Below are 72,089 nucleotides of genomic sequence, written 5' to 3'. Positions count from 1 at the left end.
AATAGAGCACCGATCAGTCATCGGGTGCATGGTCATCGGGGTTTCGTGTTACACGCAGTTAAACTGGGACTGAGATTCCCAGCGAGAGCGTTACGCATGGACCTCGCATGATCATACCTGAGAAAGAAAAGCTCCTCGTCGGTATAGTCGTGCACGAGAGTGGCCTGAGGGAGTCAGTAAACCGGTCAGTGATTGGTTACTCTCTCAACCCATTATGTGCATGGCATCGTGAAGGGGAAATCGTGTATCCAGAGAGCAATGCTTGGTGAGTGTGCCTAGTCCAACCACACCTGGTGTTCTCCTGGGAATGTGCGATTTCACCCAGATGGAAGAAACGCGCTAAGTTACTCCGCAAGGGAATAACATAGGCACACAAAGAGATGCGCTAGAGCCCTTCAGGTGGTGGCACGTGAACGGTTAGATGCGAGTTGCATGCCTCCACGTGTCACTGTCTGAGAGGGGCGCGACCCAGATAAAGGTGCACTCCGTGTCGTGAAAGGTACAGACAAAAAACCTAGACACCCACGACCCTGACTGTGGTACGTTTTCGTACAAAAGCATAACAGAATTCTGACACGCGCAGAGAACAGCGTAGCAGAATTCTGTTAGGCACAGACACAGAAGGGGATAAAAAGAGAATCAGAGAGAAACACACGGGGACGGTTTTTACACATTATTTTCTAGTGATTCTGTGATCTAACCTGCGCGTCGGAGTGCAAACGGCCGCTAGAGGCGCCGTCTGTGTATTTTGCAGGTTGCATTCGAAGTTTCCAGCGAAGGTCCTAAGAGCACTCTTGCAGATAACACAGTTGCCAGAGGCGGGTCAAGCAAGCGACAAGGCAATTCCTCCACGCTCGAGTTGTCGCAGGATCATTTGGCGCCCACCGTGGGGCTCGATATAAAACATCAGTCCCACCACACAAGTTTTTCAGTTCCAGTTGCAGTTCCCAACCATAGTTTGTGTTGGTGGTGCTTCGAGTGTTTTCTGTTCGACTGCTCGCTATCGCAGTCGACTCCTGGAGTTTTCACCGTTTGTTTGGAGTTCTTTGAGCTGCTGAGTTTCCTGAGGAAGGATGAGGACAACGCGCTCCAGTTCAGTTGCGCCATCAACCGACGAAGATGCTGTGTCCATGACGCAAGTGATGGACATGATGAGGACGCTGCAGGAGAACGTGGTTGCATCGCGTTCTGAGCAGGAAAGGATGCAAGAGGCGCTGGTGGCCTCGCAAGCAAGGAACGAAGAGCTCAACAGGATCAACAAAGAGTTGCGCAAAGCCCTTCAGAAGCGGGAGGAGCGTGCGGCAGGGGACAGATCTGCACCCCCATCCCCACCACGCAGCTTTCCTATGCCATTTTCCCAAGAGATCATGGACTCGGTAGTCCCGGCTAACACTGTGGCAGTGAAAGCGTCTTTCACTGGGGTGGAGGACCCTGAAGCCCATCTCACGGTGTTTCATACTCAGATGATGCTCTCAGGGGGCTCAAACGCGGTGTACTGTAAGGTGTTCATGAGCACTTTGGGCGGAACGGCGTTGGACTAGTTCGTCAGTATACCAACTGGCCACATTACCACGTTCCAACAGTTTTCCAAGATGTTTGTCGAGCAGTACATAGTGAACAAGGCGCCACCTTTGGTGTCTTACGACTTGTTTGATATAAGGCAGTACCAAGGGGAGTCCTTGAAGGATTTCCTGAACAGATTCAGAGCTCGGATAGTCCGTTTGCCAGGAAAGGACGAAGAGATGTTCGTGCACGCCTTCAAAAAGGGCGTGTTGCCTGGGCCTTTTAGTGAGTCGCTCATCAGGAGCCACCCCGCCACGTTCGCCGAAATCCGGCGACGTGCTGTGGCTCACATCGCCGCCGAGAGCGAGGTCACCGAGAAGAGAGGAAATGTGGCCCCAGCTAAACCGCGCACCCAAGCAAGGGTACAGCCTCAGAGGGTAATGGAGGCGGCGGCGGGAAAGAGGGATCAAAGGACGCGTCATCCTTACGACCCTAAGAAAAATAAGAGCAAAGGACCAGGGCGCCCCAGGGAGAGTAATCGCCCCCCGAGGTATGAGTTTGTGATGGGTTTGGCTGATTTGATCGCCATCCCAAACATAGCTGCCAGGCTCAAAGTGCCTGAGAAAACGGCGGAGAAGATTTTGGGGCCAAAACCAGACGCATGGTGTGAGTTCCACAAGAGTTTTGGCCACTCTATCAATTCGTGTTTGGCTCTGGGGCACCAGCTCGCCGAGCTGGTCAAATGTGGTTTCCTGAAGGATTACTTGCTGGAGAAGCAAGCGGACCAAGCATCAGGGTCTCAACCGGCGAGCAGCAGAGGGCAACAGCACGAGGTGCCTATTCACGGCGAGATCCACACCATAGCTGGCGGATTCTCCGGCGGGGGGTGCACAGCGTCGCAACGAAAGTGGTACACGAGGTCGATAATGTCAGTGGAAGTCTTTGAGGATCACTCGCCCGACGTGGACATCACGTTCACCAAGGGGGACCGCAGGGACGTGGTGCCTCACGACAACGACCCTATTGTGATCTCGCTTGTCACGGCGGGAAGGACCGTCCACCGGGTGCTGGTCGACCAAGGAAGCTCAGCAGATGTGATGTTTTAGCCAACCTTTGAGAAGTTGCAACTGTCCCCTGATCAGCTAAGACCATATGGAGGCTGCTTGTACGGTTTTGCCGGCGATCAGGTGGAGGTGAGGGGGTATATCGAGCTGAGGACGACCTTCACTGACGGCTTGGCCTCACGAACGGAGAAGGTCAGGTACCTTGTTGTAAACGCCCCGTCAGCATACAACATACTGCTGGGGAGGCCAACGCTCAACAGAACAGGAGCTGTGCCTTCGACAAGGCACATGAAGGTCAAGCTACCGTCTATGGAGGGTATGATCATCATTATTTGCTCCGACCAGAAGGAGGCGAAAAAGTGTTACGAAAACAGCCTCAAGAACAAGAGGTCTGTGTGCCACGTAACCACAATGCCTCCCCCTGGCGTGGAGCCGGAGCGCGAACCTCGGCGAGCTTCGGATGCGGCGTTAGAGATGGTCGCCGAGGGCGATGTGGCGATAGAGGCGAGGTCGAAGAGAAACTGCTTGGAGGCCGCCAGAGAAACCAGTATCGCGAGGGCGCTGATCGCCAGCGAGAGGAAACCTCAGCCAGTGGAGGAATGGCTCAAGAAGGAGATCAGCGGGAAGGTGTTTAAGTTGGGAAGAACCCTCGATAGCAAGACGCAAGACCAGATCGCCGAGGTAATAAGTAGACACTTGGATGCGTTTGCGTGGGCTGCTTCAGATATGCCGGGGATCGACCCCGATTTCTTGTGCCATCGTTTGGCAATGGACCCCCAAGTCAGGCCCATCCGCCAAAGAAGAAGAAAATTCAATGAGGAGAAGAGACAGGCGATCAAAGAAGAGACGCGGAAACTACTTGCAGCGGGCCACATCAGGGAAATCCAATATCCAGAATGGCTCGCTAACGTTGTCCTGGTCAAGAAGAGCAGCGGAAAATGGCGGATGTGCGTTGACTTTACAGACTTGAACAAGGCCTGCCCGAAGGACTCTTACCCTTTGCCAAGCATTGACGCCCTAGTAGACAGTGCATCAGGGTGCAAGCTGCTAAGTTTTCTGGATGCCTTCTCGGGGTACAACCAAATCCAAATGCACCCCATGGACGAAGAGAAGACCGCCTTCATGACGGAAAGGTCATGTTATTGCTACAAGGTAATGCCCTTCGGGTTGAAGAATGCAGGGGCCACATACCAAAGGCTGATGGACAAGGTGCTCGTGCCCATGCTCGGAAGGAATGTACAGGCATACGTCGACGACATGGTCGTGACGTCCCTGGAGAAAGACGAGCACGTCACAGACTTGGAAGAGTTGTTCATCACAATAGCCAGGTACAAGCTCAAACTGAATCCTGAAAAGTGTGTTTTTGGTGTAGAAGCAGGGAAATTTCTGGGGTTTCTTCTGTCAGAGAGGGGAATTGAGGCTAACCCCGAGAAGTGCGCCGCCATTTTGGCAATGAGGAGCCCCGCCAATGTGAAGGAGGTGCAGCAACTCACGGGGCGGATGGCCGCCCTGTCTCGATTCGTATCGGCAAGCGGAGAGAAGGGCCACCCATACTTCCAATGTTTGAAGAGGAACAACAGATTTGTTTGGACAAAGGAGTGTGAGGAGGCCTTCGTAAAGCTCAAGGAATATTTGGCGAGCCCTCCAGTTCTATGCAAGCCCCAAGGCATAACACCCCTCAGGCTGTACTTTGCCATAACCGAAAGGGCGATCAGCGCAGTGCTAGTGCAAGATCAGGACCAGACCCAAAGGCCTATATATTTCGTTAGCAAGGTGCTGCAAGGCCCGGAGGTAAGGTACCAGGCCCTAGAAAAGGCAGCATTGGCGGTTGTATTCTCGGCGAGGAGATTGCGCCATTACTTCTAGAGCTTCACGGTACTGGTGATGACTGATCTACCAATCCAGAAGGTTTTGAAGAAGCCCGATGTGGCTGGAAGGATGGTGAAGTGGGCGGTCGAGCTTTCAGAGTTCGACATCAAGTATGAACCCCGGGGATCGATCAAAGGGCAAGTCTTCGCCGATTTCGTGGTCGAGTTGTCCTCTGAGGTGGCACAGAACGCCGAGGGTGACTTTCGCTGGGTACTCTCTGTTGATGGGTCGTCCAAGCAGTTGGGTAGCGGGGCTGGGGTCATTTTGGAAGGGCCCAACGGAGTGTTGATAGAGCAGTCATTGAGGTTCTCTTTCAAAGCAAGCAACAACCAAGCAGAGTATGAGGCTTTGATCGCTGGAATCCTGTTGGCTAAGGAAATGGGGGCGAGAGTGCTGATGGCCAAGAGCGACTCACTGTTGGTCACAGGACAAGTAACTGGCGAGTTCCAAGCCAAGGACCCGCAAATGGCAGCCTACTTGGAGTACGTGCAAGAGCTAAGAAGATCTTTCGCTTCATTTGAAGTGGTGCACGTGCCAAGAGAACAGAATGCCCGAGCTGACTTGCTAGCCAAGCTCGCCAGTTCGGGCAAGGGGGGCATGCAGAGGACTGTCATTCAAGAAACTTTGAAAGCGCCTCGAGCATTCGTGGCAGACCACCAAGTTCTCCACGTTTGTAGATCAATGGGAAGACCGGCGAGAAGTCATAGATCCCTAACGCAGGAAACTCTGAGGGCGCCGAGGGTCAGAGCGCGCCCAGCGGAAGGGGCAAGATCGATGCAGGTTTGCGCTATCCACGAGCCAGACACGTGGATAACGCCTTACCAACGTTATTTAGCGGATGGTGTACTTCCAGTTGACTCAACTGAGGCCAGAAAAATAAAGAAGAGCTCAAGCAAGTTTACCCTTATTGACGGCGAGCTGTACAGGTTTGGATTCACACACCGTCTTCTTGTATGTATACATGGAGAGAAGTGCACGAGGATTATGGCTGAGCTCCATGAGGGAATTTGCGGGAGCCACATTGGAGGTCGATCGCTGGCGACAAGGACTATCCTTGCAGGCTATTACTGGCCCACGATGAGAGAAGATTGCAAGAGATACGCCCAGCGTTGCAAGTAATGCCAGCAGCACGCCGATTGGCACAAGGCACCCCCAGAAGAGCTGAAGTCGATTTACAACCCCTGGCCGTTTCATACTTGGGGAATTGACATTCTGGGACCCTTCCCATTGGCGATCAGGCAGATGAAGTACTTGGTAGTGGCGATTGAATACTTCACCAAGTGGATCGAAGCGGAGCCAGTGGCCCAGATCACCGCACACAAGATCGAGAGCTTTGTATGGAAGAACATAGTGTGCCGGTTTGGTGTGCCTAAACGCCTGGTGTCAGACAATGGGACTCAGTTTGCAAGTCACCTCTTGAAAAAGCTGTGCGAAGAGGTGGGGATACAACAGGTGTTTGCATCCGTCGAGCACCCACAGACGAATGGCCAAGTGGAGTCTGCCAATCGGGTGTTGTTGAGAGGTTTAAAGAGAAGATTAGAGAAAGCTAAGGGATCACGGGCTGAAGAGGTACCCCGCATAGTTTGGGCATACCATACCACTGAGCAGTCAGGAACCCACGAGACCCCCTTTAGTTTGGTTTATGGATGTGATGCGATGATTCCAGTCGAAATCCAGGAAAGCTCGCCGAGATTCCATAACTTTGTGGCGGAAGACTCGAACGAAGAAAGAAGAATGAATCTGGATTTGCTGGATGAGGTCAGGGAGGAGGCGAGAGTGAAGGTCGAAGCAGTAAAGAGAAGAGTTGAGCGAAGGTACAACTCTAAGGTAATGTCAAGGCAGTTTAGAAGTGGCGATCTGGTGATGAGGAAGGCCCATCAGTATGAGATGCAGAACAAGTTATCGCCTAAGTGGACGGGACCGTTCAGAATAACCGAGGTGCTCGGGAATGGCACCTACCGCTTGGAGACGTTAGAAGGAGGGGTGATTCCTCGCACTTGGAACGCCACACATCTCAAGTTGTATTACAGTTAAAGCTTTGTAAGTAAAGACGAATATGAAAAGATTTGAATAGTTTTTGTTAAAACAATTTCAAAGGGGCACTCTTTTTTCCCTAAGGAGGGTTTTTAATGAGGCCACCCAATAAAGAAGAGTTTTTCAAAGTTTAAAGCTTCTAAGTTTGCATGCCACCCAATTCCAAGCTTTGAGAGTTTTAGAAAAAAGGCCTTATTACTCGTATGTGATCTAGGGCAACAGTAAAGTCATATTGCATGCTTCAATGAGTAAAAGTTTTAAAGTCCCCATCGTTTTTCGGCGATCGGTGGCAATAGTTAAAGTTTTAAAGTCCCCATCATTTTTCGGCGATCGGTGGCAATAGTAAAAGTTTTAAAAACCCTGTTGTTTTACAGCGATCGGTGGCAGTAGTTAAAAGTTTTAGAGACCTCATCGTCTTTTGGGGATCGGAGGTACCAGTAGTGCAAAAAGCCCTCAGCGCTCTCGTGCATTTTGAGGCAAGAGAAGAAGTCCTCCTCGCCCTTGAGCGAGTGCAGGCGAGAAAGAGAAGAAGTCCTCCTCGCCCTTGAGCGAGTGCAAGCGAGAAAGAGAAGAAGTCCTCCTCGCCTTTGAGCGAGTGAAGGCAATATTAAAAGTCCTCAGTGCATCCAGGGGGAGGAGATGTACACCCCGGGCAAGTTGAGGCACCAGAGAAAGTCCTTCTCACCTCCGAGTGAGTTCAGGCAAGATGAAACTGAAAAGTCAGGGATGTTCGTGACCTTAAACGGCGGGAAGGGAAGGTCGATGGAAAACGCCTTTTCCCCCTTTAAGAGAAACATCAATATTGACCCAGTAAGGCCAGATAAAGCTTCCACGCTTGCGGGCGGTGTGAAGATAGATAAAATCCTTCTCATCTTGAACGAGTTCAGGTACGGCGTGAAGGGTGGAAGAAGATAAAGGATAACTGAGGTAGGTTCGAAGAGAACACCTCACTATCCAGATCATTGTTCTGAAACACAGGGAGGTAGAGAAGGATCCGAAAGGCGCCTCTACCCCAGATGAGGGAACAATGATCAAGTTATGCAAAGAAGAGAGATAACATCGCCAGAACCCTATGGCATGAAGGTTGAGACAGTGAAGGGGTTGTGCGGCGAGTGCCAGATCAGAAGAGTTCCGGGCGATGACAGAAGTAGGGGGCACTTCACTTGGCGGATCAGTTTGCCAAGTTTGTTATAAGGTTAACAATTTGCTCAAGTTAAAAGCGGTACGTGGAGGGTTAAGTTCAAGTATTGCTGAGTTCACGCAGTTGAGCAAGTTTCGCCAATTATGTTAGTTAAACCAGTTGATTGCGCAACAGATAAGTTAGAAGATTATATATATATATATATATATATATATATGTATGTATGTATATATATGTATGTATATATGCATATATGTGCACATGAGCATCGAACAATTCGAACAAAATGAAAAACATTACAGACCAAGGTAAAGCATAAGAGTTTTCAAGGAGATAAGTCGATCGGGGGCACGATTTTGCCGTCCACCACCTCGTTGTACACCGAGAACTCAGAAAGATCGAGGTCAGGATATTTGCAAGCAAACTGCTCCAGAGCAACGCGCAAAGCCACGTAAGCCGCCGGATTTTAAACCTCTTTAGTCTCCTCGCCGAACAAGTCGCAGCTCGAGACTAAGGGGCTTGTGTACCGACCAGGTCATCAGGCGTGATGACTTGTCTTGCACGTGCTCGAGTGGGGCGTGCTCAATGGAACGCGTAGGCTAGAAAAGATGAATGGCTCGGAAGTGGGCATAGTCGCCGATCGGTGGATTGGCGTTCTCCGATCTCTAGTGTGCGTAACCGGCGGTCGCCAGAGTTGCGTCGCAGTCGCCGTATGAGAATGCTAGGAGATCGGGTGGTTTACACACCGCCACAAGAGCACGTCGCCGGGTCTCCCAGCGAACTTAGTTAAGGTTGTCGAAGGCTCAGAAGGGTAATTCCAAGCGTGTAAGTTCAGTAAGACGATGGTGGCACCAGCTTGGGGCATGAAAGTCGAGTGGGTTGGGGGAAACACCTTGCACATCAGCGACAAGATTCCCAAAGTGGACATTCGTTGGTGGCAAGATTTCCCCAGCTAGAACCTGCATGGCGTAGCAGTAAGGAGGGTGCCATTCGCGACAAGCGATATCAAAGAAATGATGCACCTTGTTGCATCCGATACTCGCCAAGTCGGGTGGTGTTTCACAGCGCATTACGTGCTGGGTTGCCCCTTCAGTTGAGGACTTAGCTGTGCGGCTGGTTACTACACAAAGAATAACGTTTAAGTTGCCCCAATCTAGATGATGACATGTGTAGGGTTGGATATCACCAGTTACTCCAACCTAGATGATGCCCCGTGTAGGGTTGGATGTCACCAGTTACTCCAACCTAGATGATGACACGTGTAGGGTTGGGAGCGATGGAGAAATGACGCTCAAGCTGCCTTAGCTCAGATGACGACACGTGTAGGGCTGGGCGCTACCTGCTATCCCAGCCCAGATGGCGACACGTGCAGGGCTGGATGCGAGCCACGCGTCCAATAGCATAACGGCCTGGAGAGAGAAGAAACCTAGCTATAAAGGTAACCTTAACAGAATCTGCAGAGGTACGTCTTTCATTACGGCTGATACTGCTAGGGTTGTGTGCCTACAGTACGGTCCTACAGAGCATATTCTCTCTTAGTTTTTGGGTGTTCTTGTCACTGACTTGAGCGTCGGAGCGCCACCGGCCGCAGAGGCGCCACTGTGTGTTTTTCAGGTTCTCATAGAGGCTATCTGTGGAGTGGACTTGGAAAGCACGTGGTGTCAAGCTGGTGAGGAAGATCATGACGAGGCAACGCTCTTGCGCTAAGTCAACCGGCAGGATCATCTGGCGCCCACCGTGGGGCCGTATAAAAGGTGATTCCCAACCATAGTTTGTGTTTGTGGTGCTTTGAGTGTTTTCTGTTCGACTGCTTGCTATCGCAGTCGACTCCTGGAGTTTTCACTGTTTGTTTGGAGTCCTTTGAGCTGCTGAGTTTGCTGAGGAAGGATGAGGACAACACGCTCCAGTTCAGTTGCGCCATCAACAGACGAAGATGCTGTGTCCATGACGCAAGTGATGGACATGATGAGGACGGTGTAGGAGAACGTGGCTGCATCGCGTTCTGAGCAGGAAAGGATGCACGAGGCGCTGGTGGCCTCACAAGCAAGGAACGAAGAGCTCAACAGGATCAACGAAGAGCTGCGCAAAGCCCTTCAGGAGCGGGAGGAGCGTGCGGCAGGGGACAGATCTGCACCCCCATCCCCACCACGCAGCTTTCCTATGCCATTTTCCCAAGAGATCATGAACTCGGTGGTCCCGGCTAACACTGTGGCAGTGAAAGCGTCTTTCACTGGGGTGGAGGACCCTGAAGCCCATCTCACGGCGTTTCATACTCAGATGATGCTCTAAGGGGGCTCAGACGCGGTGTATTGTAAGGTGTTCATGAGCACTTTGAGCGGAACGGCGTTGGACTGGTTCGTCAGTATACCCACTGGCCACATTACCATGTTCCAACAGTTTTCCAAGATGTTTGTTGAGCAGTACATAGTGAACAAGGCGCCACCTTTGGTAATTGATCTTATTTTGATAATTAGGAAGCCTTACACACACCACAATTAGGAAAAATTGTTTAGAAGACTCTTTGAGGGAAATTGGTTAAGACTATCTAAGATAAGCTTTGGCTAAGGAAAGATTTGGTACTTAAGCGGTCCTAGTGACTCACCTCTCTTTTCTGGGAGTGAACTTGGAGAAATCTTGACTTATTGATTTTCTTTGAAACATTCCCTAAAAAAAATAATAATTCAAAGCCTATTTGTGAAAATCTTTGTCACTAAATTTTTTGAATCAAACTCTTTGTGAAAACCTTTTTCTTTTAATTCAAAAATGAGTGATAATCATCATTCATCTAGTATCCAAGGTAGCAATAAGGAATCCGAGGAGACTTATGGGTGGAAAGCAAAATTTACGTTTTTTAAAGAAAATTTAGAAAATCAAATAGAGAAGACAGATAGAAAATTTGATGATTTTAGAAATGAAGTTAAAAGATATATGAAGGCCCTGTTGACCCAAATGGTTCTCAACCAAAAGAAGGGCAAGGGGAAGGAAGAAGAAGAACCTAGGCATAGAAGAAATGTTGACTTTGATGAGCACTCTGAGAGGTAGTTTTTGTATCAGCTCCACAGACTTCAACAAAGTTATAGACTTGTAGAAGAATATAGATAGAAAATGGAGTTACTTATGTTGAGGGAGGGAATAAAGGAAGAGCCAAGGAAAACCATTGACATATTCCATAGTGGTCTAAACCTAGAAATATGGGACAAGGTTAAATTTTTACCTTTTGATGATTTGAATGATTTGATTCATTTCTCTGTTAGGATAGAACAACAACTCAAGATAAGGTATGCTTTTAAGGAAGATTATCCTAACACATTCTATTCCAGGAGAGAGTTTAAGAGAGAGGGTTACCCCTCCAAATCTAGGTATGAAAGGTCGCGAGTGGAATTTAGAGAAAGAAAAATAAAAAAGGAAAAAATAGAAAAGTCTTTGTCTGGAGCTGAACCAGATATTGATAACATTTTACCTTTTATAAACAAACCTTGTGAGGAAGTTCTTAAAGAAATATTTATGTTTGGAGTTGAACAAGATATAAATTTAAATTGTTCCTCCACAGAAAAGAAAAATGAAGGTTTGATTGAAAAAGAAGAAGAAGAAGAGGAAACCAAAAAGGAAGAAGAGTCTCTTACGACACCCCCTGCAAACATAGCCAAGAAATAATTCTTAAAGGGGATTTCAATACTTTGAACTCTTCTTTTCAATTATATAATGCTAATTCTTCTTCACAAAAATCTCAAAAACAACACTTTATGATGTTGTTGCCTAGTTTAGGCAAAGACCAACATAAAGTGATTTTTTTTTAAAAAGGATCGTATTTTTCAAACTTTTATAAAAATAAAGGGCCATATCTTTTTGTTATGTTTTCTTTTTCTTTAATTTTATTTTAAAGAAACTTGTTTCATGTTTGCTTGATGTTTATTGTAGATGGATATTTGACCTTGTAGGAAAGTAACAAATAAACAGAGGTTCTTGTCATTGAACATCATTCAGGATCTGAGGATAGATCCTTCTCAAGAGGGAGGGATTGATGAAAATCCATCCAGCCTCAAAATATTGGAAGCAAAAAAAAAAATCTCATAAGACTCTCATCTTAGGGAGAATTAATTATTGTCTGCTCTTCCATTTTTTCTCTAGTTTTATAAGCATTGTATAAAGTAGTATAGACTTTATTATGGGCTTGTATTTAGACCATTTCCTTGGGCTATGTTTTGAGCCAATTTTCATGGACCATGTAGTGGGCCAATTTGATTAGGGTGTAAAATGAAAAAGAAAGAGTCCAACTAGAGTTATAATTGGGTCTCCTTGGACCCAATGCAACTCTAGATTATCTAGGGTGCACAAATAAATTATTAGAGTGTAAATAGAAAGCATGGAGTGGCAAGGAAGGCATGAAGGTCCACATGTTATCTCCTTAATGGAGAGGATTCCCACCAAGTACTCGTAACCTGGATTCCTCTCTTTCTATATCCAGGTTGCAGACGATGATCATGCAGTGCACAAATAAGTGTAAGGGAAGTTTCCAAACTTAATCCTTTCGCTTTACATGTGCTTAAATGTTTATCATATCTTTTCTAAACTCATTTTGATTAAGACAAATCATATAATTTATTATTTCATCAAAACTCAATGCTTTAATTGAGATTCACAATGTTTTTACATAAACACCAATGAATATAACATATCAATAAATTGTGCATATTGAAAACATTCTCTGAAACACAAGGAGCATAACTGATATACCTTAAATGTGTAATGAAAGATATTTTGTACAAGCACAATTGTACTTAAATTGATATTCAAATCTGTTTGGAAAGGATATTTAAAAATAGAGCACATACGTTTCTTATTCATTTAAAGGTTTTTTGAAAACATATTTTGTGGAAAATATTCAAGAGAAATTAAACTGTGACAAATTTACTCTAAAATTGAATATAATGATATTGTTTGGATTAATATATGAGAATGGAATGTATTGATAACTCTACGATTTTAAGAGATTTTTCCAGTGATATGTTTGCTCTAACATATTGAAATTATTAATATCACTAGCAATCACAGAGGTTTCTAAATGTGATTTTAGGAACAATCAAGACGCAGAAGAGAACATGCACAAGTACTCGTATTGGGCCTTTGACAAGGACCATGGCTAGAAGAATGAAAGAAGAAGGAGCTCAGAAGACCCTATTTTTATGGAGAATTAATTTATTTACTATTCTTCCAATTTCTCTAGTCTTGTAAAAATTGTATAAAATAGTATAGGATTGATTTGGGCTTGTATTTAGGTCATGTATTGGGCCTAGTAGAATAAGATGTAAATAGGATATGAGAGTCTAGCTAGGGTTACATTTGTGCCTTTTGAGCCCAAAACAACCCTAGGCCATCTAGGGTTGAAACCACACATGGAATGTGACATGGAGGGCATGTAGGATGTGTGAAACAAGATGGAATACAAGTAGACAAGGTGTGAATGTGAGCATCTCCACATGGCACCACCTCATTTGACAACATCTTCATCCAATGCAAAACGACCACTTCTCAAGCTAGGAGTGGAGAGGATTTGCTCCAATCATAGAGAGCCATTTGTCATGCTATGAGTGGAGGAATAATTCCAAACATTGGACACCAATTAGGTTATAAATAGAGGTGCTAATCACCATGTAATTCAACTTAGAATTGATTATGATGCTGCCAAATTTTCAGCTCAAACTTGTCTTTTAAGCTCTCTCTTTGTTAGCACTAGAAAGATGACTAGTTTAGAATTACTTTTAGAAGTTGATCTCACCTCTTCTAAAACTTCTACTTCCAAATTAAAAATTGACCTTCTCCAATTTAGAATTTCAGCCATGGCTACTACAAGCTTCTTCAATCATTTTGCATAATTCAAGGAAAATCACAAAGAAGCATAGAGATTCAACCAAGGATTGAATCATTTGGAATCTAGAGCCTTAGGTTCACGGTCAAGATAAGTTCATCCTTTGTTCTTCTATTTTATTTTGCTTTTTCGTGTTGTATTCATACTGTTTTGAATATCTTGATACTGTTTTGAATATCTTGAATCATTTTTTAATATGTTTCCACCGTTTGTTTGATGTTTTGTGTTGATTAATCGGTTCAAAATGCTAGTTCTTCCTTCAACAGTTATTCCTTTTGTGCTTTTACATTTCTTGAGTTTTTCTTTGAAATTTTATTCAATACATTTGCTATTTTACTGTTTTAATTTTAGTTTAAAATCCATTCCTTGTTGTCTTAGTCATGTTAATTTCATATATGTTATAAACTTCAAGTAGTATTATTGTTCATTTTAGTTTCTTGTTTTTTATTGTCAAGTGTTTGATATATTTGCGCCTTGAGTGCTTTTCCTTTTCTAATTTTGAGTCTCATATCTTTTTATTCCTTCATTTGTTATTCCTTCATTAGAGTTAAGTTTCTATGATGTCTTTGAGTTTTTAAATCATTTCATTAACTTCTTTAGGATTCTTCGAATCTGCACTTGTGTTGTATTGGCTAGAAAATTTTATATCAATTGGAATACTTCGAGTTTTGGCTTGAAAATTTTAATCTCAGTTCATATATTTATGAGGAAGAATGTCCTAAAATTTCGTAAAAGCATTCAGAATAGAAAAAAAGATAAAAATATGGAAAGGACATGAACTTGCATTAAAAAAGCTGAGCGAGTGAAATTTGTGCCTGGCGAGTTGAGTTTTTGTTGGAGTTATATTTTTTTGTAAAAGGAGAATTGACCTGGTTAAATTTTCAAGGTTGAATCACCTCTGGAAAATAATTATAAATTAGCCAAGTACCTATCAAATTTTAATTCTATATTTTTTTTTTAAATCTACTATAGAGCTATTCCTAGGTTTCCAATTTGTGTGTTCACGATTTTTTCAACTTTAATTCTTGTTTTGTGTGTTCAAATTACTCCTTGCATTTGTCAAATTAGTTCCATTTGAGTTTAGCATTTTTAATTGAACCTTTCTTGATTTTTTCTTGTTGGCCTCGTAAGGTGAATTTCGTGGATTTGTGGTTTTGAAGTTGTGAAGTTAATTTATACTTGATGGTTCATTGTTAAGACTTGAAAATAGTGCTTACTTAGAGAAGAAAATAATTGAAGATTAAGAATCAAGACCACACAAAGTGAAGGAGTATCATAATTTTTTTTGTAATAGTGGCATTGTATTACATAACCTTTGTGTTCAAAGTTTAATTCCTTGCTTATTTTTGTTTTGTTTGGGAAAATGCTTTCAAAGCAATCCTACTAAGAACATTGTAATATAAAATTTGTGCATTAGTAAGTGAAAGTGTGTTAAGGGGCTCAAAGTGTCACTTGCACTTTCACACAAGACACGTTTAACTTATATTATTCATATTTAATTGTTTTTCTTTATTTCTTTCTTGTTTAATTTTTTGCTTTCTTTTATTTGTAAGTCTTGATACTTAGGACTTTGCTCTCCATCTGTAGTTGATCTTCTTTTGATGATTAGGAAGCCTTGCACACACTCATATAAAAAAAAATCATTTTGATGTTTCTTTTGAGGGAGATTAGTTAAATCTATTTGAGGAATCTTTGGCTAGGAAAGACATTGGTACTTAAGTGGTCCAAGTGACTCACTACTCTTTCCTGGAACCGAACTCAGAGAATCCTTGAATCTTTAATCTTGATAGAAACTTCCAACTTCCAAGTCTATTTGTGAAAACTTTTATCACTCATTGTTAAATCAAAGTTTTTTGTGAAAACCATTTTTTTCTAATTCAAAATGAGTGATCATAATCATGCACCTAGTGTACAAGGAAGTAATAGGGAAATAGAGGAGAAGTATGGATGGAGAGAGGAGGCTAGATTTTTAAAAGAATATTTAAAAAAAAATAGCAACACTACAAGAAAATACAAATAAATAATTTGATGAATGATTTGAGGAATGATATGAAGGAAATGTTTTCCGAAATGGTTCTTACCCAAAATAAGCACACAGGACAGTAAGAAGAAGAACCTAGGCAAAGAAGGAGTCCTGACTCCAGGGGGCAATTTAAGGGGTGGTATAGTCCATAATATAATGAAGAATATTACCCACCACACCCAAGAGATAGGCCTAGATATGGACCTTTTCCTAGAGAATAAGGGTACACCTTCCTCCCTTTTATGGAAGAAATGACATTGACAAATTTTTAGACTGAGAGATGAAGGTCGGGAAAATCTTTGCTAGCAACCATGTTAAGGAAGAGCGAAAGGTGTCCCTGGATACACTTAGGTTTTAGGGACAAACAATGTATTGGTGGACTGCCTTAATGAAAGACCTTGCGATTCAAATTAAATACTGTAATGAATTGAAGAATACACTTAGAAAACACCATATTCCCTCTTATTAAGACAAATAATTGATGTATCCACTCTAAGGACTTCAACAGAAGGATAAAACTTGTTCCCGCCGGTTGACCTAACGCCTTTGTGCGTTTTTGTTGGCTTCGCTTCCAAGAACCCTTCGATCCCACGGTCTCTTCCTCCGGTTGAATCACCTGAAAACAGAGAAACAAAGGGCGCCCTCGAGGCCGTTTGCACTCCGACGGTCAAGTCAGTCTATGGGCAATGAACACCAAACTCAAACTCTGTGATCACTGTGTGTTCTCTCTCACTCTGTTTCTCTCTCAAAAATTCGTAACTTGAACTAATGAAAGCGTAGAGTGTTATGTGGAAATGTCAAAACATACCTTGGTTATGTCTGTTGTCAACCTTATATACCTTTAGTGCCATTGCCCTTTTGTTTAGTTGTGACCTAAACATCCTGTAGGCGCGTCTTAGCGACACCAGCACCCAGACTTATGCCCATCTGGTGCGTAAGACTGCCCTGCCAAAGTGCAACTGGCACGGGATGACTGCTTGGATGCCAACTCATGCACCCAATTTCTCAGTCATCCACCCTGGGAGTTCCCTGCCTTACTCACGTGCCATGCATGCAGATCACTCTCTGGGACGTGACCCTCTTGGGTCGTCTCTGTCCCAATGGCTCTTTAACGGTGGTGCATACTACCGCGTCCCTACACCCCATGCTTGGATCCCTTGTGATCTGGGCCTCTCCCTACTGGTAACTAGGGGGTGTGGCTTGAAAAACCACCTTTCTTTGTCTATCTTTACTATTGAGGTGCTGAGGCCCGAGGACTCCACGCCCTGCCTTGGTGCTGCCCCTTCCTCGGCCACCCTTACCAATGAGCCTATGGAGACTCCTTTCTGTCCTGCTGTGTTTTTCAGGGGTTCCACCTTTGGGGTCCCATCATGTTGACTTTGGTCAACGCCCAAGGTCAGTCAACGCCCGAGGACCGTACGGTACACAAGCCCCCCAGTCTCGGGCTGTCGACTTGTTCAGCGAAGAGACTATGTCCTCACCCTACCGACCTACATGGCCTCTCGTGATAGGACATGCACAGTGCATTGAAGTGACGCCTTCCTGTTCATGTTGTAATCAACGCACACGTGGCTTAATCATGTTGCTGGGACTTAACATCGCTTGCGCTTCTCAAGTTTATGTTAAGCCTTTCAAAAACGCGCGCTTCATGCACTGTTCCATAACTTGATACCTTTCTTGCACTCTTCATCTTCTTCCTCGAGCTCTTTGATTTCTTCCTCCACAAAAAACCGAAACTTTCACTCATCAATCATCAAAGGTATGATTTTTCTCCATCAATTGCTCTTTATTTCTGATTTCGCACATTAAAAATTGCTTGGGTCTGTTTATATTTCTATGTTTCGAATCTTCCTCTGCATCTTCTTCGTTCCTCTATTTCTCGGTTTTTCGCAAGAATAGGGTTTTCTGAGCTTTTTATTTTCACACCATAGCTTTCCCTTTGTTGAACCTTTGTTTCTTCCTTTCCTTGTTTTTCTTAGCTTTCCTTCATCATGGCGCGAACAAAAGTTACTGCCAACCCTCCTCCTCCTAGCATCAACTATAAGCCCCTGTACCCCTGGGCTTCTGATAACCTTCTTGCTGAAACCTCCTCCCTTACCTCTCTGGCTGACTGGAGGGCACACTTGGATAGTGAACCCGACTTTAAAGGTAGGGCGTTCGGGAGGGAATGTGACGCCTACATCTTCGTTCGCCCTTGTGCAGAGGGTGAACCTGTTTGTGTAGATAACCGTGCCAACGATGGGGAGCCCTTCTTATTCTTCTACCAAATAGTATTTAAACGCAATAGGCAGCGCCCCCCTTTCAATAGCTTTGAGAGGCAGCTTCTAACTGAGATCAACGTTGCCTCTGCTCAGCTGCATCCCAATAGCTGGGCTTTCATCAAGGCCTTTTCCATTCTCTGCAACTACTTCAGCCATGCCCCTTTAGTAGATGTCTTTCTACATTTCTTCGAAGCCAAAAGCCAGGGGAAGAACCTCTGGGTTAGCTTCAGCGGGACAACTGGGAGAGTCATCCTCGCTTTATTCCAACAATCCTATAAAGGATTTAAAAAGAAGTTCTTCAAGGTGTGCTGTTCTGAGCACGACCGCACTGCCCTTGATGGATTTCCCCTATACTGGGTGGAGAAGCTTAAACTCAAGAAGGCCAAGACATTGGATGAATTCTCTTCAGCTGATCGTAGGGTATGCCAAGTTCTGGCCAGCTTGAGGGTGATCTTCAATACTGCAGAACTTATTAAAAACAAGTATCACCCTACTGGGCTTGCCAGCTACATTGGTATAGGAATCCTCTCTTGTTCTTTCTTATGCTTTTCTCTATCTGTTAACCTATACTTGTGTTGATTTTCTTATTTCTCTTGTTTACTTGGTTCTTACCTCTTCCACTTTGGTGCAGGCATGGTTCTGAATGCAGAGAAGCAGGCGAGACTGGCTAAGGTCTTCTCTGTTCACGACAATGTAGCAACTGGCAAGGCAGGTGCCTCGGCACGTCCTGCTTCACTTGCCTCCCCAAATGTTCCTCTGCCAGCCTCCATCCAAACCACTCCTGCCCCTACTTCTCCACATGCTACACCTGCCCCCACTTCTCCAGCTCCCATTGCGGTTGTTCCTTTGGCAACAGTCAGGGCTTCTCCACCTTCAACCCCCCTAGAGGAAAACAAAGGGGTGGTGCTCATCGCTTCAGATGATGATGAGGACACCATGGAGGGCCCTACCTTCAAAAGGCAGAAAACCACAATGGTAGCTACCTCCCATTCCTCTTCTGTCAGGCGCTCTACCTCCCTCAGGGACAACCCTCCTAGCGCCTCCGAAGCTCCGAACCTTCTTGCACTTGAGGATGGAGCCGAGAGTGTTCCTGAGCCTGCTCCTGCCCCCGCCCCTGAGTTTCCCTTGGTCCTCCAACAGATCCTGAGAGGTTACCAAAAAGAGGCCATGGGGAGCTCTACTGATGAGGCACTGCAAGAGAGCATGGCCCTCAGCCTCGGGGAATTCTTTGCTCGTGCCAACTCTTCTTTCCACAAGGTTGAGTTGAAGACCAAGGAGCAACAGGCCCTGGTAGATGAACTAGCGCAAGAAAAAGAGCAACTTTCCAACCAAGCTCAACACTTTTTTATTCAGGAAACCGCGCTTACCCAAGAGCTGGGTGTTCTTTGAAAGGTTGAGCTGGAGGCCAACAAGAGGCTTCACGGTGAAGGCCAGAAGTACACCACCTTACTCAGCAAAGTGGTGCTACTACGTGCTGAGGTGGTGGGACTTAAAGAAGAAGCTGCGGCCAAAGCCCTTGAGAAAATCAATGAGGAACTTACTGAGCAAGCTGAGACCCTTGAGAAGATCAAAGGGGAGCTTACAGCAAAGACTGAGGCCCTTGTGAAAGCCGAGGAGGAGATGGTTGCTCAAGCTGAGAACTTTGAGAAGGCCAAGGCAGAACTCCTCCATGATGTTGCTGATGCCTATGCTGCCGGGTTTGAAGATGCCCTGGATCAGGTTGTTTGCAAACATCCTGAGAAGGACACTTCGCCTTTTGCTACGGCGAACTACGTCGTCAATGGACAAGTCGTGCCGAGGCATTCTCAACAGAATGCCACCTAGTCCTCTAGGCTTTAAACTGTATTCTTAAGAACATTTACAACTTGAATGTAACTTAAAACTTAATTTAGATGTTTTACTCATCTCTGCTAGTGCCTTTACTTGCCTCTTTTACTAACAACGCTCTGATGCTAACTTCATACGATGCTCTTAAACTTCTCTAAAACTTTGAACTTTAGGTAGCACACCTTCTCACCCTCTTCCTTTAACTTGCTTAACTACTTGTGAAGGCAGGGAGCATGCGTGAACCTTCGAAAGCCCTTGTCTTGACCTCTTACTTTGGACAAGGGACTTCTTTGCTTTACACTTCCTTACACTTTGCGGTCTTGAGGTGTCTACCCTCAAGGCGCGTCTCTGGCCTCATCTTCGCTTAGAGGCAAAGGATGACTTAACTAGCCGAAGCCTACTATTTGCGCTTCGTGCCCACGCTCGAGGAGGAGGCGTCGCAAAGGGACCTGCCACCCCCCTGGAGGTGTCTAAACACCAAGACGACTAGTGCACTTGGTGCCCACGCTCGAGGAGGAGGCGTCCCGAAGGATACTGCTACTTCCTCTCGAGGTGTCTAAACACCAAGGCGACCAGTTCCTCACCAGTCGAATTTTGCTAGTCACGCTTGATGCCCACACTCGAGGAGAGGTGGACCATAAGGAACTTCCGCTCTTCCTTGAGGTGTCTAAACATCAATGCAACGGGTTCGTTTCTTACTGAACTATGTTGTTCGTTCTTGGTGTCCACGCTCGAGGAGGAGGCGCCCCGAAAGAGACTGCCACCAGAGCGACGACGTTCTCCCCTGCATTATACAGAAAACTCAAGAATACTTAAAAGTGTACTTTTTATTGGGTGACCTCATTAAAAAACCCTTGTAAGGGAAAAAGAGTGTCCTCTTAAACTGTATACAATGCAAGAGTTTTTAGCTGAAATAAAACTTGAGGTTGGCTACATTCCAGGTACGAGGAATGGGACCTCCCTCCAAGGTCTCAAGTCATTTTGTGGAAATGTCAAAACGTACCATGGTTATGTCTGTTGTCAACCTTATATACCTTTAGTGCCATTGCCCTTCTGTTTAGCTGTGACCTAAACATCCTGTAGGCGCATCTTAGTGACACCAGCACCCAGACTTAGGGCCATCTGGTGCGTAAGACTGCCTTGCCAAAGTGCAACTGGCGCGGGATGACTGCTTGGATGCCAACTCATGCACCAAATTTCTCAGTCATCCGCCCTGGGAGTTCCCTGCCTTACTCACGTGCCATGCATGCAGATCACCCTCTGGGACGTGACCTTCCTGGGTCGTCTCTGTCCCAGTGGCTCTTTAATGGTGGTGCGTACTACCGCGTCCCTACACCCAATGCATGGATCCCTTGTGATCTGGGCCTCTCCCTACTGGTAACTGGGGTGTGGCTTGAAAAACAACCTTTCTTTGTCTATCTTTACTGTTGAGGTGTCGATGCCTGAGGACTCCACGCCCTGGCTTGGTGCCACCCCCTCCTCGACCACCCTCACCCGTGAGCCTATGGAGACTCCTTCCTGTCCTGCTGTGTTTTTCAGGGGTTCCACCTTTGGGGTCCCATCATGTTGACTTTGGTCAACGCCCGAGGCCATTCAACGCCCGAGGACCGTACGGTACAAAACTATAGAGGAATATAGGAAAAAAATTAAATTACTCATGTTGAGGGCTAGTATTAAGGAAAAATTTGAGGTAACCACTGCTAGATTTTATAATGGCCTGAACCTAGAAATTTCAGATAAGGTTAAACTAATACCTTTTTGTGATTTAGATGACTTGGTTCAACTATGTGCTAGGGTAGAATAACAACTTAAGAGAAGGACTACATCTAGGAGTGAAGCCAAAGCCAGTCCCCATGTTCAAAGATCAAACCTTTGCACCTCATATTTGCATTTTGAGCATACTTGCCTACATTCCTTTCTATTTGGCGCTTGATGTGTTGGTGCAAGTTTTTAATAAAAGCCGCTTTGTCAAAACCATCTTTGCACAATACCTCGTCAGGTACAGGAATAGGAAGTTCGTCAAGAGGTGTGAGGGGATTAAACCCATACACAACCTCAAAAGGGTGAGAGAAGTAGTAGAATTAACTACTCGGTTATAAGCAAACTCAATATGAGGAAGTAAATCCTCCCACACCCTAGGGTTCCCAGAAATAAGGCATCTTAACATTTGGGCCAAAGTTCTATTCACCATTTCTATTTGATCGTCAGTGTAGGGATGGCAAGTAGTAGAAAACATGAGTTTAGTGTCAAGTTTGCCCCAAAATGTCTTCCAGAAGTGACTCAAGAACTTAGAGTCTCTATTAGATACTATACTTCTAGGAAGCCCATGCAATCTAACAACTTCCTTAAAGAAGAGATTGGCAATATTACAAACATCATCTATTTTGTGTCATGGAATAAAATGGGTCATTTTTGGAAAACGATCCACTACCATAAAAATAGAATCCATACCCTTAGATGTCTTGGGAAGATCCCAAATGAAGTCCATAGAAATGTCTACCCAAGGCATGTCCGGGATGGGGAGAGGGGTATATAATCCATTGGGTTGAACCTTAGACTTAGCTTTTCGACATGCTATGCATTTATCACAGAAGTTGTGTACAAATTTTTGTTGAAAATGAAGCTTTGATTACCCCAAATTTGTGAAGAAAGCTTGAAGCATGTGTTGCTGTTGTTAGGGATTAGTTTTAGGATGTTTAGAATTTGTAAGATTCATTCTTAAACCAAAGCACAGCTGAATCAATCTGGTTTTGAAAATGAAAAGTGTTTTTCTAAGCTAAGTGATAAACAACCGATTGATTTATCGGTTTAGTCGATAGTTTTACACCTAGCCTGTTTAGAGGGTTTTCAAACTGTTTTTGACTTGGCTGTCTAACTGATAAAACCAATTCAACCGGTTAAATCGACATTTCTACCGGTTAATTTTTTAAGTTCTTAACAACTTTTTAAAAAGCTATTAAATCTGTTTTCGGTTGATTTAAAACTGTTTTGGCTCATGTTTAACTACCTAAAATGGTTAGTTTGAAGAGCTATAAATCTGAGTTACCCTCCACATTTCAAAAAACAGAAAGTGAGATTAAGAAACAGATTTGAGAGAGATTTGTTTCAAGCTTTGCTAGATTGCCTAAGGCTGTGCATTTGGTTTAAGAAGTGAATTAAGAGCTCTTGGATTTCTTGTAATCAGGTGTAACTTGGTCCTGTTATTCTTGTAATGGTTTTCCAATTTGAAATCTTGTAAACTATGAATCTCTAAAGTCAAAGGGTTGTTTTGACTGTGTGCGTGGTTAGGAAAAGAGGGTGTGTGATCAAGATCACCTCTTTGTGGTGTTTGTGTGTTGTAGTTTGTTGTTGATTACCTAGTGAAATACCCATTGGTTTTCTAGGGACTGAATGTAGCTTTGGTAAGGAGTCAACCAGTATAAATTGGTTGTGCAATCTTTTCTCTCTCACTCATTACAAACTGTTTGATGTGGTTTTTGTTTCTGCTGCTATAAACAATCGGTTAAAATGAAATCTCAACCAATTGTTTTTTTGCAAACAATTTTAACTGTCTTGATTCTAGGCTTCCTTTATTGCTCTTTCTGTAATTCATCATTATTCTTCATTCTTAGCCAATATTTGCAAAAAGTTTGCTTTAAACAATTCCCCCCTCTTGTTAAGACCATTAATTCTAACAATTGGCATCAAGAGCTAGGTTCTTGAAATTTTCTCAAGTTCTGTTTTTCAAATTTGTTTCAATGGCTAACAAGTTACCCTTTGGGGAGGGAGCATCTATCAATAGACCATCTTTATTCTGTGGTGTGAACTATCAATTCTAGAAAGTCAGAATGCAGATTTTTTATTGAATCTACAAATAAATGTGTTAGGATCGATGGCTATAACAAGAGGGGGTTGAATTGTTTACAAAAGATTTTCACAAATACTTTGCTTAGAATGAAACATTAACAAACAATTAAGAAAAGCAATTCAGAAAGCCAATCAAATTACCAAACAGAAACAGATATCAGAATTATAATCGGTTAAAATAACGATTTAACCGGTTGTTTATGACAACAGAAAATATCAAACAGTTATGGAGAAAAGAGATAGAGAGAATTACCCACAAGGTTTATACTAGTTCACTCTATCCCAGAGCTACATCCAGTCCCCAGTCAAACCACTGAGTATTTCACTATGTAACCAATCACAGATTACAAAAACACAACACAAAGAGGTGACTTTGAATCCCACAAAGCCTACTCACCCTCTTTGCACACAGCCAACACCTCAAGCCAGAATCACACTGACTTTACAGGATTTGACAACAGTTTTTCAGAGAGTAATATGAACAATTACAAGAACCTAAACAAGGTTAGGAAACACCTGGAATCACAGTACACCAGAAACCCTATTGATCAGTTCTTGAATCACAACAAAGCTCAAAAGCAATCTTGCTAACACTTGGTAAAACACCTTTTCACAAACATTTGGTAATCTCTCAAATCAGAATATCAATATTGTCTATTTTATCAATCTTTTCAGGTTTGAAAGAAGACTTGAGAAGCTACCGTTGAAGGCAGATTTGAACAACCAAATCAGTTAAAACATTTTTTCAAAAAACCGTTATGAAAATTTATATTTAATCGGTTAAAACTACGATTTAACCGGTTGAATGGTTTTGACAGTTATACAACTGATTCAAAAAACAGTTTCAAAACATCTTTTCCAGCTAAGTGACAAACAACCAATTATCTTGAAACTTTAACCGGTTGTTTTTCCCTTTGCATGCAAAAAGACTTTAATCTTTAAAACAGATTGAAATAAGCTTTGTTTGAGAATCAAGACTGATCTTACAAAGATTCTAAACCCCATAACAAACCTAAACCTAAAACACAACACAACTTTAGGCTTCATGAGGATTTGATACATCAAAGTTTCCCATCTTCAACAATCTCCCCCTATTTGATGGAGACAATTCCTTGGGATGCTTTTAGGAATGTTCTTTGTTTAGAATTTGTTGAATCCTGCATTCACTAAACAAACACAGAAATATCTAGTTCAAAACAGATATGCACCACACATCAAATTTCAAATAAGCAGAGCTGCATAAGAACAATCGGTTATTTCGTACAGATAACCGGTTAAAAATCTGTAAACCAGAAAACACATCAGCTTTAAAAATTCCAGAAATAAACCAGTAACACAGTCAATAATAGCAATGTTCAAAAACAGTAAACATAATTAAGAACATTACAGCTCCCAACAACACTTCTCCCCCTATTTGTCTCATCAAATAGACAAATGGTAGGATTAAGTTCCGTCCGGTTGACCGGGACGTCTTCGTGCGTGGCCTCAACCGTCAACTAAGGACTCCTTCCCACTGATTGCCTGCGAATTCCTGCAAAAAAGAGGACAAAGAGGCGCCCTAGCGGCCGTTTGCACTCCGACGCTCAAGTCAGCCAGCAAGAAACACCAAAAAACTGTCCACCCACGTATCTGAGCACCGTGTATGGCACTCTGGGGTGGTAAAAGAAACTGTGTATATGTGTGTGTGCTGTCTCCTTCAGGCAAAAATCTTCTCCGGTCACTTGTACGTAACCTTAAAGCCCGGGCAAGCAACCAAAGAGTTTCTCGTCAATTTGCCAAAGGTTCCAACCCCTTTTCCGACATTCTCCGCGCTATTTAAACTGCCCCCCAGCATTTAAAGCGCCTTAAAGCGCTTTTAAACTCAAACGTAACGCACTCATTAAAGCGCTTGATTACGAAACGTAGCGCATTTAAGACGTCGAAACGCTTGGGAGCCATAATAGTACCTGAATGCTAAAAAGGGAAACTGTATTGAATATCTTTAATTACCTGGCACCTGACTTGAGGGTGTTTCTATTCCGGCATTGCTGTCATACACGTGGAGGGCCTCACGACGCCTTGACCCCATCTGGGGGCGTTTCTGCCCATCTGGGGACGTTTCTGCGTGTGGGTCCTCCTGCTTGGGAGTGCTACTGCGCTAGTGGTGGCTTTTTGGGTGCCAACTCATGCCCCCAAGTATCTAGCCACTTACTCTGAGAGCGTATCTGCCTTCCTCTCACACCCTGCACCCGGTTATCCTGGGCGTGACCTTCCTCTTGGGTCGTATCTGTCCCGAAGGCGTCTCTGGGGCGGCAGGGGTACTTCGCGAGTCAGGCTGCCATTTACTGGTACTATCACTATGGCCTTGGAGCCACCTTTTTCTTCTCTTTATCACTTTCCCGAGATATCGGGACCTGAGGCTTTCCCACGACGTCGCTCCCTCCATGGTCTTTCCTACCCATGGGTATCGGGGAACCACACCATGATTGCCTTGCTTTTACACTGTTTAATCTGGCGACGCCCTCACCTGGGCGACGCCTTCACCTAGGCGACGCCTTCACCTAGGCGACGCCTTCGCCTAGGCGACGCCTCCTCTTGCCGTCTCTACATCTGGGCGACACCTCGGGCTGACTTTGACTTTCCAGTCGTTGACTTTGACCTTGACTTAGTCAACGCCCTGATACGGGACGGTACACAAGCCTCCCAGTCTTAAGCCGAAGACTTGTCTTCAGCGCAAAGACTAAAGCCTTGCCCCCGCCATCCACGTGCCTTCCTGATGACGTGTCATTCTCTGCTGACTCAACAAATTTTCGAATTACTAACGCGACATTATCTGAACCACAAGGGTATTCTTAATGACCGATTGGAAATTCCCTGCAATGGGGATGATTACGCCTTTTGGGCTACCCTTTATCGCGCGTCACGTGGCCCATCGCGTGGCCCTCCTTTAGAGACCTTTGCGCTTCCCCTGGGCAATCGACCTTCTGACGCGTGGCCCGATCCTGCGGCCCTTAGTTAGCGCCTCTTGGGTTACGAAATGTAACGTTTAAGTTACCCCAAACCCCGCGCTCACTCTACTGTTACATTCATTCACTCTGCAATTCCGCACTGTTCATCGCCTTCAAAACCCCTTTCTCTGCAATCGCGATTCTCTCCTTCTTGCGCTCTCCTACTGCCTCCAAAGGTACGGTTTTTCCCTCCTTGATGATTCTCTTTACTGTATGAACTGCCTGGGACTGTCCATATTACCGCATTTCTCTGGATGTTGCTTGTATGCTTCGTTGTTCCTCTTGTTTCCCTTCGTTCTTTTGCGGGTAGGGCGCTCCTAGGGTTCTTCCATTTTCCCCTTTTCTTCTCTCCAAACCCCTTTTCTCTGAACCCTTTCTTTCTCTTTTGATCTTCAGCATTGGTGTTGATGGCAAAAACCAAGACCACCGCGCCTCCCCCGCTCCCCAAGTCTCATTATAAGGGCGAATATGACTGGGCCCCCGACGAACTTCTGGACGAATGTTCCCTCCTGAACTCCGTTGAGGACGTGGAGGCCCACAGGGGGGACCCTGCCCTCTATAACTTCAATGCTTTCCACAAGAGTCATGACTCCCAAGTCCTGGTAAGCCGAGTGCGACCTGGGATACCCGTTTGCGCGGACTCACGGGATACTGGGGGATGCGCTTTCTTCTTCCTCTACCAAATGGTGTTAAAAAGGGTGGGCCTGCGTCTGCCCCTAACTCCCTTCGAAAAAGAGCTATTGACAGAGATAAACACTGCTCTCGCCCAACTCCATCCCAACAGTTGGGCTTTCGTGAGGGGGTTCCAAATTCTCTGCGGCTACCTAGGAGTTCCCTCCTCTGTGGACGTTTTTCTTCACTTCTTCGAGGTAAAGAAACAAGGGAAAAGTTTCTGGATGAGCTTTTCTGGCATCGCCGGGCGCATCATCCTGACGCTCTTCCAGAATTCGTTCAAAGGCTGGAAGGGGAAATTTTTCAAGGTACGCGCGACCAAGCGCGATCCTACTATTCTAGAGGGCTTTCCCCTGTACTGGACAGACAAGCCCATAACTATGAAGCCCTTGGCTCTGGACGAACTTGCCCCGCCTGACCGGGATATATGCAAAGCCTTGGCGGGATTGGGAATAGTCTTTGATACCGCCAAGCTCATCGCGAACGAATTCAATGCCCATGGGCTTTCTACATACTTCGGTATCTGTTCTTGGCGATTTATGATGCATTAGTTGCTATGGTTATCTGCATTACCGTTTTTCACTGCACAATGTTACTTGCATTTCGCATCTCTTCCTGTATTGTGAATCCATTCACGTCGTTTGGCGCTCTAACCGCTTTATTTAACTCTTCAAGCTCTGAAACTATCTTCACCATTTTCTCACTCTTCATAACCTACTTACGTTCTTTCTTCTTGCACCCTTTCTTCTTTGTCGAAGGGCTGTTCTAACTGCTCCCCTCGCTCAACTCTTGCATTTCCAGCCATCTTGATCTTGTTAAAGAATGTCTTCTCACGATGCTTCCTCCAGGGTCCGTCCCCAAGACTTGTACCCTTGGGCCTCGGGCGAACTTCTTGATGAGTGTTCATGCTTGCTCTCCACCAGGGCCGTACGGGAACACAAAGGGGAGTTGTGTTCTTACGACCATCGGGCTTTCGCGAGGAGGCACGATGACGACATCGCTGTGCTCCCTTGCACTCTGGGGGAGCCAGTGTGTGGAGACGAACGAGCGAACGACGGGGTCCCTTTCTTTTACTTTTAACAGGTGGTGTTCAAGACCATCGGGGTGCGCTTACCCTTCTCCCGGTTCGAGAAGGAACTGCTGACGGAGATCAACGTGGCTCCAGCCCAGTTATATCCCAACAGCTGGGCCTTTGTCAAAGCCTTCGATGTCCTCTTTGGGTTTCTGGGTTGTGCACCCTCGGTTGACCTCTTTCTTCAGTTTTTTGAGGTGAAGAGACAGAGACACAACCTCTGGGTAACTCTCAGCAATGTACCCGGAAGAGTTCTCTTCACACCCTTTCAAAGCTCGTTCACGGGGTGGAAAGGCCGGTTCTTCAAGATCTGCTGTACTGATCTTGTTCCCGACGCTCTGGATGGGTTTCCGTTGTACTGGGTGAGAGAGGAAAAGGTCCTCAAAGCCAAACCCCTCAAGAATCTGGCTCCAAGTAATCAAATAGCTTGCCGGATTCTTGCTGAGGCGGGAGGTTTTGACTCTGCTACGGTGATCAGCCTGGAGTTCAACGCTAGGACTCTTGAGAAGTACATATGTAAGAACCACTGCCTTAGGAAACTTCGGCCTTCGTTACTTTCTAACTGTGCCTGTCTTTCTTCACTGTGTCTCTAACACATCTGTTCCCTTTGTGCAGGTTCGAAAATAAGCCGAGAAAAGAGGACACGACTTACTCGAGCGCTGCGGGCTGGGAAAGAAGCTTCGCCTTCCTCCAGTGATGACTCTGATGAGCGCTGAGAAGCGGCCTGTTTGTGTTTTTGCATTTTGTACTGAACATTGCTTGTAACAACAATTTTCCAATATCATAATTCTTTACAACGCTACTTTACTTTGCATATGCCTCATATACCGCGCAACTTCCTTTCGTCTCGTTCCGCCAATGATGCATGCCTTCCCTTGGGCGGCGTCTTCTTTCTGGGCGACGCCAAGACCTAGGCGACGCCTTCTTCCTTGGCGACGCCATGGCCTAGGCGGCGCATCACATTACTTCTAACAAGGAAAAATAATGGCTGAAAACCAAAGCACTTCTTTTTCTCAACTGGTTTTTCCATTTATTAGGGTGACCTCGTTAAAAAACCCCCGAAAGGGAAAAAGAGCGTCCCCTTCAACTAAATTGTTACATGTTGCTTACATAGGTCAACTGAAATAAAATTTTAAGTTGGCTGCATTCCAACTGCGCGGGATAGGGCCTCCATCTAAAGTCTTCAGGTTGTACGAACCGTTGCCCTTAGCCTCAGTAACTCTGAAGGGCCCGGTCCACTTGGGAGACAGCTTATTCTCCAGCTCGTAAGGGTGAGCTTTCCTCATCACCAGGTCGCCCACCTGAAACTGTCGTGGCTTTACTTTAGAGCTATATTGCCGCTCCACTCTTCTCTTCATCGCTTCAGCTTTTATTCTAGCTTCTTCCCTGGCCTCTTCTAGCAGATCCAGGTTTACCCGCCTCTCCTCATTAGATTCCTCCACCACAAAGTTTTGAAAACGCGGTGAGCTTTCGTGTATTTCTACTGGAATCATCGCGTCCGACCCGTACACCAAACTGAAAGGCGTCTCCATAGTAGAGGATTGGGGCGTGGTGTGGTATGCCCATACAATCCTTGGCACCTCTTCCGCCCACGCCCCTTTGGCCTTCTCTAACCTTCTTTTTAACCCCCTCAGCAGAACTCTGTTTGCTGACTCTACTTGTCCATTGGTCTGGGGGTGTTCAACCGACGCGAACACTTGCTTGATTCCCACTTCAGCGCACAGATTTCTTAACTGCTGACTGGCAAACTGGGTCCCATTGTCAGATATCAGGCGCCTAGGTACGCCAAAGCGACACACGATGTTTCTCCACACAAAATGTTGTACCTTATGCGCCGTGATCTGTGCCACGGGCTCCGCCTCTATCCACTTAGTGAAGTATTCGATGGCGACGATCAGATACTTCATCTGCCTGATTGCCAGTGGGAAAGGGCCCAGGATGTCAATACCCCATGTGTGGAAAGGCCACGGGCTGTATATGGACCGCAACTCTTCAGGTGGCGCCTTGTGCCAGTCGGCGTGCTTTTGGCATTGCCTACACCGCTGGGCGTGCCGTGCGCAATCCTCTTTCACTGTTGGCCAGAAGAAACCTGCGCGTATTACCTTGGAGGCTAAGGATCTTCCTCCTACATGGCTTCCGCAGATGCCTTCGTGTAGCTCCGCCATTATCCTGGTGCACTCATCTCCACTGACGCATGTTAGGATAGGGTGAGTGAAGCCGTGCCTGAACAACACCCCATCCACCAAAGTATATCTTGCGGCGTTCCTTTTGATTTTCTTAACCTCTTCAGGGTCCACTGGAAGGGCCCCATCCGCCAGGTATCGTTTATAGGGTGTCATCCAGGTGTCTCCCGTGGACAGGACACAAACCTGTAACTGCTCCTCCTCAGACGCACCCGCGTATATATTGATGCGGCGCGCCCTCTGCGTATCTTGGGTTAATGAGGAATGACTCCTCGGCCTTCCCCCTGATGCATAAATCTGGAGGACGTCCACCCTGTTGTCCTCCACGAATCGACGCGGAGCTTTGAGGGTCTCCTGGATCACTGTCCTCTGTCTACCCCCCTTGCCTGAGCTGGCCAGCTTTGCGAGTAGGTCGGCTCTGGCATTCTGCTCCCTCGGGACGTGTATTAACTCAAGAGCGTTGAACGCTCCTTTCAACAACTGGACGTATTTTAGATACGCCGCCATCTGGGGGTCGTTCGCCTGGAACTCACCCGACACCTGCCCCGTAATCAACTGGGAGTCGCTCTTCACTAGGAGGTTCTGTGCGCCCATCTCCTTGGCCAAGAGCATTCCTGCAATCAGGGCTTCGTATTCTGCTTGGTTGTTACTTGCCTTGAAGGCAAAACGCAAGGCCTGCTCGATCAGTATGCCGTCGGGTCCTTCCAGCACTATTCCCGCACCACTCCCTTGCTGGTTTGAAGAACCATCAACCGAGAGCAGCCACTGTGAACCCGCTTCCACTTCTTGCTCACCTCCGGGCGAAAGTTCTGCTACAAAATCCGCGTACACCTGCCCTTTAATGGATCCTCTAGGCTCGTACTGTATGTCGAATTCTGACAGTTCCACAGCCCAGCGTACCATTCTTCCTGCCACATCGGGCTTCTGCAGCACCTTCTGTATGGGGAGGTTGGTCATTACCACCACCGTGAAACTGTGAAAGTAATGATGGAGCCTCCTAGCCGAGAACACTACCGCCAGCGCCGCCTTCTCCAGTGCCTGGTACCTTGTCTCAGCTCCCTGTAAAGCTTTGCTTACAAAGTAGATGGGCTTCTGACTCTGGTCCTGCTCTTGTACCAACACAGAACTGATGGCCCTATCTGTTACAGTAAAATACAAACGGAGGGGCACGCCCGTTACCGGTTTGCAGAGAACCGGAGGCGTCGCCAGGTAATCCTTCAGTTTAACGAAAGCCGCTTCGCATTCCTCAGTCCATGCAAAGCGACTGTTTCTCTTGAGGCACTGGAAGTACGGGTGCCCCTTTTCTCCTCCGGCGGAAACAAACCTCGAGAGCGCCGCCATCCGCCCTGTCAACTGTTGAACCTCCTTTACCGATGTCGGACTCCGCATGGCGATAATAGCCGCACATTTGTCGGGGTTCGCCTCTATCCCCCTCTCGGTGAGCAGAAAACCCAAGAATTTACCGGCCTCTACCCCAAAAACACACTTCTCGGGGTTTAACTTGAGGCGGTATTTGGATATTGTGTTGAACAATTCCTCCAAGTCTGCCATGTGCTGCACCCTGTTCTGCGACGCCACCACCATGTCGTCTACGTAGGCGTATACGTTCCTCCCGAGCATTGGCGCCAGGACCTTGTCCATTAACCTCTGGTACGTGGCGCCCGCATTTTTGAGCCCGAAGGGCATCACCTTATAGCAATAACTGCATGTTTCAGTCATGAACGCAGTCTTGCTCTCGTCCCTGGGGTGCATCTTGATTTGGTTATACCCTGAGAAGGCGTCCAGGAAGCTTAACACTTTGCTGCCAGACGCGCTGTCCACTAGGGCGTCGATGCTGGGCAGCGGATAGGAATCCTTTGGGCACGCCTTATTCAAGTCCGTGAAGTCAACGCACATTCTCCATTTTCCGTTTGCCTTCTTCACCAAAACGACGTTGGCGAGCCACTCAGGGTACTGAATCTCCCTAATGTGGCCAGCACTCAGCAGCTTCTGCGTTTCGTCTTTCACCACCTGTTGTCGCTCCTCATTGAACTTCCTCCTTCTCTGACGCACGGGGCGGACCGTGGCGTCCATGCTGAGGTGGTGGCACAGGAAATCGGGGTCGATGCCCGGCATGTCCGAGGCGGACCATGCGAAGGCATCCAGGTGGCGCGAAATCACTTCCGCCACCCCTTCCCGTTCTTCTGGACTTAGCGAGCTTCCTAACTTGAAAGCTTTGCCGCCAATCTCCCTTTCTAGGATGTTGGCCGCGGGTTGCTCCCTATTATCATCATCGGCGGGCGCCGCTTCTTCTACGGGCGCCGCCTCTTCCACGTGTGCTTCCTCCATTGGCACATCTGCTTCGGGCATCGCCCTTTCTGCTATGGCCTCTTCGAGCGTCTGCCTAGCGGGCGTTGCCTCGATCATTGTTGCGTCCGCGCTCGGCGGACGTTCGTACACCATGAAAACGCCTCTCTTCGTCTTCAGGCTGTTTTCGTAGCATTTCCTCGCCTCCTTTTGGTCTGATCTGATGACTATCACCCGGCCACTGAGGTCCGGTAGCTTCATCTTCATGTGACGAGTGGAGGATATTGCACTCAGACGGTTTAACGCCGGTCTGCCCAGCAAAATATTGTAGGCAGAATTAGCGTTCACGACGAGGTACCGAATGCTCTCTGTTCGGGAGGCCTCTCCGTCTGTGAACGTAGTCCTCAACTCCAGGTACCCCCGGACCTCTATCTGGTTATCCCCGAACCCATACAAACATCCCGTATAGGGACTCAGCAGATCAGGGGACAACCGTAATTTATTAAAGGTTGACAGAAACATGACGTCTGCCGAGCTTCCTTGATCAACAAGCACTCTGTGGACCTTCCTTCCAGCCGTGACGACCGAGATGACAACGGGATCGTTGTCATGGGGCACCACATCTCGGAGGTCTCTTCTTGTGAACACAATATCTGACTCCCAGGACTCCCCCGAGAGCCTCTCTTCAATTGAATTCACCCCCCTCGCGTATTTCTTCCGCTGGGAGGCGGTGGGTCCTCCGCCGGAAAAACCTCCAGCAATGGTGTGGACCTCGCCAAGCACCGGCATCTCGTGTACTGGCTCATCCGCCGGCGGCGGCAGGGTGGCGGTCGTAGTGGACTCCGCGACATAATCTTTCAAAAACCCAGTCCTTACCAGCTCATCTAGCTGGTAGCCCAACGACAGGCAATTATCAATTTGGTGCCCGAAAGCCTCGTGAAATTCGCACCAAGAGTCTTTGCGGGGCCCCAACACCTTGTCGGTTTTCGCCGGTCGCCTCAGCCTCTCGGCTATGTTGGGTACGGCGATCAGATCCTTCAACTCAACTACGAAGTTGTACCTCGCCGGTCTTGCTCTTTCTCTGGCGGGGCGTTCGCCTCCTGCGGGGCCCCGTGGCTGGGGCTTTCTGGCCTCGTAGGGGCGTCTAGCCTCTGGCTTCTTTCTCCCCGTCGTTGTCTCATTGACTCTGACGGGTTGAACTCGCGTTGGTCCCCTCGGGTGTGAGGGCACGGCGCTGGTGCGCTTCACGCATACCTCCCCTTCCGAAGCAATATGTTCTACCGCCCTACGCCGTAATTCAGCGAAAGTCCTGGGGCGATTGCGGATAATAGATTCTCCAAAGGGGCCGGGGCATACGCCTTTCACAAATGCGTACACGATCATAGGCTCCTCTGTTGTACCAACCTTCACGACCTGGGCCCCGAAGCGATTGATATACTCCTTCAGGGTCTCCCCCTGATACTGCTTCACGTCAAACAGGTCATAAGAGACCGGCGGCGGGGCCTTGTTGGCCAAATACTGTTCTCTGAATAACCGCGACAACTGGCGGAAAGATGTGATATGGCCCTCGGGGAGGCTGATGAACCAGTCCATAGCCATCCCGGTCAGGGTGCTCATGAAGAGCTTGCACTTGGCAGCATCAGAACCGCCTATCAGGACCATCTGCGTGTGAAATGCCGCGAGGTGCGTCTCTGGGTCCTCCATCCCAGTGAAGATTACCTTGGGTCCCGCGAACGTGTTCGGGATCGCTGCGTCTAGGATCTCCTGCGAGAATTGCCATGCTCTATCAAGACATTTCAAGATCTTGATGTTCAGCTCTTCCTTATCAAAGGTCTTGTCAAGACTCATGAGATGATTGATGATGTACGTGAGGTTTCTCTGGCATGAGGTTTCTGATGCTTAGAGAGACTTCAACAAATCTCTCCATGAACGCACACAAGGATTCCCCTTTTTCTTGTCGGATGTTAAGGAGGGCTAAAGGTGACATATGATGCGGTTGGCTCATTGCGTATTAAATGCTAAATTTTTTCGCCAAGGTTTTAAAATTGTCCACTGAGTTTGGTGGGAGCTATGTAAACCAATTGAGCGCCCCTTCTTGGAATGAAGTGGGGAAAACCTTACACCACACGACCTTGTTTGTATGTAGAGATTCATCTGAGTCTTATAAAGGTTCAGGCGCTCATCCGGATCTGTGGAACCATCATAGAGTTTGATGCTCAGTCCCTTTTATTTGGAGGGGAGTTGCGCTTCCATGATTTAGTCAGTAAAGGGATGTCCTTTGGGATCCTCATCATCATCGGCCGAGTAGGGTTGCTTAGTTCGTCGGGAAGCTTGATGAATTTGTGTCTGAGTCGTCGTCTTCTACTAGTTATGAGTGTGATTTTCCAATCGAGATTTGTACCGACCTGTCCTCGGGTGTTAACCAAAGTCAACACTTGGTGGGACCCATCAAGGGCACAGAGAGATGAGAAGGGAGATGCTCAGGCCTCGGGCATTGACCAGCCTCGGGCATTGACCGGCCTCGGGCATTGACCGGCCTCGGGCATTGACTAGCCTCGGGCGTTGACTGGGTCCGAATCGAGGGACATTCGCATCCGATGGGCGTCACCTCTTGATACCCACGGGTAGGAACGACCATGGAGGAGGCGGCATCATAGGAAGCGCCTACAGCTAGGTGGGGCCACCCCCCGATACCCATGGGTAGGAGTAACTGTGGAGGGGGCGGCACGGTAGGAGTGACCGTGGAAGGGGCGGCACGGTAGGAGTGACCGTGGAGGAGGCGGCACGGTAAGGGCGTGGAGGCCTCGGGCCTCGGTACCTCAGAAGAGTAATAAAGAGAAGAGAAAGGTGGCTTCAAAGCCATATTCTCAGTACCAGCAGGGAGAGACCTGACTCGTGAAGTACCCACGCATGAGGTGTAGAGACGCGGCAGTGCATGCCACCTATGGAGAACCACTGGGACAGATACGACCCGGGAGAGGGCCACGTCCCAGGGGGTAATCTACATGCATGGTACGAGAGGAAGGCAGAGATACTCCCAGGGCAAGTGACTAGAGGCTGGGGCGCATGAGTTGGCACCCAGGTAGTCACCCCCCTCGCCAGATGCACTTCGAGGAAGGGAGACTTACGCGTTGGGATTTCCCTAAGTTGGATTACACCGTCGTAAGGCCTCCACCCAGAGTTGCGCTTAAGTCATAAGGAGACACATGGCAGAAGCACTAAAACCCAAGGTATATAAGCTTTTCTAAAAGCTTAGTGAGGTACGTTTTATCATTTTTGGACATTTTACAAATTCTAAGTCATTTACGCTTACACACTGTACGCGCGAGTGATTTGAGAACAAGAGAGAAGTTAGTTAGAAATTTGTTACGCACCTTCAGAACATTGTTGTTGCGGTGTTTCGATACGGAGGTGCACAGTGTTTACTGCCATACTGACTTAAGCGTCGGAGTGCAAACGACCGCGAGGGCGCCCTTTGTTCTCTCTGTTTCAGGTATTCACGGCGGCGAAGGGTGGAGATTTGGAATGAAGGCGAAGGAGTCCTTGATACGCGAATCTTAGCTACGCACGAAGCACAATCTGGTCAACCGGCAGGAACATTTGGCACGCACCGTGGGGCCGATCTAAAACATCAGTCCCACCGCAAGTAGTTGAAACTTCAGCAGAAGGTTTCGTTGAAGTTTCTCAAGAATCTTGCAAGATTTACCGATTATCTTCGAAGTTTCATTCAGTTCTACCGTTTCTTTTCGGTTTCGTTCAGTTTCTACCGATTATCTTCAGATTCGCTCAGTTCTACCGATTGTTTTCCAGTGTTGCTCAGTTTCCACCGATCGTTTTCGGTTTTGCACAGTTTTGCCGAAGGATTTTCCAAGATTCATAGTAACAGTTCGAAGTTCTCCAAGAAATCGCGAAGAATGAGAAAAACGAGGCAAAGTTCAACGACGCACGCAGAAAGTGACGACATGACCTTGCAGCAGGTCATGGAGATGATGCAAGGCCTTCAAGAGGCAATGCGGCATCAAAGGCGGAGCAAGAGCACATACAGGTGGATCTTGCAGCGTCGCAAGGGAGGAATGAAGAGTTATGTCGCGCGAACGAGGAGTTGCGCCACGGGTTGCGCAACCACCCCGGGAGTCGCGAAACAGAGGACCGCGAGTGTTTCACGCCACCTAGGGAGTTCCCAATGCCATTCTCGCAGTCTATCATGGAGGCGCTGATCCCGCACACTTTCGTAGGACCGAAGGTGACGTTCACGGGAATGGACGATCCTGAGGCACACCTCACTGCATTTCATACGCAAATGATGCTGGTTGCCGGTTCTGACGTCGTGAGGTGCAAGCTCTTCCTGAGCACGTTGACAGGGATGGCAATGGATTGGTTCATTAGCCTTCCAGATGGCCATGTCACCTCCTTCGCGCAGCTTTCACAACTGTTTAGGGAGCAGTACATCGCAAACCAGGCTCCCCCGCCGGTGTCGTATGATCTCTTTGATGTGAAGCAGTATCAGGGGGGACGTTGAAAGAGTATATCAACCGCTTCGGGGCGCAGGTGGTGAAGGTTGGCACCATGGAAGAACCAATGATTGTGTATGCGTTCAGGAAGGGGATTTGCCCTGGACCATTCTGCGAATCAATCATCAGGAACCGCCCCCGAACCTTTGTAGAGATTAGGCATCGCGCGGTGGAGCACATTGCCACAGAAGGTGAGGTGTGCGAGAAACGTGCAAGTGTTGCACCCGCACGCCCAAGAGCGCAGTCGCGTGCACAGCCTGCCCGGGTGAATGAGGCCACGACTGGGAGGAGAGGTCAAGAAAAGAAGCGCCCCTACGAGGTGAGGAAGCCCCAGGCGAGGGGGCGTGCAGATGGGAATAGGCCGGTTAGGCACAACTTTGTAGTGAGCTGAAGGACCTCATCGTCGTGCCTAACATCGCATAGGCTGAGGGTTCCCGCGAAGACTGATAAAGTGCTGGGACCGCACAAGGACGCATGGTGTGAGTTCCACCAAGCGTTCAGGCATCACATCACCAACTGCTTGGCCCTGGGTCATCAATTGGATGAGCTAGTAAAGAGTGGGTTTCTAAAGAATTATCTGACTCAGTCCTCTGCGGCCACGACCTTGGAAGTACCAGAAGAGGATTAGGCCCATGAGATGCCCATCCATGGGGAGGTGCACACCATATCTGGTGGTTTATCAAGAGGAGGATGCACTATCTCTCAGCGCAAGAGGTGTGTGCGATTAGTGAACTCGGTGGCCGAGCAGGGGGCGAACGACACGCTGGACATAGACCTTGTGTTTACGAAGGCTGATCTCCGCGACGTTGAACCCCACGACAATGATCCCGTGGTGATATCGGTCGTCACCGCCGAGAGGAAGGTACATCGAGTGCTCGTGGACCAGGGCAGCTCCGCGGACGTGATGTTCTGGTCCACATTCAACAAGCTACAGTTGTCCCCTGATCTGCTGAGGCCATACACAGGGTGTTTGTATGGTTTCGCAGGGGACCAGGTAGAGGTACGTGGCTACCTGTAGCTGAGGACGACGTTCACAGATGGAACGGCGTCGCGTACTAAGAACATCCGGTACCTAGTTGTGAACGCCAATTCAGCGTACAACATTCTACTGGGGAGGCCAGCTCTGAATAGGTTAAGGGGGTGTCGTCGACATGGCACATGAAGCTGAAGCTGCCTGACCTCAGCGGCAGAGTGATCGTGATCAAATCCGATCAACAATAAGCAAAGAAGTGCTATGAGAATAGCCAAAAAATGAAAAGAGGAGTGTTTATGGTGATGGAGTGCCCACCCAGTGTGAATACGCCAATGTTGGTAGAGCCCGTGGAGGACGCGCCACCCGTGAGGGAGACGCCCGCCGAGGCCGTGCCCACGGAGGAGGCGCCCGGTGAGGCAGTGTCCACGGAGGAGGCGCCCGCCAAGGCAGTGGCCATGGAAGAGGCGTCAGGGGGGCGGTATCCTTGGAAGAAGCACCTGAGAAGGCCTCGCCCATGGAGGAAGCGCTCGCTGAGGGGATGCCTAAAAGAGAGGGTTGCGGAAGCGAGTCTCATGCAAAGAGCGCCCGAGATAGGCGACCCGAGCCAGTGGAGAACGTAGTCGAGAGGAAGATTGGTGGCAAGACTTTCAAGTTGGGACGACTGCTAAGTCAGGAAGAGCAGGACCAGGTGGCGGCAGTGATCTCATGCCATCTGGATGCCTTTGCATGGTCCGCCTCGGACATCCCCGGCATCGACCCAGATTTTTTATGCCACCATCTCACCATGGACCCCAAGGTCCGCCCTGTACGGCAGAGAAGGAGGAAGTTCAATGAGGAGAGGCTCCTCGTCGTACAGGAAGAGACTAAGAAGCTGTTGAGCGTCGGTCACATCAGGGAGATCCAATACCCTGAGTGGCTGGGCAACGTGGTGCTAGTAAAGAAGGCAAACGGAAAGTGGAGGATGTGTGTGGACTTCACAGACCTGAACAAGGCGTGCCCCAAGGATTCGTATCCTCTGCCCAGCATCGACGCGTTGGTGGACAGCGCCTCGGGCTGTAAAATGCTGAGTTTCTTGGATCCGTTCTTGGGGTACAATCAGATCAAGATGTACCCCCGCGATGAGTGCAAAACGAAATTCATGACCGAGACGTGTAGTTATTGCTACAAGGTCATGCCGTTTGGATTGAAGAATGCAGGCGCCACCTACCAGAGATTAATGGATAGGATCCTTGCACCTTTGCTGGGTAGAAATGTGCATGCCTATGTAGATGACATGGTGGTGACCTCCCAAGAGAGAGGGCGACACACAGCTGACCTGGAAGAACTGATCGCCACAATAGCCAAGTACCGCCTCAAGCTGAACCCAGAAAAGTGTGTCTTTGGAGTTGAGGCGGGTAAGTTTTTGGGTTTTTTGCTCACCGAGCAGGGAATAGAAGCGAACCCCGACAAGTGTGTGGCGATTCTGGAAATGAGGAGTCCCGCATCGGTGAAGGAGGTGCGACAGTTGACAGGGCGGATGGCCGCTCTGTCCAGATTCGTATCAGCTGGAGGAGACAAGGGGCATCCTTACTTCCAGTGCCTCAAAAGAAATAGTAGGTTCGTGTGGACCAATGAGTGCGAGGCAGCGTTCCTCAAGCTTAAGGAGTATTTGGCGGCTCCTCCCATGCTCTGCAAGCCACAGACAGGTGTGCCCCTTCGGCTGTACTTCGCGGTGACCGAATGGGCGATCAGTGTTGTGTTCGTCCAGGAGCAGGACCAGACTCAGAAGCCTATATATTTCGTAAGTAAGGTCTTGCAGGGGCCGGAGGCGAGGTATCAATCGTTAGAGAAAGAAGCTCTGGCAGTGGTGTTCTCGGCCAGGAGGCTCCATCACTACTTCCAATGCTTTACGATGGTGGTAACGACGGACCTCCCCATCCAGAAGGTGTTGCAAAAGCCAGATGTCGCAGGGAGGATGGTCCGCTGGGCAGTGGAGCTGTCTGAGTTCGATATCCAGTACGAGTCCAGGGGGTCCATCAAGGGGCAGGTATACGCGGACTTCTTGGCGGAGCTCTCGCCAGGAAGCACATAGCAAGAGGTAGAGGTGAGCTCCCAGTGGGTGCTTTCAGTGGATGGGTCCTCTAATCAGCAAGGAAGTGGAGTCGGTGTGGTCCTGGAGGGGCCAAACGGTTTGCTGATTGAGCAGGCCCTGAGGTTTGCATTCAAAGCCAACAATAATCAAGCCAAGGAGATGGGTGCGCGGAGCCTGCTGGCGAAGAGTGATTCACAGCTGGTCACGGGGCAGGTACCAAGCCAAGGATCCACAAATGGCAGCATACTTGAGATATGTCCAGTTGTTGAAAGGGGCATTCGTGGCGTTCTAGTTGGTCAACGTCCCAACTGGGATTTCCCTAAGTTGGGTTACAGCGTCGTAAGGCCTTCCACGTGGAGTTGCACTTAAGTCAGAAAGGCCACGTGGCAGTAAGCACTGAAACCCAAGGTATATAAGTTTTTTCTGAAAGCTTAGTGAGGTACGTTTACACACACACTCTAATCATTTTGCTAGCGCACTCACTGTACGCACGAGTGATTGGAGAGAGAGAAAAGTTAGTTACAATTCAGTTACGCGCCTTCAGAACATCGCAGTCACGGTGTTCCGATACGGAGGTGCTTGGTGTTTTCTGCTTACTGACTTGATCGTCGGAGTGCAAACGACCGCGAGGGCGCCCTTTCTTCTCTCTGTTTCAGGTACTCACGGCGGTGTAGGGTGAAGTTCTGGAACCAAGACGAAGGTGCCCTTGATACGTGAGTCTCAGCTACGCCCAAAGCACGTTCTGGTCAATCGGCAGGAACAATTAACTGAAATATAATTATATTCATATTTTATTATTTAAGATAATTAAGTATTACTTTATTAAAAAATATAAAAATGTAATCTAATTTATTAAAATGAAAAATTATAAATTTATTTAAAAAATTAAAAATATATAAATGTTATTAAAATTATATGAAAAATAAATATTTTTTTAAGGATATAAAAGTTTGAGTAAAATTTTCTTTTATAAAAGCTTTCATGTTAGACATTACTATGCAATTTGACATCTCAGCTAGGCGCACACCTCGAGTAACAACAATCATTTGTTATCACATGAAAAAGAATATTATTAAAAATGAAAAAAAAAAAAAAATACAAAAATATGGGGAGACTAGACAAAAACTCATATGTTAACAAAAGTGATACATAGGCAGACTATACCTATTCATAAAGAATTCTAAGAACAAACAAGATGGAAGCGTATTATACCAATGAAATGATTCTCTATGGATAAATCCTAAATTAGACAACTTATCAGCACACGCATTCCCTTCACAAAAAATATGAGTAACCCTAAACCTGATTTTCCCATAGTAATTAAGACAAGTATTCCATCGATTACGAAGCATCCACGGAACATTAGTCTTAGCAGTGAACGCAACATAAACCAAGGCAAAATCACATTCAAGCCAGACATTAGTAAGCCCCATCTTTTGAGCTTCCTCCATACCATGTATAACTCCATAAAACTCAGCAACAATAACAGTCTAAACTTCAAGAAATGCAGAAGCAGCACAAATAAATTCTCCCATACTCCCACGGAAAATACCTTCACGATTAGCAAGACCAGGATACCCTCAAGCAGCCCCACCAATATTAATTTTAACCCAGTCTAGCGAAGGAAACTCCCATCGAACAGGAAGAGGATGAAGAGATTTACCACTACGAATATTAATACCAAAAATCACGTTGAAATCTGACATGTCATTCTTCATTAAAGCTTTAGATGAATTTCCCACTAGACAAGTTAAAATCTTTAATTACCGAAATACCCCTAGAAACCTCAATCTTATCCTGAAATCGAGCATAATTCCTCATACGCCATATCATTCAAATAGAAAAAATTATCACAACAAGCTTAATCAATTTAACCAAAGGACTACCATCACTCTTAATAAAAGAAAGAAGATCATCCTTATTACAGAAATGAGAAATAAGAAAAATTTGTCAAACCCAACTCCAAATATGCAATGCATTACAACATTCAAAAAATAAATGCTAAATAGATTTCTCATGCTTCTCACAAAGCATACACATAGAATATATATGCAAACCTTTATTCTGAATATGTTGATCTGTAGGAAGCCACCCATGACAAACCTTCTAGAGTACTAGAGTTTTGGAAGACGAAATAGATGAAAACCAAATGAATTTACCCCAACCATAGGGAACTCTTGGTTCCAAGAAAAAAGTCTTAGCCGATTTAAGAGTGAAACAACTAGACTCATATAGAATCAAATTAGGAATATCCTGTTCCTCCCTAACCATGATATGATTAAAAAAATAAGGTATCTATTGTAAAGATAAGGGAATATTCCAATCACAGCATGTCCAAAACTGAGAGACTGTATCCGAAATGCTAGACCATTAGATAATCCTACAACATTTGCTAAAGAAGTAGTAGAACACCATTTATCATTCCAGAAATCAATAAAAGCACATGTACCAACAATCCAAGAAGTATAGTCAAGTATAGTAGAATAAAATTGCTTAATTCCAGGCCGAAGAGAAGAGGATCTATAAACCATTTTAAACTCGTATTTTGATTTAAGAACCCTGACATTCAAAAGAAAAGACCAAGGCCTGTTGCTATAAGCAAAGTTCCAAGCATGCTTAAGAAGATACACATAATTTTCATGATGAAGGTTAATCATCTTCAAACCTCCATTCTCAAGAAGTGAACAAATCTTCCCCCAATTAACGGTAGCTATGTCTTTTTTTAGAATATCACCAGTCCAAATAAAATTTCGACACCACTGCTCAACTTGCTTAAGAAGTGAAACAGGTTATTTGTACATATTAAAGTTATGAGCTAGAAATCCAGTAATCACCGTATTGACCAATTGAATCTGACTCATCATGCTAAGAGATTTACCTTTCTAAGATGGTAGCTTCAATTTGACTTTATAAACCAAAGGTTGAAGAAATCGACACTTTGGAGCACCAACAAAGATAGACACTCATAAATAATTGAAAGGAAAACAACCATGAATACAAGAAAGAATACGTTGAATTTTGGTGACAAATCTTGTAGAATTATCCATGGTGAAAAAACTACTTTTAGAGTTATTAACATATTGACCAGAAAAATCACCATATGTTTAAAGAAATATACTCAAATTTCTAAGAGACTTAGTATCCCCTATACAAAAAACAAATATTTCATCAACATATAAAATATGAGACGGAGTGAGATAACCTTGTGGACTAGCCATATGTAAAATTTTCTTATCATTCACAAGCTTAGAGATACCCCTACTAAGAACTTCTTCTGCAAGACAAAAAAGTAAAGGAGACAAAGGATCACCTTGTTTGACACATCTACTGCAAGGAAAAAACACCCGCCAAAATGCCATTTATTATGATAGAAAGCATAGTTGAACGGAGAATTGTACTAATCCAATCGACAAATAAGGGGTGAAAACCAAAGCGTTTCAAAAGTAATACTAAGAACTTCCAACTCAGTGTCAGAGGCTTTATGAATATCAACTTTGTAAGCTAGATTACCTCCTCTAACCTTTTTAGAAAGCATGTTAATAGCTTCAGAAGCAATACCAATACAATCATGAATTTGTCTACCCTGCACAAACCCATATTGATTAGAAGAAATGATTCTAGCAGCCACAAGTGCAAGCCTATCTGCCAATATCTTGGAAATAATCTTAAACTTAAAATTAGCAACAACAATTAGCCTGTAATCTTTAATGGAGTCAACACCCCGAGTCTTAGGAATAAGAGATACCATATTACTGTTCATTCCAGGGAGAATCCAATTTCGTTTAAAAAACTGTTGAACAACATTGCAAACATCTTTCCAATAATGTCCCAACAAAAATGATAGAAAACACCATAAAAACCATCAGGACCAGGAGCACTATTACCATTAAGACTAGAAACAACAATCTTGATTTTCAAAAAGTCAGGACATTTAATTAACATTATATTCTCTTCAGAGGAAACTAGCTCCGGAATATAAGAACCAATAAATTCCTCCATACTACTTGTATCTGGAACATTAGAAATAGGCTCAGCATAAAGATTTTTATAAAAGTCCAAAATATGATCCTCAATGAGTTTAGGATCCTCAATAACCTCATTATCAATCCGTAGACGATGAATCCCACTAGAATTATTTCTCCTTTTGACCATAACATGGAAAAAAGTAGTATTTCAATCTCCATCTTTGAACCATAACATCTTAGCCCTTTCTTTCCAAAACAAATATTAACAATGAAGAGCATGATAAAGCTCCTTCTTAGCAATCTTTTCTTAACAAAGTAGCCCATCAATGTCAGGAAAACTAGTAGTCTCTATGTTATGTTGAATACCAAGGAGGAGACCCTGTTTAAGAAGAACTGCATTGTGAACATTACCAAAAGACTTTTTATTCCAGTCTCGAAACTCAATTTTCAACCTTTTTAACTTATGTTGCAAAATAAACATAGGACAACCAACAACCTTATTAGCCAAAGAATCACGAATAAGCTTCGGACATGAAGTGTCCTGAAGCCACATAGAAAAGAAACGAAAATTGCTAACCTTCCTCAAAGAATTACTAGCATGACTAGAAAGAATAGCAGAATGATCAGAACAATTTTTAACAAGAACCTGATAAGTACAAGAATCTGATTCATCTAGACACACTCCATTACATAAAGCCTTATCTAGTCTTCTATGAATTCTATGCAACCCTCTCCTTCCATTACACCAAGTATAAGAAGATCCAGTAAAAGACATACAAGAAAGATCATTATTATTAATCCAATAAAGGAATTCATTGCAAGAAACCTGATTGGGAGACACCCCCCTTTACAGTCATCCGCCGAGAGCACAATATTAAAATCTCCCAGAATACATTAAGGCTCTGTGAAGGAACTAAGATCCCTCCACAAAAACCGTCTAGCCAAGTATGTGTTAGCACCATAAACACCAACAAAGCTAAAACATTTATCATGCAGAAGACAAGTTACAAAAATAAACTGATCATTAACCAAGAAATTTTGGACAAGATTATGAACCGACAAACACCAAAGCTTAGCAGCTTTATTAACAATAGAAGACATACCCACCAAATGCATATTAATAAATTTGAAAATGACGTCGAAAGCATTAATGTACAACATCATGGGTTCAACAAGAAAAACCAGGAGGAGATTATGTAGTTTAAGCAAACTAATCAACATCTCCACAGTTTTGTGGTTTCCTAGTCCTCTAACATTCCAGAAAAATGAAGAGACCTTCATTGCAACTTTGTAGAGAGAACTACCTTAGAAGTTTTTTTGAATTTACCAATCCCCTTAGGTGGTCTCCGTGGTTTTCTTTTAGGGCGAACTATTTCCTCCCCAATATCACTGACATCCTCCTCCATTTCATTAGGATCAGGCCAAAATTTTGAAACAACCTGATTTTCAACCGTGATATGGTCATAATTAATTTCAACAATGGCAAACAGAATAGTTGATGCACCAATATAAGGATTGCCTCCCACATCTATAGTTTCAAAACCATCAAGAGAGGAAAAGTGATTTTGCAAGGCCAACGATAGTGCTTGAACATCCCTAAGAGATTTAGCCTTTCGAGGGTTGGTTTGAGGCGACGGAGATGGTCCATTCATAATAGTAGAGACCTCCACATTATGATCGTCAATAGTAGTCTTTTTGGTGCTTTAGTATATTCATTGATTTATCCCTCCGAGGAGAGGTAAGACGCAACGGAGATGGTACAACCACAGGAGCAGAGACCTCCACATGATGGTCATCAATAAGATTCATAACTAAATGTGAATCTGAGCCCTTGGCATGCATAATGACAGGTGAATTCCTTAGCATTCCTGGTTCTGGGAAATCCGAAGTGGGAGTGGACAACCCCTACCTGGGTGAGGACTTATCATGATCCGAGGCATCCTCGGGAAGAGGCATATATGCAAAATCATCCTCCACTCCACCTGTTTTATCATAAGCAAGGTGACCCAAGGGTGACCCTGCATTAACCCCACCAAGAGCATCAACTTTCAAAATATCAGTGGAGCCTTCCACGGGCTTCGGCTGCGGATCTTTCTTTCGATACTCATTATGTTGTTTAGAGACCTCGATCCTCCCCTGTTCCCGTTCATTAGAAGGTGTCTTCTGAGAAGGTTTATGTTGAGGCCCAGGGACACGACTCTGATCATGGATCGCCCGGCACTGAGCAAGCTCATGCCCAATCATCTTACAATGAGAGGAAAAGGGAGGAAGCCATTCATATTCCACACCAGCTACAAAAGCAAAGTTTGGACGTTCATCCAAAGACAATGAAGTACCTCTAATGATGGAAAATATCGCCCTTTATTTCCAATACTCCAAAGGAAAATGGTAGATTCTAACTCAGGCCTGAGTTTTTGTACTATTCATAGTAGTTGAGACAAAGTATTTTGTCCAGGAAAAAAATCTCAAGAAATCGGGAGATAACTTCAAGGAACCCATCTCGAGGGCCCATCTCATGTCTTCTAAAGAAGCGAACTCAAACTCATAGAAATCATTCCCAAGAGGAATTGCTTTCCAAGGTCCAAGAGCCTTCTACACCGGTTGCAACTTTGTAGTTAAATGAAGGTGTGTGAGAGGATTATTCCCCTTAGATAGAATAGCTTGACCATGAAGATGGATCTTGCAATGCTCAAGATCAGCCAAGTAATCTGTCTCATCAATCCAGACAACAATCATGTCTCCCTTAATACAAGGAGTAGGTAGCTCGAACAAAGAAATGTCACATGTATTTCCCAATGCCTGAGTAAAAGTCTTCTTTTTGCTTGACATAAGAAACGCTTTCTTATTAGGAACCACTTCTTGATCCATCAAACTAGCCCATGGGATGAGGAAACCAATAGAGCCCTCCACCATTCCCAAAGGCTAACACTTCCCCAACACACATGGAAGAAACTGCACCAACGCTACCAACAACAGAACCAACCAACGACCCACCACTGTGCACACACCAAACCACTGTAGAAGCCTCTGCAGCCACCACTGTCGTGCTCCGCACGCACTGCAACGCTCACCGCCGCTCACCTGTCGCGCACTTCGCATGACACCAATGCATGTCGTGACGCACAAGCCTTAATGCACTGCGCGCCACCAACAGTTAGTTGTTGCACCTCCGCATTACCGATCTGTATTTCCCAACACCTTCGTGCCCCTAAATCTTGAAATTGGACGAATCAAGAATGTGAGAAAGAGGGAGGGAGATGGAGGGTTTCCGCGGCGGAGATCTTCGATTCAATTATACTTATTTTTAAATATTTTACAAAATTCAGTTTGAGTAACATTTAACATGAATTATATTATAATGAGATTATTAGATTTTTTAAATTGAATTATTAAAACGGCATGTTTTTTGTAAAGTAAAATTGAAGAGAAACTGGTGTTATTTTGGTTTAGGGTTTAGGGTTCCTATGGGGTTGGGAGAAGAAGCCAATTTCTTGGGTAAGCTGGGAGGTGTTGTGTAAATCGAAAGAGGAGGGTGGATTGGGGTTCAGAGATATAAGGAAGTTCAATTATGCTCTCCTGGCTAAATGGAGATGGCGCCTGATATCTGAAGGGAAAGGGAGGTGGAAGGAGTTGTTGGTATCAAAGTATGAGATGGATCTGGACTGCCCGCAATCACCAATAATATTCCAATCCTAGTGGTGGAGAGACTTACATAAAATTTGTACGGAGGGAGAAGGAGCAGGTTGGTTTCAACAATAAGTAGTCTGGAAAGTAGGACGTGGTGACAAAGTAAGATTTTGGGAGGATGCATGGGTCGGTAATAGTAACCTCAAAACATTATTTCCCAGACTTTTTTCGCTCTCTATGAACCAGGACCAAAAGGTGGAAGAGGTTGGTGCTTGGGTAGACTCAATATGGAATTGGAGATTTAGCTGGAGGAGAGCTAGATTTGAGTGGGAAATCATGTTGGAAACAGAATTGGCTACGCATATATCACGTGTCAGGCTGTCAAGGGAACAAGAAGATATACAGGTGTGGGGGTTTGATGATTCGGGGTTGTTTTCTGTAAAATTTACATATGAATGTATAGCTAAGCCTAACAGAAGTCCTCAAAAGGATGTATTCAAAAACCTATGGAAAATCAAAACCTTTCCCAGCGTGTTAACCACAACGTGGAGGGTCCTTCTAGGTAGGATTCCTACAAGGGAGTGCTTGAGTAGGAGAGGGGTGATCATGAACACAAACTTATGTGTTGTATGTCAAACTAAGGAGGAATCATGTCAACATATCTTCATTGAACGTGTTGTTGCTCAGAGGGTGTGGTCATTATGGTTTAGATGGATAGGCATTGTGTTTGTACAACATAAAGCTATCTTGACTCACTTTGAAAGTTTCTACTTATCCCAACTTAGCAGTAGACAAAATCTCTTATGGAAAGGTGTATGGGCAACTATAGTGACATGTATTTGGGAGCAAAGGAATTTCGTTGTTTTTAATCAAGGGGTAGTAGATGTGGAGATTTTCCAGATGGTCCAGCTCAAGACTTGGCTGTGGTTAAAGCACATGGGTCACTCTTTTAGCTACTCCTTTGCATATTGGATGTTGAACCCTTTAATATGTATTAGAAGCTACAAGTAAATGGTTGAGGCTGGTGGTTTGTGGGTGCCCTGGATACAAGGTAGCTGTTGTGTGGACTTAGTGTGTGCTTAATATATCACCTATGATTGAAGAATTGCTCCTGCTGCAGAATGCTGAATAAAAATTAGCAGCATGTACCTAATATATAGATGAGGTTAGGAAGAAGTAATATGAAGTTAAGCAGGAAATTGTGGTGATGGTATGAAAACAGGTTAGAGGACACCAAGCGAAACAGAGTAAGGTGATGCAGGGTTTGCTAGGGTGGATCTGCTGGGGTGCAGTTTTGTAAAGCTGTAGGCAGATGAAGGTTTTAGGGGTTCCTCTGGTGATGTATTTTTTTAGTAATACAAATGATGCACAACACTAGTATTGTAGGAGAGTTGTAGAATCTGCTAGGCAAGTAAAGGAGGGTGGAGGAAGTAAAATGGAAAGCAGGTGGTGGAAGAGGTTAGGCTAAGGGAATTTTGTCGGCCAACTGATGTGGTGCCTTGGTGCTATCATGGTGCAAGAAGCTGGCATTGAAACAAATATTTTTGAGGTTTTTTACACAAAGCACAAGGCATTACCTGGAATACTCTACTGGTGTACTGCAAAGGTCTTCTAAGCCTGTTGTTGCTGGTTCTGATATGGAAGAGGGATCAAAGGGCAGAGTATATGAAGGAAAGTGGTTATTTGGAAAGAAGCTGGAAGGGAGATGTCATGCACAACAAACTTTTGACACTAATGCCACATGCTTATGTAAGTTATGTTGGATAGCCACTTGGCGGAGATGTGGATATAAACAAACAAGTATATATGTTATACTTGTGGTTATGCAGGTAGCAAACTAGTTTGAACCTGCAATGTGAGTAAAACAAGCATATGAGTAAGGCTTGGATGGAGTGGGGGTTGTATCAGTATTGGAAGTCCAATTGGAGGGCAACTGAAAATTGGGGACTAGGCATGGGTGGGTGCAGGATTTTAAAATCTTGTTGAGCCAAGGACCAGAGTACCCATGTAACTATTTCTGCATATGAAGCCACTATAATTAGATGGAGTTTTGGGCAAGGTCTGATGGACCAAGCGGATGACAAGTAGGTGTGGGTGGGATTGAATTTTTTGAAACCTTTAAATAGTGATTACTGTTAAGAAAAGCTACACAAGTTGTGAATGTAAAGCGGTTAGTGCTAGTTTTTGGTGTAAGAAGAAAATATGAGTTTTTTTTATAAAGGTTGGGACACCTCTAAAGTGTCCCTTTTATATTCAATTAATTCTTTGCTGATAAAAAAAAATATATGTAACCTTAGGATTAAACTTCTCCGGAACATTACTCAAAGACTCATGTTTGTAAATATCTAAAACTAAAGCAGTTATTTTTATGAGATATATCTGAAGTTGCAGGAAGAGACCCTATTCTCACTTCTTTTTGTTTCATGATTTTCATTTAAGTTAAAATTTTATTGGTTTCTTAGGAATTTTTTTTTTTCTTTCCGGTTGATAAAGGCACTCGCAACACTATCCCGTCTTCTTTTCTTTTCAACGTAAATTCCTCAATCTTCCACCCTTTAAGTCCGTATGTTTATTATCTTCAATTGTTAAAGTCGCAGGAGTCACACATCAATTGCTATACTCTTGGGTGTGTAACCATTTATATATATTAAAAAAATAAGAAATATTTTAAATTGGTGAAATAAATTGATGAAGTATCCACCAACAAGAATGGTCATAATAGAATTAATGGGTATGAAAAGAATAATATCGTTGTAATTTAAAGATAGATGTTATAACGCTTGGAAAAGATTTCGATTTCAACTATAACTCTGTAGGAGGAGACAGGACTGAAGAAGGTGTGGGGTTCCTGGGTAATCAAAGGTATGATCTTAATTAAGACGAAATTTTGGTTTTGTTTTTTCTTTGTTTATCTTTTACGTTGGAAGACAAATTCGCCAACCCGTGACTTACACGTTGGTTAATCACACCGTTGTTGCTCAATTTACGTTTTCTCCCCTTTTCCATTCTTTCCCCTAAATACTTATCGATAAATTTTTGTACCTTAAAATGTACATTGCGTTTCAGAAAAAAAGAAGGTATTGGAATAAAAATAGTTTTATCAAGTTATTCTGCATTATTTATGTCACCATTAAGTCCATAATTAACCAAAAATTATGACAATAAACCTGTTTATTAGTGAAAACATCATGAACTCACTAGCCATGTTATATTGTTGTATTAAGTTTAACTATATTAGTTGCAGACTTACTTCCTATATAGCTTCAGTGATAACAACTCATCAAGTGCAGGAAGATGGTATTGGTTATTGACCATCATCAGGGGAACTTGCACGTACCGTTCTTCATGTAGGCGTGATTTGGTCAGGGATTTCATTCCTCCCAGTATGACAGAATTCATATATGCAATGGATCAAGTGGTTGGGTAATTTGATTTGGCAAAATTATATTCATTTTTTTTTTGTTCTTGTTAGTTAATGTCTTTGTTCCATTGATTTGACAATATTATTTTTTTTGTTTTTGTTCTTTGTCGTTGTTATTTTTTTGAGATTCATATTCTTAACATTTTCCTGTAAACTATTGCATTCTTATACTTCAAACATTTTCTTCAAAGTGGGTAGCATGCAAGAGGTGTTGCTTTAAAATTCATTGCTTACTTCCACCCTTAAATCAAAATAGAACTACTATTCTTTTTTTTTAATTTGGTTTCATATTTTGCATACAATCTCCTGCTCTATTAATTTGAGATTAAAATGCATGAGATTATAGTATATGTCATATGTTAGGCTATCCTGACAGTGTCATAAGTTTCAATGGCAACTTTAAATTTTGTTTGATTATTATTTTATCTTTATTGTCTTATATATTTATGATAACACATTCTTGTCACTATTACATAGAAGTAGTCATTCAAATTTTTGTTAAACTTTTCTTATATCTATTATGTGTTTCACGAATTATTTTGTGAGTCTTGTTCCCTGTTTTTAGTACTTTTTTTTTTTGCTACTAGTTCTAGCAAAATTCTGAAACATTTCCTTAGATATTCATGTGTTGGCCAATAGCCTACTAGGTATTTTCTACAAAGAATTTTTTCATTTGAACCATACTTGAAGTATAATTTATTTTGTACTTGAAGTTGTTGAACAAGGTGCTTTGATGCTTCCAAATCTACTTTGAAGACTTAAAGAACCTGCTACAGTGTTTGTGTGTGTTGTTTAGTAGATTTTGAGTTGTCAATTCACATCTAGTATTGATCCAAGCTCACTTGACTCTTTATCCCTTTTGAAAGAAGTGTTTTCTAAAAGCTATGTTAATTTTAGTCAGTTTTTCGAGCTTTCAATCAGTTGAAAAAGATGTTGTTCAAGGTCTTCTGACTACAACAAGTTTTTTATCTAGTTGATTTATCGAAACAACTAGTTGATTGACACTTAATGTTTTTCAAAGGTTTTGAAAAAACTTTGCTTTCTTTTGTCTTTTCTATAAGGAAAAAAAAGTCGGTTATTTCGATAAAACAACTAGCTTTTTTATGTAAAATTCTTAATAGAAAAATAAATCAATCAAATATTTTTCAAATCAATCAGTTGTTTTTTTAACAGAATTTCGTTATAAATTCCAAATTGCTTTTAATTGTTTCTAACTGCTTTTGATTAATGATCTAACAGTTTTAACCACTTCTCTGAGTATAAAGGGTGTTTTGTGATCTTTTCAAAAGTCTAAAAAAAAGAGTTTATTAAAAATGTTTTCAAGAGAAGATCAAGAGCTTTTGGATCATTGCTTGTGTGTGAAGTATGAACTAGGTTTTATATTCATTTGTACTACTTCCTTGTAAAGCCTAGGTGTATTCTATTTCCTTATTTGAGTACTGTAATTCTGTGTAATTTAGTTTCAGAAAAGGTTTCTCGAAACTGTGATGTTGCCAAAGAGTGTTGTATGTTCCTGAGGGGTTCAAGATCAACATTCTTGATGTGGTTTTGGCTAAGAAGTGTTGTGTGTTCTTGAGTGGTTCAAGATCAACATTCTTGGTGTGTGTTTCGTAATCTAGTTTTGATTGCATAGTGAATTCTCAATGGTTAGCTGAGGACTGATGTAGCTCTGGGTTAAAAGTGAACTAGTATAAATCTCTTTGTGTGAATCTCTCTTTCCCTACTCTTGTAAACTGCTTTGTAATATGTTCTTTGTTTTTCGGTATAAACAATCAGTTGTTTCAGTAAAACAACTCGTTGATTTTTCATAAAGAATTGTAATTCTAATATTTTATCCAGTTAAATAGAAAATAAATTGGTTGATTTTTAGAGAACTTTTCATTCTACTTCCAAACTTTGTGGAAATTTTGTGAAAACAATTTACTCCCCTTCTTGTTTTGGCCACACATTCTAACAGAAGTGTGGTGAAAATTGATGTATGAATTGATTTGTTCTCCAAACTTTTGAGTTGAAACCTACTAGACTAAGAGTTTAAGGTCTGAAAAAGAGAAAAAAAAATCTAAAAGAAAAAGAAACAAAGAAAATCCAAATTACATAACTGAAAAAGGAAAATAATGAGAGCAACATTATACTATAAACATGAGTTGGTGAATTGTGTATGATAATTTGAGTTGATAGTGAATTTTGGTAAATTTGGTCTAAAAAATACTACACTAGACTAGACATATTTGTTGCTTTTAAATCTTGATATTTTTTTTTTTTTTTTTTGAAATCTAAATCTAGTATCATTCCTTAGGTTCCATTTGTGTGCATACTTGCGAATTTGTTCCTATTCTCGCCGGCTGACCTGGATCGAATTTTGGTGGTGGATTCTACGTCAACTTTTCTTTTTTGTTGTTGCTGCTTTGAGATGCTAATAATTCACAGTGAGGGAAGTTCCACTTGTTGATGAGACTCCAATGATCAAGTTAGTGAGAGTATACAAATATGAATATAGTGTATGAGTGTGGGTGTAGTATCTCAAAATTGCACTTACCGCACGTCTGACAAGTACATAGCCCCTCAGCCTCGAGCATGGCAAGGCGAAAAGGCTTACTTGTGCTTACTTTGAAAAGACATTTGGCTAAGAGGGTAATTGGTTCACGATTTTCAAAGCATCACCTGACGAGACGAGTTCATCACATTGATTATGGTGCGTACACGTGTTGTTTTAAGTTCCCCTTTCGAAAAAAAAAACCCTTCCCTCTTCAATATTCTATTTTTTACGCTTGCGTAGAGTTATCATAGAAAAGCAAACTCTTTCTCCCTTTCACAGTGCCTCCTTGCCCCGACGTTAATCACTAGAAAACAAGTATGTTTTCATCTCGCAAACCCTATTTTGAGCAGTGGTTGTTACTCTTTGTTATTGGTTTCGATTGGACAATGCGCTTTACTATGCTTTAACTAGTTTATACTATATATTTTTTTTCTAAAATGTGCTTTGTATTTTCATTGTTGTTCATGTCTTAGTTGCTTTCAAAGATGGATTATAACTCTACTTACCCTTGGGCTCAAAAAGAATTGCTTATAGAAACCTTTATTCTTACCACTCGTTTGAAAATTAGGAAGTTGAGGGAATCGAGGGGCCTACGCAAATGTGTGTGTGTAGAATTAGATGAAACTCATGTCAATAAAAAATAAAAAACTTCTCAAGTAACTTTTTTCTCATAATTCAAAAGATAAAAAAACAACAACTTTAAATTCCAAAAATTCAATCAAATTCACCAGTTTGCATTAAAGAAAAGAGTATTTAGTTTCATAATTTTTTACTGTTTTAATAATAGAACTTTTATAAAAGCTTTAAAGAAGTTTAAGAATTTTAGAACAACTATTTAAATTATTAAATTCTAATTGCTCACATTTTCAAAAAAAAATATTTATAAATTTTTAAAAGGGAATTTATAGCAATTTTTAAATAATTAAGTTACTAAATTTTCATTTAGCTATAAAATTGCAAAAAAGTTATATTTCTAATGTTTTTTTAAAGTATAAATTCAAAAGAGTTTACAATTTTTAAATAAATTAGCAAATTTGAAATTACTAATTAATTTAAACTAATAAATATTATAAACCATTTATAAATTTAAAAATTTTGTTCTTTTCGGTTGACTTGCTCGTCGATTGACTCTAGCAACAAGCTCTGACTCCGTCTATCTCTTATTGAATCTATTATGCGTTTGGTTGCACTGGAACGTTGCTCCGTTGAAACAGAGAGGGCTCTACCTGTCGATTGCACTCCGACGATCAAGTCAGTACAGAGCTTATAAGAAACAAGAAGTAACAAGTTTCAGTCTTAGAAACAGCGTACCTTAACCTGGGGTCTCAAGCCCCTTTTATAGTTTAGCTCTTGTAACAGCTTTCTATCACGAGAATATAATCTCAACTGAAAGCATACTAAACAGGACAATATTATGTTCAAGGGCACACTCTCACGATGCTGCAACCGAACAAAATCTTTTCTCTATGGAGTGCATAAAATCATAACAGAATAACCACCATGGTACCAACTCATGTACCAGCATCAGAGGTCCAATTTGTTTACGTAGCCACCCTTAGTGTGATGCTACGTTATCTTTTGAACACATGCAACCTAACCTCTACGTGCCCTAGCACACATGGGCTTAGGTTTACAAGAAAATGTTTACTTAAGCTAGACCCACTGCGTACTAAGTACACCCCAAGGTCCAAAACTACCCATCGCTAGCCGCCTAGGCCTTATGCACAAGGGGTTATACGAAGAAGGAACTAATACATACATCTGGGGCCCAATCTTGTGGCCCACCAACTTGGCCCATGAGCCGAGCTAATCTGCCTATGGCAAATGCTAAGGTCTGACCACCGAGCGCTGAGCTTTGAGCGCTCTGATCCAATACAAATTCAATAAAGTATTTATAACAATTTGAAATTATTAAAATTAGTAATTTCGAATTTAAATATTTATCTCAACTTTCATAATTTAAATAAAGTACTTAAACACTTTTTAAAAGTTCAAACTTTTTAAAATCAAGCTATAACAAATTTAAAGAACTATGAATTTTTCACGTTTCCATATTTATCTGACATTAACTATAAAAGTATATTTATTTTAAGGAACAAAACTTTTATATTTACACCCTACTAAAAATTATTTTGTATTTTTTACTTAATTTTATATTTTATATCTTTTTCAATCCTACGAACCATTAGCCATGAAAAATATTAAAAAATTATTTCAGGTTATGATGAAAATATGTTGATATGACAATTAACAAATAAATGTCCACCTATTTGAATGTAGTTGGGCAGGAGGTACATTGAGTTCTGTTAATAGCTCCTTCTCAAAAATAGATAGAGGAGACGAAGGATGACCTTTTTGAAGAAAGTGGCATAAAAGAAGCAAAATGGACCATCAAGGTCGGACGACTCATCATAACAAACTTGTTCCCCTTCCCTAACTCTACCATTTTAACAAACCCCTCATGTTTTTTACTCAAAGTACATTCATTTTCTCTCAACTCCCTAATACGTAAACTAGTGGTGTAATAAGAAACCTCTTTCAAGAGCTCTTTCTTAGCCTAAGGTTAGGCAGAACTATAATCCATCGTCGAAAAGAAACAGAAGCATAAACACAAGTAGAATACAAATGCAATTCAGGACAGAGAAAAATGAAGCGAATCGGTGTAAGCTAAGATACATTTCTAGAAATGCAATCAACATAATGAATGGTAACCATCGATATAGTTAAGAGGAAGAGACATACCTGGATTTGCAAGAGACGGTGAAAGGTTGGTGGCGTGCGATGGCACGAAGATGAAAGGAGGGAGCTTTAGAAGAAAGTTTGGAAGTAGAACAAGAGAGTGAAAGTGAAGGGAGTGATAGCGAGAAGAGATGTTTTCAAAAATGGAGAAGTTGAAACGGTAGGATTTCTCCACCGTTGATGCAAATGCAACGTGGACGGTCCAAATTTAGCATGGTGAGACGTCTTGTCAGGAAATATTTACTTCAATTGTTCTATCTTGAACAAAAATGAAATTTCATTATCCAAAAAGAGATGGATGTTTACCATTTCTAAAAGTTATTAATTAAAAGAAGTTTTCCTTTTAAACAAATATTTGTTCTTTGACCAACTTGTTGAATAATCTGAAAGGGATATAATCAACATGTAATTAATAAAAGAGCAAAGTTGATAACAATAATTGATAGAAGACCAAAGCTTCTGGCTTATAGGGACATCTTTTTAACTAATAAAGATTCAATATGAACTTTCATTATCCCTCCTGCATTTGTATAGTTATCTTCATATTTGTAAAGCACGTCGATCACACGTGCAAAGTTGACTGCACGCATAAGAAAAGTCATTGGTACTTGAGTAGGAGCTAAGCATGCATCATTTATGTCCTTCCAAGCATTCTCAACTAACTTTTGTAGTTCTTCAATGGCACATTCCCTTGACACTTTATGCTACTTCATATAGCAGTAAATGCTTGAAACAACATGTTCTCTCTGTTGTTCAAACTTCATAAACAAAAATAGCAAAAATAAAAATGAATCCAAACAAAAACAATATTTAACATAACATATAGGATTTATTAATGGTCTTAACCAAATTATTATTAAGTCTACCTCTTTCAAACTGCCAACTCTTAATATAAGATAAATAAGATGTTTATTGTTATAAACTCAAATTAAAATTCTATTATTACTATTTCCTCTTGACATATTTTTTAAAATTAGGTGTATTGATCGGTAGTCCCATACAAAACTTTCTCACATTCTCTTTTTAGTTAAATTAATAAAAATTAACATTAAAAAAAATCATTAAATAAAAATCAATTTTAGACACAAAAATAATTAGTTACTATATTAACTAAATTAGATATTTTAGAGACTAAAAAAGTTATTGGTATCTAAAGTAGTTTATATTATTAATAAAAAAATTAAACTAGTTTCTAAATTGGTATTTAATTAGCTACCAAATTTAGAATCTAAAGTAATTGATAGCTAAAACTGGTAGCTAATTAAATACCAATTTAAAAATAATTTATTAATAATAGAAACTACTTTAGATATCAATAAAAATTTTAATCTCTAAAATTGGTTTGTATTTAATAATTTTCTTGTAGTATAATTAGTGTCTAAAATGTACCTCGTATCCAACAATGTCATCCATGATTCTAGATATAGCTGTAGAAGCTGCAATAATTACTGGTTCATTCATTGCCCATATAAGGACCTCCTCTGTTGTATCTTCCATGCCTAGGAAAGATAAGGTAATCAATAAAGGGTAACCACTTGACATTCCTCTCACTTCCATGTACTCCTCCATTGTTGGAATGTGGTTGGTATGACACCATCTTGCCTCAGCCATGTGAGCTTGGACTAGTCTTTTCATCTAGTATTAAAGTACAAATATATAATATTGAGAAACATATTCCACATTATTCATTGGACGTAAGAAAAAAAGGTCACACTTTGTGTGTCTCAATATATAGGTTTTTTGAAATAGGTGTTGTTTCGACCTCAAATTCATTGAGATATCATCGTTAGGGTCAATCATTACATTCGAGGTATTGTCCATTTTGGAGTTCGGTGCTCGGTCACGATTTTGTCCTTAAAAGGCGTCTCGGTGGGCTAAGGGAGGAGGGTGTATATAAACTACCATTATCCTCGACTCCTAAGCGATGTGGGACTATTGAGTGTATCAGAACAAGCTCTCCTAGTCGAGGTCTAAAGGGAACGAATTCCTCTTAGTTGAAGGCTAAGCGAATAAGGGTTCGTCTTTGGAACCTCGTTTCGTTCCCACGGACAGTGCTAATGTTCCAACCTCAAGTCCGTTGAGAAAGCATCGCTAAGGTCAATTAACAAATGGTTAGTCTAAAACAACAAATAATGACATTTTTAACAAGCTTAAGAAAAAGCTCAGTCAAGCAAGAGATCTCAACATCTTACAAGGATATCATTGTCCACCTCAGTCTTCGACAAAGGAAACACCTTTATGTTTAACTTACAGATAGAACATTATGATTCCCGTGGAGTTGGGAGAAACTTCATGGCGGAGGCAAAACTACGAGATGCAAACTCAGATTGTTCAAAGGTCTGAGCATCAACCAACTGCTGAGCAGGAGGATGAGACTTAGCCAATTCAGCAAAATGAGCATCAACAGGTTTCACACACGCCTAGTCCTAATCAACAACATTCTTCTAAAACCATAGATAGAGCTCAAACACTCTCCCAAGTTACTCAATCGTGCCAACAATAGATTCCCTTTAAAGTTCTCCCTCCTCCATAAGGGTCCTGTGAATATACAAGCCCTAAGATCGTTTGACCCGTTCACCGAGAATAACATTGGCGGCGTCTGTGGGAACGAAACGAGGTTTCAAAGACGAACTCTTGTTCCCCAAGGGAATGGAAAAATAGTTCAAAAAACGAACACTCATTCCCTTAGCCCTTGACTAGGGGCTTGTTTCGGTACACCTAATAGTCCCACATCGCTTAGAAGTCGAGGCCAAAGGCAGTTTAAATACATCTTCCTCCCTTAACCCACGAAGGTACTTTTTAAGGACAAAACCATGACGAAGTTTCATAATCCAAAGTGAACAATACCTCCGGTGATTGACTCCAACAATACTATTTCAACGAACTTGAGGCCGAAACATATGTTAAATTAAATGTTTGGTTAATGGTTTTACAATCAAGTCATATCACAATTATTTAGAATACAAAGAATATATTTTTTTATAAATATGTTGTCTAAAGTTTAATAGTTAGAATTTATTCAAGGACATATATATATATATATATATATATATATATATATATATTCACATGGAGTCTTGACTAGATTGAATCATATGCATATTTTGGCAATTGCCTATATTAATAGTAAATCCAAATTCCTTATTTGGTCATTAAATAGAATTTATGATGTTTTAAGATGAAAAATGATGTTTTTACACATCTAATTGTACATAAAAAAAAAAAATATCTATTTTCTGTACTCCCAGAGTCCAAATTAGCTAGAAAAAAAATATTCAGTTTATATTTTTTTATGCAAATATAGAAATAAAAAATAGGAAAGAAAATTTTATTTAACTAATTAGTATTAGTTGAATAAAGAATAAGAAAAAAATTTAATGAAACTATAATTACCTCTTTTTTGGCATACTTCATGAAATATACTTTTCCTTGCTTTCTCATCTCTTGCTCAATTTCTTCAAAAACATCCAAAATTTCCCTATAGCATAATTGCATGTATTTTGGGAGATCAACCAAGCAACAAATATCCCACCTGCTAGTCTTGAAAAAATTATCTTTGATATATTGGAAGAATTGGGCTAATGATATATATATGTCATTTTGATGTGCCTAACCTCTCAATTGCACTTGTGAAAAGCTCAAGTTCATCAATGGTTCCATAAGCATCATAGAGGTCATCAATGGTGGAAGCTAGAGCTATTACTTTTGTTACTATCCATCTAGAATATTGTGGCTCAAAGTAGACCCCCAAAATCCAAAAACAACATTCTACGATCCTATCTCGAGTAAAAGGTAAATTGGTTGAGAAATTTAAATCCTTAATCCACCATCTGCATCACAAAAAATAGCACTAAGATTCCAAAGACAATAACAAAAATCTTTAACTAATATTCATTGATTTATGCAACGAAAGGTAAATATGTGTGAGGAAGATATTACTTGGTTATACTGCTGACTTCTTTCAAATGTAGATCTTGCAATATATTAAAATCTAATTTTGCAAATGCTAACAATTTTTCATCATGAGATGGATCTTCTTCATAGAAAGACATATAATATGTCGCCTCCAACCTAGGCAAACCTCTGCGAAGTGATTGTTTTAAGTTATGTTGCACTCGTGCCCCATGAGAACAACTTAATTGGGTGGTTATAAACTTCATTAACTGCTCGAAACTGAACTTATGTGCTTCTTCCAGCATATCTTCTCCATGACATCTTAGTCCTGCAGCTTCAAACAAACTTAACATTCCTTTAATATCATCAGCTAAACTTTCTTTAAACTTTCCAGTTTGATCTTGAAATTTGCAAAATACACCTGTTTAATTTATAAACATATGTTAATTTCAAGGTATATATTTAATTATATAACTATTATAAGGATACTACCACACAATTGACTTACATAAATTAATATCAAGCTATTTGCATAACTTGGTTTGAGTCATCCTATAAACCCAACCTTAAAAGTGATTTTTTTTTACAAATAATAAGTGTTGCATAATTTAAAGGAAATTAAACCCAACCTTAGAAAATTTTGATACCTGAAAAATATGCACAAATCGATGTATTTTTTGTGTTTCCTTTAATTTTTTCAAAATCTACACCAAACAAATTTTGTAATCATAATCATAACCATAATAATATAATAATAATAATGATATTGTATTAATAATATATTTATTGATATTAATAATATTAACAAAAATTGATGAAATGTACCTGTGATTAATAATATTCCACTATCGAAACACATTGAGAGTGAGAGATAAGAGAATTGTAACCAAGGGCTAGAGCTCATGATCAAGAGTGGGACCATACCCCGTGATCCATAATATTCATCATATTTATAAAAATGTTGTCTTTTCATTTCTATAGTTGAGAAAAGACCACATTTTTATTGCTGTAGGTTTCCCTTACTCTAATGTAGTTTATTCATTTTTAAAGACAACACCTTAAAATTGAGGCTTAAATATAAATAGTTTAGAAGTTGTGGTCTTTAGTAGTTCATATGTACACACTTATAAAAGGTGTTGTCTTTTCTTGTTTCGAAAACACTTATATCCTCGTGGGTAAGTTTAATATTGCCTAAGGCAAAAAAAAAATGTTACAATTTAGAAAATGTGAATTAAAGTAACCACGTTTTAAAATCGTTCCATATATTAAAGACAACTTTAATTAAATATGATTTAAAACACCCATAATTAAATGTCATATTTTTATTACTCTAAGTCACACTTTTTAATGTAGTTTATTTTTTTTAAAAGTAACATCACAAAAATGTAATTTAAAAAATTATGACCCAAAAAATATAGTGTAAGATGATTCATAAGTTACATTTATAAAATTATTGTATTTTTCACCTACAGCAGCCTAAAGTAATAATAAATGATATAGTGAGTGTATTTTTTGTTTCTCTTACATATTTAACTTCATCCTTATTTTAGGTACGAAACTCATTATTTTATTCCACTAGTTTATCTCCTCGAAACCACGTTTTTTCAATAGTTAGATTTGTAGCCAAAATTATTATAGTTTATAAGTTTTTCTATTTTTGTTTTTCTTTATTTAAAAAAATGCATATATAAATCCTACTTCATGGTCTGGTATGTTGCAAACCAACTTGAACTTGAATAACTTATTTCTGATTCATCTATGCAAAGAAAAGCTCAAAATTTGATTCGAACAAAGTATTTAAATTTGTTTAGACTTGTTTGTATATAGTTGACTCGATGATGTGATGATGCAATGCAACTAGTACCAAAGTAGCCCAAAGAGCAAAATCAGAATAAATTTAATAGCATCACAGAAGAAGTTATTGTTTTTGAAAAAGAAATTGGTTAAAAGTTGATGAACACATACTTGAAGATATGCGGTATCCATGTTGTCTAAGCAACCTAAAGAGTAGAGCCGTTTGGTAAAGATGATCGCTATGAGCTATGATATTATTGTCCTTTGTTGAAATGTCATAAATTTGACATAGAAGAGTGTCAATTTCGTGCTCAAAATGGTAAGAGACACCCAAACGTTGGACAGAATCAATGAAGTTCAATTTAAAAGAGAAATTGTTATGATCAATAGGTGAGACAAGGGTCTTCCTCACGTCCTCTTTTAATAGTTTAGCTTGTTGAATGTGACTATCACTTTCTTCCTGCATGAAGTAGATTAAATGTTAAATACATGAAAATGTAACATCTTAGCTAAAGAGATTGAAAATGAAAAATGACATACAGCAGAAGTAGGAACGTAGGAAAGAAAACGATCGCCCCAAACGGAAGGATGAAAATCTGCAGTGGGTCGAGTGAAGGGAGGTTTTGCACCATTGGCAGAAGTTGGAAGTGATAAGCTTCCGCTAGCCATGGTTTGTTGCGTAGTATGATGTAAGTGACTTTTTGGTGAAAAGGAGGTGTATCTCTTAACAACCCAACCTCTTACATTTATAAGAAACCAAAGTGATTTGGAGAAGGTAGTGACATAAAAGCAGCCTCAGTTATGGACCATGCAACGGAATACGTTCAGATTTGTGGCACAGAAAATTATGCAAACTGTGACCACTAAGCATTTATCCAATGAAAAAGTTACAATAATATATATTGTAAATAAAAATAAACTAGACGAATAGAAGACAAACAAAAATAACTTTTTCGATATATAACTGTCAAAAGATAAAAGAAAGGAATCCTAAATTCCAAAAATCCAATTAGATTCACATTTTGCATTAAACCGCCCTAATGAAAGAAAAGAGTATTTACTTTCATAATTTTTTATTGTTTTAATAATATAACTTTTATAGAAAGCTTTAAAGAAGTTTAAGAAATTTACAACAGCTGTTTAAATTATTAAATGCTAATTGCTCACATTTTCAATAGATATCTTTATAAAATTTTAAAAGGGAATTTATAGCAGCTTTTAAATAATTAAGTTACTAAATCTTCATTTAGCTATATAGTTTAAAAAAAAATATTTCTAATGTTTTTTTAAAGTATAAAATTCAAAAGAATTTACAATTTTAAATAAATTAGCATATTTTAAATTACTAATTAATTTAAACTAATAAATATTATAAACCTTTTATAAATTTAAAAATTCAATAAAATATTTATAACAATTTGAAATTAATAAAATTATTAATTTCGAATCGAAAAATTTATCTCAACTTTCATAATTTAAATAAAGTACTTAAACACTTTTTAAAAGTTTAAACTTTTTCAAATCAAGCTATAACAAATTTAAACAACTATGAATTTTTCACATTTCCATATTTCTCTGACATTAACTATAAAAGTATATTTATTTTGAGGAAGAAAACTTTTATATTTACACCTCTTGTTGGTTTCGACTATTTTCACCCTACTAAATATTATTTTTATTTTTTACTTAATTTTATATTTTATATCTTTTTCAATCCTACGAACCATTAGTTATGAAAAATATAAAAAAAAAATATTTCAGGTTATGATGAAAAAGATGGGAATAAATTAGTATTTAAAATTTTATTTATGAATATCCATAAATTTAGTGTAATTTTATAATATATCTAAACCTTTTATTGATCTCCACTATTTTACCGTGAATATTTTTTCCCATTTTTCATTAATTTTAACTCCATATTTATGTCTATTTTAATTCTACCACGTGAACCATATGAAACTTAATAAAAATTAACGTGATATAATTTATAATATATTCATATTTGAAAATAATGTTTTTTTCTTATCAGCAATTTGAAAATAAGGTTGACACGAAACTGTTGATAATTAAAGAAAGAAATTAGAAATTAAGAATTTTATCTTCAAATATCTATAAATTTAATGGTCTGCACTATTTTGGTAGGAAACACGTTTCTTTCGCATGGATTTATAGTGTATGTTGAAAAAGTACATGCGAAATGCAGACAAATATATACATCAATGACTTGACTCCTTTATTTGTCTAATGTCCCTTATACTCATAACAAATATCATTCACTAGCTCACAAATAATTGAAGTGGTGACCCTGGCAGAGACTCTAATATTTTTATATTTTCATTTGACAACCAATAATATTATTATATTATTTTAAAATTTTATTTATTTTTAATTTTATTAGATAAATATAATAAAATTATTATTAAAAAATACTAATTATTAAAATTGGTAATTAAAATCTTCGTAACTAATTAGATATTAATTAATTAACTATCAATTTAAAAATTAGTTTATAAATTTATAAACTATTATAAATATTAATAACTTTTTTAATTTATAAAACAATATCTAATTTAATTAATATAATATTTTTTATTTTTTATTTTTAAAATTAATTTTTATTTAACAATTTTTTAATAGTGATTATTATAAAATACTTAAATTTTTTTCTAATACTCGTGGTTAAATTGTTTTGTAATACTCGTGGTTGTAAAGTTTACTTACAAGTCCTAACTCATTCATAACTCATTGCCTATCCTAGAGATTATGAGAATTCAAATAAACAACTTCTTTATCATTGACTATAAGAAAACAACACATTTTTAAACTAATAAATTGGTTTACATAGAATTCTTTTTATTAAAAATATGTAAAATAAATTAAATAATAACTTTTAAGAATACCTCATCCCTTATATACAGGTTTAAAATTCAAATTTAATTTTTTAACGTACATACCAACTTAAAAATGAGTTTAAACCCTCCAGAACAGAAATAAGCAACCAAGTACAAATATCATACATAATTCCTATTCTTATCACTTAACTTGCAAAATTCACAAAATTTTAAATAGCTATTATATTAAAATATTAATTGTATTTATTTCATATAATAATCCATATGAGTAACAACTTTAAGAACTAAATACCTTTTTCATGAACTTGTATAATTCAATTAAATATAATGTGAGTTGTTTAGTATTTATATGATAATCACTAGTGTAAAAATGACTTATTTCGACATTACATTTAAGACGTTTTTACGGTCAGACGCTGTCCCTCAAAACGTGGTGACATTTTTTAAATTAAATTTTTTTAAGAGGGCGACTATTTAATTATGTTGTCTTCTTACAACAAAGCATGATGTAAGAAGGTAGCTATGAGGTAAACCCATCCTATTGATACTAAATTTTTAATGACAATTTAATTATTTTGAAAATTTAAAATTATTGTTAATTAATACAAATACTTTTTAGACCTCTTTCTTTCATATTCCCACTCTCAACCCTCTCTCTCATAATTCAAAGACCACTTCTTGGTAGGCCTAGGATGTTAATTAAAAAGATGAAGCACAAAAAAAAATGTCTTTATAAATCAAACTAACTTGTGTTTAACTAGATTGATGGCTATTAAAATAAAATATTTGGGTTGAAGATAAGGGAGTTGAGGATTAGGAAGCAAATTTTGGAAAATCTAACCCTTCATAAAATACTGTAAAATGTAGATGCAATATTTTTTGCCTTACAACTCTTAATCTTATTTTTCTAATTTTGTTCTCCTTAAAAGTTCATCCAAAAACACAGATTTTTCACATAAAAAAGTTGCATATGTATGATGTGTATCTAACTGCATAGTTTATGTGTGCATAATAATGTTATTTTGTTTCACATCATTACCACTTAACATCGTTCATGTCAATTTAATATAAGGGATCAAATTGCTTACTATAAAAATTTAAGAAAAAAATGACTTTTTTAAAAAACTATTAAAAAAAATTGACTTTTGACTCTTAATGTAAAAACAAAATAGGTAATTTAGCATTTTTTACATTGGAGACACGTTTCCTCCTTGTGTGTCAGATTCAGTTGGTCAATACGGTGATTATTGGATTTCTAGCTTATAACTTTAATATGTATAAATGCCTTATTTCACTTCTTAACCAAGTTAAGCAGTGGTGTCTAAATTTTATTTGGACTGGTGATATTCTGAAAAAAGGCATAGTGATATAATCCAAGAAGACAAACAGATGACCAAGGATTCAAGAGACAATTCACACAGTCAGCAGTCATCTCAGCAATCAAGTCAAGGCCCCACCAAAGATCTGACAGACCTTACCAGAAGAAGAACGCGCATACACCAGAACATCAACTATTCTTTCTTCTGGTCTTCTTAAAAGTAAAAACATGTTGTAAATAATTTGGGCTCACTTTTCGGGTCCAAATAGTATAATAGGCTAGAGTAGGTTCATTTAGCATAATAAGGGGGGTGTATTTATCACTTTAGCTTGTGCCTAGTCCATTAGGGGTAGAATATAACCCTAACTTCTAGAAGTTATGCCCAAGGGATGGTTTAGACCATGGTCAACACCCTAGGCAGCCCCTCTCCCCTTCCTTTTCTACCTCTCACTCATCTTGCCCTCCAAGTTACTCCTTCCTATTAAATGATGCCTTCCTCCATGTATTTACACATTGAAATTTTAAGTAAAGAAACTCTGTTTGAGGGAATTGAGATTCTGAGTAATCCTTTCTATCTGGGTCTTATCTTGGGTGGGTAGTATCCTAAGTTGCAACTCTGAGTCTTATATTGAGTGAGTGACATCTCAAATGGTGACGCTTGCATCACTCATCTTGGAGTCCCTTTGCTCCAAGTGGCGTGAATTCCCTTTCTCATCCATAAGTTATTTTCATCTCTTCATCTTTTTCCTTCTTTATTCGTTCCATTATCCATTTTCATTTCATGTTCTTTAATGTTCCTTCCATTCGGTCATTCTTTATCATTTTAGTCTTGTTTCATTTCCTTTTTCATGTTCTCTTCAATTTCGCACCTTTGCATCATTGTCACCATATTATTGTGTTTTTCTCTTTGTCCTTGTCAAGTGAACCTTCACACTTACTTAACCACTTGGTTAAGTTCGTGTCCAGTGGGGATCTTCTTAGGGTTCGCACCTTTAAATTGCTAAAATCCAAATCTAAACAAAAGCGAAACCTTTAAAATGTGCAATCTAAAATCAACTCACATCACATAGTCACCGTGAAATGGGATACGATTTGTTCTCTCCTCTTGAGAATGGAGGTTTGAAGATTATTCATCTTCATCATGAAAATAATGCATATCTTCTTAAGCTTGCTTGGAACTTTGCTTATAGCAACAAGCCTTGGTTTTTTCTCTTAAAAGTAGGTTTCTTAAATCAAAAGACGAGTTTAGAATGGTTTATAGATCCTCATCTCTGTAGCTTGGAATTAAGAAGTTTTATTTTACTATAATTGATTATACTTCTTAGACTGTTGGTACATGTTCTATTATTAATTTATGGAAATGATAAATGGTGTTATACTACTTCTTTAGCAAATATTGTAGGGTAATCTGATGGTGCTAGCATTCCGGATACAGTCTCTCAGTTTTGGACAAGTTGTGATTGGAATATTCCCTTATCTTTACCGCAAATGCCTCATTTTTTTAATCATATTATGGTTAGGGAGGAACATGATATTCCTAATTGGATTCTAGATGAGTCTGGTCGTTTCATTCTTAAATTGGCTAGGATTTTTTCTTAGAATCAGAAGTTTCCTGTGGTTTGGGTAAATTCATTTGGTCTTCATCTATTCCGCCTTCCAAAACTTTAGTACCCTGGAAAGTTTTTCATAGGCGGCTTCCTACAGATCAACATATTCAAAATAAAGGTTTGTATATATGTTTTATGTGTATGCTTTGTGAAAAGCATGAGGAATCTATTCAGCATTTATTTTTTGAGTTGGGTTCGACAGATTTTTCTTACTTCTCTTTTCTCTAATAAGGATGATCTTCTTTCTTTTATTAAGAGTTATGGTAGTCCTTTGGCTAAATTGATTAAGCTTGCTATGATAACTTTTGCTATTTTGATGATATGGCGTATGAGGAATTATGCTAGATTTTAGGATAAGGTTGAGGTTTCTAGGACTATTTCAGTAATTAAAGATTTAACTTGTCTAGTGGAAAATTCGTCTAAAGCTTCAATGAAGAATGATATGTTGGATTTCAACGTGATTAAGTTTTTTGGTACTAATCCTCGTAGTGGTAAAGTTCTTTGTCCTCTTCCTATTAGATGGGAGTTTCCTTCACCAGGATGAGTTAAAATTAACACTGATGGGGCTGCTAGGGGGTATCCTGATCTTGCTACTTGTGGACGTATTTTTCGTGGGAGTATGGAGGAGTTTATTGGTTCTTTCTCTACGTTTCTTGAAGTTCAGACTGTTATGTGTTGAACCAAGTGGTGTTCAAGCTTTGAAGAATCCAAACCCTTTGAAGGATGTTGAATACTAGGCTGTGCTTGTTGTTGCTGAGTTGTCCTAGATAGGATCTGGGGTAGATTGATTATGTAATCCACTCTTGATTGAATCCAAAGCATAGGCATTCTCAATCTTTTAAAAGAAAAGTGTTTTTCAAAATAAGTGAAAAACAACTGATTGTTTTGTCGAAACAACCGATTGTTTTATACTTAGATGTTTTTAAAAAAGATTGAAAACTGTTTTTCAAATGGTTGAACTATTAAAACCAAAACAACCGATTGATTCGAAGAAACAACCGATTGTTTGTTTTGGTACCATAACAGAAAAACTATTTTAGCTTTGATTGAGCTTTAAATGTTTTAACTGATTACGCTCCACTCTTTAATGCTTTGACCAATCTTTTAAATGCAATGAATAAGTTTGTTAAGATTTGATAACAAACAATATCTTTGAATATATTCAGAAAAACAGATTTGAGTAATAAGATTTTAAACACAAGTTTTTGAGTTTTTCAAAGAGTGGAGATTGCTTAGAGATTGAGATTGATCAAACAGTGTGAGATAGGATTTCTGCTTGTATTGATTTCATATTTGCTTCTGTAACAAGTGTAATCCTTGTATTTTGTTGAACAAGTTTATTTGTGTGTTTTGTTGAGAAGTGTTGTGTGTTCTTGAAGGGATCAAGATCAGCATTCTTAGTGTTGGTGCGTTGGCCAAGAGAAGTGTGTGTCTTGAGGGGATCAAGGTCACTTTCTTGGTTGTGTTGTAAGTGATCTAGGTTTGATTGCTTAGTGGAATTCCTCAGTGGTTTCTAAGAAGACTGGATGTAGCTCTGGGTTTAGAGTGAACCAGTATAAACATCTGTGTGCATTCTCTCTATCCCTAACTCTTTAAATTTAGTTTTGATATTTGTTTACTGGTATAAACAACCGATTGTTTCTGCGAAACAACCGATTGTTTTACTGGTGTTGTGTTTTTAGCTTTGTGTTTTGAAAAACTGATTTCTCAATCAAGGTATTCTCAAAGTAATTTCTTTCAAGGCTTAAAAGTTTGCGAAAACCCTCTTTAAACAATTCACCCCCCTCTAGTTTAAAGCCATTTATATTGTTGAATAATCTTTAATATAATTTGTGGGTTTTAAAATTAGAAGTGAAAGGTCAAAAATTAAAACTAGAAAATAGTAGAATGAGAGTTTGGATATGTGAAAGGTCAAAAATTGTGAGTGGAATTTTAATTATATTGTTAGTGGGGTTTTAAGACTATAATGAAGATTTTTCTAGAAGAGCTTTCTAAAATCTATAAATAGGATGCTCTCTCAATTGTAAGACACCTCACTTAAAGAAATACAATAAAGAGAAATTCAAAGAAAAGTGTTTTCTTTAGAGAAAATTAAGTGTGAGTGATTGCTTGTTTTACAACTTGTTTTACACATGATCTTTTGGAAAAACTTTAACGTGTGGTTCGGCCTTGGAAGAATTGCTATATGCCCTTCCTTCTACAGATTCACCTTTTCACATTCTTCTTTTTACTTCTTCTCATCTTTCCCACGCAATTTATACATCTCTATAGACAAAACCTTTCTTTCTTTCTTTTTCTGCACCTTTTTTATTATATCTATGAACTTTCCAAAATTCGTATGTTATTTCCGTGATCATTCATGTATTATTATTTTCAATTATTAATTTTTTAATTATACTATTGTACCGTCCCGTATCAGGGCGTTGACTAAGTCAAGGTCAAAGTCAACGACTGGAAAGTCAAAGTCAGCTCGAGGTGTCGCCCAGATGTAGAGACGCCAAGAGGAGGCGTCGCCTAGGCGAAGGCGTCGCCTAGGTGAAGGCGTCGCCCAGGTGAGGGCGTCGCCAGATTAAACAGTGTAAAAGCAAGGCAATCACGGTGTGGTTCCCCGATACCCATGGGTAGGAAAGACCATGGAGGGAGCGACGTCGTGGGAAAGCCTCAGGTCCCGATATCTCGGGAAAGTGATAAAGAGAAGAAAAAGGTGGCTCCAAGGCCATAGTGATAGTACCAGTAAAGGGCAGCCTGACTCGCGAAGTACCCCTGCCGCCCCAGAGACGCCTTCGGGACATATACGACCCAAGAGGAAGGTCACGCCCAGGATAACCGGGTGCAGGGTGTGAGAGGAAGGCAGATACGCTCTCAGAGTAAGTGGCTAGATACTTGGGGGCATGAGTTGGCACCCAAAAAGCCACCCCTAGCGCAGTAGCACTCCCAAGCAGGAGGACCCACACGCAGAAACGTCCCCAGATGGGCAGAAACGCCCCCAGATGGGGTCAAGGTGTCGTGAGGCCCTCCACGTGTATGACAGCAATGCCGGAATAGAAACGCCCTCAAGTCAGGTGCCAGGTAATTAAAGATATTCAATACAGTTTCCCTTTTTAGCATTCAGGTACTATTATGGCTCCCAAGCGTTTCAACGTCTTAAATGCGTTACGTTTCGTAATTAAGCGCTTTAATGAGTGCGTTACGTTTGAGTGTAAAAGCGCTTTAAGGCGCTTTAAATGCTAGGGCAGTTTAAATAGCGCTGAGAATGTCGGAAAAAGGGTTGGAACCTTGGGCAAATGGACGAGAAACTCTTTGGTTGCTTGCCCGTGCTTTAAGGTTACGTACAAGTGACCGGAGAAGATTTTTGCCTAAAGGAGACAGCACACACACATATACACAGTTTCTTTTACCACCCCCAGAGTGCCATACGCGGTGCTCAGATACGTGGGTGGACAGTTTTTTGGTGTTTCTTGCTGGCTGACTTGAGCGTCGGAGTGCAAACGGCCGCTAGGGCGCCTCTTTGTCCTCTTTTTTGCAGGAATTCGTAGGCAATCAGTGGGAAGGAGTCCATAGCTGACGGTTGAGACCACGCACGAAGACGTCCCGGTCAACCGGACGGAACAACTATTTCTTTATATTTTACATTGAATGTGATGGAGAAAGAGTGGGCTAAATTCCCAAGATTTAGTAGGGAGTATATAGATGGTCTTGAGTCATTTTTATATTTTGCTTACTGTTGGAGATCCCACATCGACTAGAGATAAAGACATTTCATTGTATATAAGTGGGTGCAAACCTCACCTCATTGAGCCGGTTTTATGGGGTTGAGTTAGGCTTAAAGTCCACTTTGTAATATGGTATCAGAGCCATTTCAAGCCTATCCTAGCGAGTATTTGTTGGGCTTATCAGGCCACCCGCTATCGGGTCGTTATTGGACCACCCATCATATGTTATCCCGCGCACGAGCTGTCACTCTCGGCGTGAGGGGGGTGTGTTGGAGATCCCACATCGACTAGAGATAAAGACATTTCATTGTATATAAGTGGGTGCAAACCTCACCCCATGAGCCGGTTTTATGGGGTTGAGTTAGGCTTAAAGTCGACTTTGTAATACTTACATTAGATGAAGATCCCAGGAATGTAAGATTTTATGTTCGTGT

General features: G+C 41.5%; 1 protein-coding gene across 5 annotated transcripts; it reads right to left on the bottom strand.

Annotated features, from left to right (window-relative positions):
* Positions 1–56,861: 56,861 nt before the first annotated feature.
* On the bottom strand, positions 56,862–62,909 carry LOC137831897 ((-)-germacrene D synthase-like). 5 transcript variants are annotated; one of them, XM_068639796.1, is made up of 8 exons: positions 62,706–62,896; positions 62,337–62,625; positions 61,019–61,075; positions 60,417–60,792; positions 60,092–60,307; positions 59,871–60,009; positions 57,867–58,112; positions 56,862–57,235 (listed from the first exon to the last, which is right to left on the bottom strand). In XM_068639796.1, exons 1-8 carry the CDS (start codon positions 62,832–62,834, stop codon positions 57,182–57,184), a joined length of 1,506 nt encoding a protein of 501 aa, XP_068495897.1. In that variant the 5' UTR covers positions 62,835–62,896; the 3' UTR covers positions 56,862–57,181. The 5 variants fall into 5 exon arrangements, with proteins under 5 accessions (XP_068495897.1, XP_068495905.1, XP_068495914.1 ...); XM_068639804.1 differs by having other exon boundaries at positions 59,871–59,955; XM_068639813.1 differs by lacking the exon at positions 57,867–58,112.
* Positions 62,910–72,089: the final 9,180 nt, after the last annotated feature.

This window comes from Phaseolus vulgaris, chromosome 11, assembly GCF_000499845.2.
Source record: "Phaseolus vulgaris cultivar G19833 chromosome 11, P. vulgaris v2.0, whole genome shotgun sequence".
Taxonomy (NCBI): Eukaryota; Viridiplantae; Streptophyta; class Magnoliopsida; order Fabales; family Fabaceae; genus Phaseolus; species Phaseolus vulgaris.
Note: the sequence above shows the minus strand (reverse complement) of the source record. Positions and strands in the feature narration are given on the sequence as shown.

Bases quoted from the DNA above. Each gene is read 5' to 3' on its own strand.
- LOC137831897 (XM_068639796.1), bottom strand. From the start codon at position 62,834: ATGGCTAGCGGAAGCTTATCACTTCCAACTTCTGCCAATGGTGCAAAA. The intron at 60,308-60,416 runs GTAATATCTTCC...TTTGTGATGCAG, and splicing joins GAAGTCAGCAGTATAACCAA to ATGGTGGATTAAGGATTTAA. The intron at 60,010-60,091 runs GTTAGGCACATC...CAAGACTAGCAG, and splicing joins TTCACAAGTGCAATTGAGAG to GTGGGATATTTGTTGCTTGG.